We start from the raw sequence: 72089 nt of genomic DNA, 5'->3' as shown, positions 1-72089 counted from the left end.
CTACATACTGTACAACTTTTGGATACATTATGGACATTTTGAACACTGTAAATATTGAACTAAAGATGACGCTGAACCAATTGAAGTGTGTAAGGTATTTTATTTACATAGTTGACATGTGAGGGGTGCGGGCAGATTTACATGAAGGTGGTGATGTAGTAGTGAGTTGACAGTCATGGTAAATGAGGTGTAAGAGTAGACACCACATCGATGTGGTGACCTAGTCCAACAGACAGGTGCCATATACACGGCAGTGTGGGGAAGGACAGTCCAAACAGTCAATGCAGTGGGGAAGAGGGTTGCCATCAGGGCTGGCTCCGTGACTGGCGTTTGGCTGATGCTTTGCCTTCAGAGACTCCCAGGCTCTTCTTGGGACGCCCCCTTGATCGCTTGGGCAGGGGGTCCCTGCTGCATGGCCAGCGGCGTGTGAGGACTCACCCCTCTCTGTGGCCGCAGGGGAGGATGGTGCACTGTCATCCTGCAGCACAACAATGTCGATGGACCTCATCAGCAGGATGAGCTCGTGTAATAGTTCTTCAGACCGGCCACTTTGTCCCTGGACCTGTTCGTAGGCCCTGATGACTCTGGTGAAGTGGTCCAGGGATGGTGTCCCAACCTCCAGTGGTCTGGGGGTGACCCTGGCCCTCCAAACTGCCCTGCTGCCACAGACATGTTGCCTCACCACTGTGGGTCCACACACACTCTCCCTGTCATCTACAGTTGTTGGTGTGGGCTGGTCATACCTGGGACAGGGAGGGTGCTGCAGGTGGCACTGGTGGTGGTGGTGGTGCCGGCAGTGGAGGCACAGGCCGTAACTGCAGGGGTCTGCTGTGCAGTTGTTGCAGCAGACGTGGTGGTGGGGAGGATGGGGGCCTGGGACCTGGTGCTCCCCGGCACACCAGATGGGCCAGCCTGGAGCTCATCGTCTAGAGAATCCTGGGAGTCTACATCCGAGAGTCCATGTACCGGGGGTGGAGACTGGCTCGGCTGGTCGTTGTTGTCGTCCCCAGCAGTCAGTTCTTGGTCACCTGTGCATTAGATGGGGAATGGTCAGTGTTGTGCACTGTGCAAGAATTCTGTTAGCTGTGTGTCATCCACTGTCTGTAAACTACACAATTGACAGTTCATCACTATTTTTGTAAGTGCAATACTGTGCCTCATTACATGATGCAGAGGTACATAAATTACTCGTACATCTCAGGTATCGATGCATTGCATGCAATTGATGCAGGTCTCCCACCCACAAACAGCCAGTCCAGGGAAGATGGCTACCTACCTGTAAGTTTGTTTGGTGTACAATGCAATGGCTTCACAATGCTTGTTGGAGGGAGTGCTCCATCTTGCTGGGGTGTGGGCATGGTGGAAGTAGTAGTGCAGGCCTCCCTCCCAGATACAGGCCTCCCAGAGAAGATGGCTACCTACCTGTTCATTTGTTTGGTGTACAATGCAATGGCTTCATATTGCTTGTGCGAGGGAGGGAGTGCTCCAACTTGCTGGGGTGTGGGACAGGGGGCATGGTGGGAGTAGTAGTGCAGACCTCCCTCCCACATACAGGCCTCCCATGCAAGATGGCTACCTACCTGTTAGTTTGTTTGGTGAACAATGCAATGGCTTCACAGTGCTTGTGAGAGGGAGAGAGTGCTCCATCTTGTTGGGGTGTGGGACAGGGGGCATGGTGGGAGTAGTAGTGCAGGCCTCCCTCCCACATACAATCCTCCCAAGCAAGATGGCTACCTACATGTTAGTTTGTTTGGTGAACAATGCAATGGCTTCACAGTGCTTGTGGGAGGGAGACAGTGCTCCATGCTGCTGGGGTGTGGGACAGGGGGCATGGTGGGAGTAGTAGTACAGGCTGGCTGTGCTAATGCTCCCATGGTTATCTTGCTTGCTACGTTTAAGGTACATGGGAGTGGGTGTCTGTTGGATCTGTGAGACAGGTTTTTGTGGGTGTGTGGTGCAGAGGGATGTGAATTGTCTGGTGTTATGTGTGTTTTTGGATGTGCAAAACAGTACATATCAGTGTGTTGGTTGACATTTGTTTGTACTTACCAGCCTCCAATCCCCCAGATACTCCTGTGAGACTCTCAGGATGCAGTATGGCAAGCACCTTCTCCTCCCATGGTGTGAATATTTTCTGTGGGATGGGAGGGCCACTGCCGGTCCGGTTAGCCAGCTCCCAGTTCTTGCTCCTCCTCTCTTTGTCAACCCTCTTGAGATCATGCTACCGTTCATGATCTCCTTCTTTTAACGCGGGGTGGACCCTATTGAATTGACCCTTTGTACTATCCTTTCCCACATTTGAGTCCTTGTGGCTAATGGTGCCTGTTGGACTAGGCTACCAAACAGTTCCACTTTGGCTATCTCATTTACCATGACTGTCAACTCACTCTCTGTGAATTTGAGCATTTTCTGAGATGCCATGGTGTGTGGCGTTTGAAGTGTTTGTGGGTGCAGGAATGTGGGTGGTGGGTGTGGTGTTTTTGTGAGAGGTGTGTTATGTGCTGGGGGATTGTTGGTGCTGGTATGATGGTGGTGGTGTTGGGTGTGCAGTGTTCTCTTGCCTCTCCTGTCAGATCTGGTGGATGCCCTTCTCTTCTGGAGTGTTGCAAAGGATTGTGTTCAGTGAAGGGGCTGGTTTTATACACAGCTGTGTGGGTGTGTCCACATGGGATTTTGCTGTCAGGTGTGTTGTGGGAGTTGTCCTGGGAATTGTATGTTTCTGTTTGGCATTTTTCCTTTTCATTTGGTTGTGTTTTGTTTATTTGGGGGGGCATGGCTACTTTGGTTTGTGCAATTTTTGGCATTGTGGCGGTGTTTTTGCTTCGGACCGCCATGTTTTTCATGTATTGTCCGCTGCGGTAGCTATACTGCAGCTCTTCCGCTGTCTCTCACATTCACTCCTGTATGCGACCGCGGCGGGCGGAAACAGCGGATCGTACCGTGGGACCATCGGTGATACACTAATTTCCCGTGCGGAGTCTCTGCAATGCTTGCGGCGGGTTGTAGCTTTTCCGCTGCGTTTCCGACTGCAGCGGTCGATTTTTGGACGTCACAGCCCACGTCGGGCGGTTTTGGTTAGCCCGCTACCGCCGCTGTCGTTTTTTTTGGGTTTTTGTTACTAATTTGACCGCCAGTTTCTCCACGGTTCCAGCGGGCGGTTGCTTCCCGCCTCCATGGCGGTCGGGGTGGTTTTCTCATAGCATTTCCATGTATGCCTTTTCAACAGTCTTTACCACGCTTACCTTTACCACGCAGTTACATAGGCTATTATTAAAATTGCCATTACCACGCTTAATGTTACCACACTTGCCTTTACCATGAAGTTAAACATGTTTTTAAATAAAATACTATCACTATAAAGAAGTGCATTATAAAACTGCCACATACATTTTCAGTATGTTTTTTCTAAGTTATTGCTGTTAAAAAAGACCCCCATAAAGACGGCGGACTTCAAATACAAAGGGTCACAAATTAAACGGGAAAAATACCAGCATTAAAATGAATGAATCAGTCATGTTTGGAAACCTGAAAAATCGAGGAATGAGAAGCATTTTCCATTAATAAATGTAGTTGTTATTCACAAATACTATAAAATCGGTCGTCAACATTTTATTTTGTGTACAGTGGTACACTGCTATCTAAAGTGACCAGATGTGTTTGTAAGAAGAGTCTTTTCTCAGGGAGCTGATTTAATAAACACTGCCACCTTCCTTTCTAAGTACTACTACAACAAGTAGGATAAATTGGCACTTTAATATGAACCCATTTTGCAATAAATTATTATATTTTAAATCTATTTTCTAATTAATTCTCTATTATTTTTCTGTAAAAAAAAAGAAAGAACAGAACAGAAAATCCGTGTCGCTTGGCAACAATTTCGAAACTAATTTCCATTGCATAAGTATTATTCATTTAAATTTCTTTCAAAATTAAATTGTTATAAAAAAACACAAAAACCCATGTGTTTATTCTATCTCTATAGTTATTGCTAATCATTTACTTTTTTTTATTTTTGAACTTTTTTTATTGATGAAGTAAAAATGCAGCTACCGGTTGCATAAATACATTACAAAAAGGACAAATTTCATTAAGTTAGCCATTAATACACGTATTCAAAAGATTGGGATTGTGTGGAAAAGACATATACAAATGTATTCACTCCCAGAGTTATAAAGACCTAGCGGCTTATTTGAGCAAGGATACCCAGGTCGAGAACGGCCCTCAGATCCTTTTCCCTTTAACCCTTCCCTTCTTGCCTTTCCATTCATAAAGTGCTGTCTCTAGATTTCAGATATGCAGGAAGCGCCCCTTCCATTGTTGAAAGAACGGGGCAGTGGATCAAGCCATGCTGAAGATACACATAGCCTCAAAATCAACATAGTAATAAAAATTAGGCCTTCCCCAACCCCATTATCTGATTCACTTGTCCCCTATAATATAAGATGAGGTGACAGGTATATGTTAACTTTAAGTGCATCACCCAAAAAGCCTGCTATTTCCTGGCAGAGTGGATTTAGGTTAGGGCAGGTGGAGCACATGTGGACCAGATCCGCACAGGATGCCTGGCATCTAAAACAACAGGTCCCAACATCCCACCCAATTTGGCAATTTTTGCTGGTGTTATATATAGCTAAAAAAGTGTTTTATAGTGTTATGATAGCAGATTTGCTGAACACAAAATGACCGACCCAACTCAAGTGATTTCAGAAAGCCATAGTCCGACAACTGGAGCCTCCCCTGCCACTTGACGTCATGCTTATCCAGGTTGTCTGGGACCCCCTCTAGCAAACAGCCATATAATTGCGACATGGATGGGCTTCTGCCATTTGTTAATATTTCCATTAGGGGAATCTGCTCGAAGCCTGCCGCGCCACCCGCCTTCCTTAAAAGAAAATCCCTCTGCTGTAGATATTTAAAAAAATCCTTAGGGCCGATGTTAAATCTACCCCTAACCACTTCAAAGGACGTAATATGATCCACAACCACAAGATCCCCAATCCTACCAAGCTCCCCTTTCCCACCTAGCTAAACAATCATCCTGAAAGATCCTAGGGAGCTGATCGTTCCTGAGCAGAGTGTACCTGCTGTATCTGTCCTCCACCAGTTTTTTATGAACACATACCCAGTTCTGAAAAGCAGTGATCAGGGTCTTAAACCAAGTTCTTTTAAAGTAGCTCAGCTCAAAAAACAACAGCAAGCAGCTGTTATCGGTTGCCCCAATCAGAAGTTTGAAAATTGAGGGGACATAACCTGGGGCTTCTCCGTCCCTAGCCTTGTAGTTGAATAAAGGACCATAATATTGAAGAGTTGTCGCTAAGTAGTATAGTTTGAAATTGGGGAGCCCCCCCTCCCCTTCTCTAGGTAAACACAAAAAAGCATTAGCCCTTCTAGTCCTACCATAAAACCAGATACATCTAGCCACCAATCTATGCATTAGTTTAAACCAGTTGTTATGTATCTCTAAGGTTAATGTGCGAAAAACTAATAATAACTTTGGCAACACCATCATTTTAACAAGATTGCACCTCTCCATGATTGAGAGTTTAAGATTGTCCCAACAACTAAAATCTTTCTTGACTTTTACCATGATTGGAGACCAATTTAAATTGACCATAGTATCTACCCTTTCTGTGATACTGACTCCCAGATTTATCGTTTCATCAACAATGCTGCTATCAGTGGCTAAAGTAAATCTGTTTATCAGGACCTGAGTTTTAGCCCTGTTCAACAACAACCCTGATTGATTTCCATACTCTTCCACTATCATTTCCACAGATTGCAGAGCCCTGTCAGGATCAACTGTGATTATAGCCACGTGATCAGCACAGGCCAACATTTTAGTGTCTCAGCCCTGAAGACTGACCGGGGGGATGTCTGGGGAGGCTTCTAACTGCTTAAGAAAGAGATCTATATACAGTGCAAATAACAAAGGGGCAGAAGGGCAACCCTGTCTACTTCCTCTTTCAATTAAGAAGGGCTCCGACCCTCCCTCCATGATTTGCAGTCGAGCAGTGGGGTTAAGATACATTAATGGTATTGCTTAATGAAGGATGTCCCCAAGCCATTAGCCTCCATAATCATCCAGTGATACCCTGTTGAAAGCCTTCTCAGCATCAAGCAAGGCGGCCCCCATCAGCTTCGCAAGGTCCTCAGTGGCATCAAATAAAGAAATTACTCGCCGCACATGATCCACTGTTCACCTTCCCTGGATGTAACTGTGCTTCTGGGCTGAGACGAGATGCTGTATTACACTGCTTAACCGACTCACAAAGATCTTTGAATGTAGCATTACATTGCCATTTAAAAGAGTGATTGGCCTGTAAGAGCCCAGGGCTGTAGGATATTTGCCTTTCTTTAAAAAAAATACCAATATTACCTGTGCCCCAGGAGCCTGGCGGTGGTGCCCCTTCTCTAATTTCCTTAACCAGCCCCAGCATTTCCTGATGGATTTCTTTATAAAAAAACCTTATAAAACTCAAAAGGAATACTATCTGTTCCTGTGGCTTATCCTGATGGGAGAGCTTGGAGAGCCATCTGAAACCCCTCTAATGAGATATCTGCCCCCAATAGGAGTCTCTCATCTTGGGTTACCCTAATGCTTGGCACAAAATCATCCAGAGACATCTGAGAAAAGCCCATAGGGGTGCTTTGTAGAGATCAGAGTAACATTCCCTAAAAGCCTCCCTGACCTCACCGGTATCAGTTACTACACCACCTTGCATATCCCTTATCTGACTAATGTGCCCCGCAGCTTGCTGTTGCCTAGCCCTGACTGCGAGGAGACGCCCCACACGTTCACTGTACTTATAACATTTTTTACTCTTGGCTAGGAACATCCCATCAGTTTTTTTCTGCGGTGAAGTCATTAAAACATGCCTTGGTTATGGCTATTGAATTCGACACTGGGGTCAGACCCTTCCCACTTGCCACAGCGCTAATCAGTTCTGATTCTAGGAGACTACGTTTTTGGTATAATTCTTTAAACTGTCACTGTCCTCTCTTTTGTTTAGCCAGACTGAACGCCATAGTTTCACCTTTTACCGCTGCCTTGAAGGCATCCCACATCATTCCAGGAGAGGCACTGCCCTTATTGATAGTGAAATATCCCATAATCCAACCCTTCATATGGTTCAGATATTCTTGGTTAGACAAAAATGCCCTTTCAAATGACCACTTTCTAGCCACCTTTTTTATTCCATCAAGTGGGAGATCGATAACTATAGGGTTGTGATCAGACATTACTCTATGAAATAGTTCCATCTGAGCCCCCAGAAAATAGTCCAGTCTGGCAAATGTGCCATGGGGGCTGAGTAATAAGTATATCCAGGCTCAGAAGCTTTCAGCGTAGGCCAAACATCAATCAAACCAACATCTCTCAAGAGATTTTTTAAAGATCTTGAAGTTTGGGGCTTGCGCCCAACACTGGCAACTTTACTGCCCCCATGCCCTTCTTTAGATCCATTTAAATTTAGATTCCCACAGACTACATATGGTGCAGGCCAGGAAGGCAATTTCATAGCTAATAAATTCAACAGTCTAGGATCATCTAAAACCAGGGCATAAACTGAGCACAGTGTACAAGCACCATTGCCAGCTTTACGTTCCATTATTACCCATCTGCCATGCTTGTCCACTGGTTTACGACCCGGTATAACAGCATTCCCTTTAACTAAAATAGCTATCTCCTTAGTCCTAACGTGAAGGGTTGTACGACATGGTACATTCAAACCTTCAACACAGCATTATAAACCCATGCTATATGGGTCTCCTGAAGGCAATATATATCTGCTTTTAAAAATGTAAGATATTCTTGCACCCTTCTCCTTTTAGATTTATCATTAAGCCCACAGATATTAATATTGGCGATACGGAGCTTAGCCATCCCCCAGTAGATTTCTCTAGCCACCAGTAATGTCCTCCCAAGACTGATAAAATTCCTAAAATGCCTAGACACAGTCCTTCACCCTATCTTTTATTCAAACCCCAGTCTGCCCTTCAGTGCAACCAAATAGACCAACCCACGAAAAGTTTATTGCTGCAAATTAGATGCCACTTCATCCAACCCCCTTCTCAACCCTCTTCCCCCAAAGCCCTCCACACCTGAAATCCACCTCTCCCTCCCTCCCCCCTGCCATTGAAAGCAGCTAGACCAACCAGGTCTGGGTGATGGAGATGGCAAAGGACACCGCAAGCTCCCGTCCATAACTCCTCCTCCACACACTCACACACCAATGTGATAACGTGAAAGATACTGCCAATGAGAACCTACGTCCCCAATATAAAAAATATTTTTTTATATATATATATATATATTCACTGAAAAAACCATAGGTTATAGACCATATATAGTTAGGAATTAGCATTTACAAAACCTTGAAAATTCACTGAAAAAACCATAGGTTATAGACCATATATAGTTAGGAATTAGCATTTACAAAACCTTATTTTACTCACACAAAACCATTGAAATTCCATATATAGTTAGTTGCACTAACTATATATCGCGCATCCGCAATCCACTGCTGATGATGTCACATATTACATCATTCATGACATGGTCAGTGACATCACTGATGACATCACTGATGACATCTCAAATGACATCACTGATGACAACATCCAGTGACTGTATGTTTCTGTAAAGTTAAAATATTTTTACATATTGAAGAATGAGTAGATGTATAAGTGTCTGAATGAAGGTTTTAGTAGGTGCGTGGTTGACTGTATGAGTGAGTGATTAAATGCGTCCTACTGAATGCATAGGTTAGTGACTAAACTGTGTGAAACTTTGCATCAGTATGTCTGTTGTTGTGCAAGCTGCTGCATGTGTTGATCAGTAGCTATATGAGTGGCTATATGGGTTATTGATTGGTTGGCCAAGTATTTGTATGGGAGACTGAGTGTGTGTGTGGCTGGTTGGGAGGTGTGTGACTCTGTGCAGATCAATGTGTACTTGTATCAGTGATTGTATAAGAGAGTAAGTATGTGTTAGTATATGTTTGAAAATGTAAGGTGCTCTATGTTTAACTGTATAGATTAGAAAATGGAGGTGTGATTGATTCTTTGCATGACTGACTAGGTGTGTGAGTAACTCCATGGATGAGCAACAGAGTGTAAATGTCTGTATAGGTGTATGAGTGCATATGATAGTGTTGTAAAGATGAGTGATTGTATGTATGAATGATTGTATGGATGAATGAGTGAATGTGTGTGTAGACGTAGGAATCAGTGAGTGCGTATGTAGTAACTAGTATTGGTGTGTCAATGGTTTCAAAAATTATACTCTGTATTTAACACTGGTTGTAACAGAGGTTATATTAAAATGTGAGGAGATGCATTGTATTGTCACATGAATGATATCATCAGTGATGTGGTCATTGATGTCAAATGAGATGTCATCAGTGATGTCATTTGAGATGTCATCAGTGATGTCATCAGTGATGTCACTGACCATGTCATGAATGATGTAATATGTGACATCATCAGCAGTGGATTGCGGATGCGCGATATATAGTTAGTGCAACTAACTATATATGGAATTTCAATGGTTTTGTGTGAGTAAAATAAGGTTTTGTAAATGCTAATTCCTAACTATATATGGTCTATAACCTATGGTTTTTTCAGTGAATTTTCAAGGTTTTGTAAATGCTAATTCCTAACTATATATGGTCTATAACCTATGGTTTTTTCAGTGAATTTCATTGGTTTTTTAACAGCTAATATCTGTAGCTGTAAAATGTATTCTTCTTTAAATCCAAAAATATATTTTATATGTTTATGAATAATTTTTTTTTTAAATATTTTTTTTTCTTCGTTCCCGCTTCGCGAATCGGGAAGCTTCCCGTTAGCTGACCTTGATGCCGCGAAATAGACCGCGAGCCAGTAAACGTTTCTTTACCGCAAGTGCCGCGTTAGAAAACAACATCGTGACGCCTCCCGTCCGCATGACATTTCACGTTGTCGCGTGATACGTCATATGACGTGCTACGTTAGCGAACTGGTACGCGAAGCGAGTCGCAAAGCGCAGGTTTCTGGAAGCAAACCGGGAGGCCCTGCAAAGCGCTTAACGTAAACACAGCAGGTCATGTGACTTGGTAATAACACTTTTCATTGGTTCATTTCACTTTTGGTTTCCTAATGATGTAAGACTAGGTCATATAATCTAAAATGAACACTTTTCATTGGTTGAGAACTCTTGTTTTTCCCAAATGATGAAAATCCCTCCTTCTTTCCTCACTCTGACTTTCATCATTGTGAGAGAAAGACCCTTTGTGATCACTGAGCAATGGCTTCTTTAGTAGCTTCAGCTGGTGCTTCCCCACCACCTCCACCACATCCAAGGAAGAGTGGACCACCTGCTCAAGTTATAATTCAGCAAGAAGAGGAAGAAGAGGAAGACGAGGAAGAGCAGGAAGAGAGGCAGTTTTTGCCTGAGGAGCCCAGGACGTCTCACCGGAAAGAAAACTTCATTTGGCAATTTTTTAAAATTCCCAAAGGTCAGAAAAAAGTAAATGCAAGATACGTAACTTGCCTTATATGTCAAGATAGACTGTCCAGAGGAACCGAGAAAAAATACAGTTTCGGAAACTACACAATGCATCGCCATATGACTAGGTGGCATCCTAACAACTACAGTGCTGCACAGTTTCGGAACGACCTAGATAATCTCCCTATTATGGCCAGAAGATCTGTTGTACCGGAAGTAACGGGACCAGAGGGCAGGGAGATGGTGCCAAATATACAAATGAGATTTGGTGAAGTAAAACACATCTGCGTATTTTGCGATGGATTCATTTGCTACGGAGAAAGAAGCATCACTCTGATCAACAGAGCTATTGACTATCATATGCAAGTTTGTACGAAACGCCCAAAATAATAAATACTTTTTTTTTGTTTTGTTGCTCCTGTTGAGCCCTTTACAATGAATCGTTTTCATTGCCCCCTCCAAGAAAAACCCAAAAAAATATAAAACTGTTCAGAAAAATTCAAAAAAAGTAAAAAAATGTTCCGAAAAATAATAAAAAAAATATAAAACAACAAAAACAATAAAAAAAAAGTTCTTTTCAGAACTACCTCCCCGTTATTAAAAAATTGGTACAATATTTGGAACTGTGCCAACCTCTATTTCTCTTAGTTCGCTTCCCAGTTCGCTCGCCGGTACGCGAACTGGAAGCGAACCAAAAACAGTAAGTATAAGGGAAGGAAACAGACACTTATGTTAAAAGAAAGACAGCTATAGGGGAGTAAACTAGAGATACTATTACCCGTAATCCACTGCTGATGATGTCACATATTACATCATTCATGACATGCTCAGTGACATCATCAGCAGAGGATTGCGGGTTTTTTGGCAACGTGCCTTATCCACGTTTTAATAACGCTGCCTTTTGCTTTATATAAGTTTTCAAATTGTATGAAATATATACCAATAGGTCGTTATGAACCTTTAGGTAGTGCTTTTCTTCATGAGGTCTGGTCGCTTCCATACACATACAGATGTTTCAAAGATGATCAAGAAGTTTATCTGAATGGAGAGGAATGCACTGAGACGCCAGATCATTCACTAATGTGTAGGCACATACAGTTACACGGTTCATGCAACAAACACCGACCAAATATGGCTTGCGTGTTGCAAGGCACGCCAGTTCCTGCTATCATCCCCACGTTCAAATTGTTGGAAAATTGTAGTTATTTGATGCTCAATAATGAAGATTGTTCTGGGTTAATTAAAAGTATTCCTTTTATCGTAACAGTAAGTGAACGGGTTATTTGCTGCAGAAATGTTCTATTTCCTCCCACACATGAACATAGAGAGTTTTCAATCTGGCCACAAATACCAACCTTGGGAGCAGATTTCAACGGCATGGCAAGAATAAGAGCTCTTTTGTCTCAGAGAGAGGTGGCCTTGAGTTCGGCCCGTGAAACTTTCGTGCTTCACATAGCGAACACCCGTACAGAGGTGCAGACCCTTTTCAATTCAGATTTGCCTTTCAATTTCAGCAAGATGGTTCGGACTATCTTTAACGCATCCTCCACAAAGGCCCTGGCGCACTTTTTTAAAGTTGTTACCAGTGGTCTCGTGACTTCATTTGAGAAAATCTTTAGAGTCATCCCTGCTTTCTTTCATTCTATTTTCTCCACTCTGCTTCGTGGATTGCCATTTTTACTTGCATTACCAGCGGACGCTCTTGTGCTTTTTTACATTTTTAAATATGGATGTCCCTCCTATGCAACCTCCCGCCCTGCAGCTGCTGACACTGTTCCGCAATCGCATGCTAGAATATTATGGCACAATGCCGTTGGCGATATTAAGCACGGCATATGGATTATCTTTTCGATTCTCCTACTTCACCTGTGTCCAGCCTGTATTTCACTGCCTGACCTGTGATTTCGATTGGGCCATTGATTTGTGTCTCTGCGGACCGGTTTCTCCTGACGTCGACTTTAATCAGCTGATGACTCCTATCATTACTCACGAGTTGGTTTGTCCTGGCGAAAGGATTATGGCTGTGGCATTGATGCATGGACTAATTGGTCCCTGGAATTTACTGGCGGCAGCACAGTCTTTCTTGGAACAGAGCTTTGTTGAAAACCCACCGAGCTGTCCTCTGATGGTGATAGAGGATCCGGTGCTGGGAGAGCACGTATGTTCTTTTCCGCTTTTAAATTGGATGGCTGAACTGTTTTCGGATGAAGACGGTGACTTCCTATTGGAGGCTGTTGCAGCTTATTTTGCATACACAGTTATGTCATAGACCTTTTTCATGTTTGATATGCTGAGTACTAGCATTTCATTGACAATTCATTGACTTATTTGTCAAGTTTTTATTATTTACCTTGCCTATTGGCTTAAGACTCGATAAAGTACTTGGCTGTTTTATTTTTCTTTAGCATTAAATTTTCCTAGTTTTTAATGCTTTACCTTGCGGACCGTCCACATATAAACTTGCAATCTGCTCTCATGAGATGGCACTTCTATTATCTTATTCAGTTCGTTTCCGGATCATGGGGAGGTGTCATCTAGGTCCTGGATATCTTTACACCGTGTTAAGTTAGCATGGGCTCATTACCGGTTTAAACGCCATTTTTCCTTTTTTGCAACTTCTGCACACGACACTTAGTTGTTGCTTTAGCTTTCAACCTAGTAGTTCATCGTGGTTTACATGAGAATAATATGTTATTGCTCTACTATCTGCTTTGCTTGTTAAACTATATCTGTACAGCGAGTGCTAAAGTTTCAAGAACAACCCGATACAGAATTGTTATGAGGTCTGATCTCCACGACTTCATACTCATAACATAAGTGCAACTTCTGCCAATTCTGGGCATGAGGCGGGTTTTATATTACTTTGCCGAACACACATACACAACACTTGATGCGGTTCACATGAAGAGAGAGCTGGTGTATGCTGATGTGATTCCTTCAAATCTAAGACACTAAAGTATGGGCACGCCCTAAACCAACACAAAGAGACCTTCTTAGCAAATAATATAATATGTGTATTAGGGAGGGTGAGATATAAGCAGCCGCGGGCCGTGGAGGGAGTTACGGTGAGGCAGGGAGGCGGGGAGGGGGAGAAGCAGGGTGGAGCCCTCTCCACCCTGCCCCTCCCCCTCCCCGCCTCCCTGCCCCACCGTAACTCCCTCCACGGCCCGCGGCTGCTTATAAGTGTTGCTAACTCTTATTCATTTACAGCATGTTAACATACTATCACCATTCGCTTTTTATGTACTAGTAACTATGCTGGTAATTTTGCTACTGATAATATGTGTACTTGTATTCTCCACCCTGCTTCTCCCCCTCCCCGCCTCCCTGCCTCACCGTAACTCCCTCCACTGCCCGCGGCTGCTTATAAGTGTTGCTAACTCTTATTCATTTACAGCATGTTAACATACTATCACCATTCGCTTTTTATGTACTAGAAACTATGCTGGTAATTTTGCTACTGATAATATGTGTACTTGTATTATCTAAGATACTACGCCTGAGAAGACGGCATTAGTAAATAAACATTTCAAATACACATGTGTTCTTCTTAACTCCATGTTCTGGTTTCTAAGAAATATATAACGACCGACTGTTCATGAGTTCCACGTATCCTGAGGTACTATAAGTTCATATTCTGGATTGTCTAAACATTGAGAGTTTGTTATATCCAATGTGACACTGTACCTAGCTTGCTAAGGGGTTTTTGATTACTAACGTGAGTTTTGGGACACCCTAATTCACCGAGGTTCCAATCCTCTGTCCACAGTTCTGTGTGAGAACAGAAACCCTGCGACAGGGGCACCCCCGACCCTTGCTGGAGCTTCATCACACTTGCGATACAACTCCAGCAATGCGCCACCTTTACGGCACAGATACATCACGCATCTGTGCTGTTTTTGCCCCATAATGCGCCGCATTGTAAATGCAGCACACCATAGGTGACGGAACAGCGGCACAGAATGACTAACACATCCCTGGTGATGCGCCAGTCATCATAAATCTATCCCTATGCTTCTTATCTTGTTAGAGATGAACCGCCATATGTATCATCAAAGTTTTTTGCATTTCCTAAATAGCGAACTTTAAGGAATAAATAGCGATTCTTTACCATTCCTAGTTTGCGATTAGCTATTTGCTAATTACAAATTACCCATTCATTTCCTTCATTTCCATAGGGCGGTTGGACTCACTTTTAGCTCGAACGGATTTCCACGAAACTTGGCAAAATTGTAGGGACTGGTAGCCCGATGTGCCTTTGCTATGTCTCAAGATATATGCTCCAGTGGTTTTTACGAAAATTAACTTTGAAAAATATATATTGGGCTACATTGGCCTATATATATGTTGGAGCCCAAATGTAGCCCAATGTAGCCCGTCCCTAATATTTTGCCAAGTTTCGTGCAAATCCATTCAGCCGTTCGATTATTATTATTATTTTTTTTTTTTGCCCCGTGGGGCCCTTTTAAAACCTCCACATCAAACCTAGGGGGTCAGCGAGGATCTACTATGCCCCCTTATAGTTATTTCCCCCTTTGTTTTGGCCTCCTCTTGTCTCTCGATCCTACCGAGAGACAAGATGGCGGCCGCTACGGACTTTTTGGAATGTTGACAGACGCCAGAGAACCAATCAGCTTCGCTTCACAAAGCTCCGTTGCGCGAAAAGTACGCGTCCTGGGACGCTGCCAGGTCCGCTGTTACAGATATATATCTTTTTTAAACGTTAATTTCTCAAAATCCACTGGAGCACATATATTGAGACCTACAAAAGGCACATCGGGCTACCAGTCCCTACAGTTTTGCCAAGTTTCGTGCAAATCCATTCAGCCGTTCGGGCTAAAAGTGAGGCCAACCGCCCTATGGAAAACTCAATGTTAAAAACATGTTTTGGGACCCCCCTTTTTTCTCGGCCCCCCCTTGACGAACCCCCCCCCAAATTTTCAAGGGCTGCTCAGAAACAAAATGTGCCATTTTCCTGAAAATTTCAGCCAATTCCGTCCACAAACGCCAAAGTTATTAGACATAGAATTTTCAAAAATCCCATAGAGAAAAAATCCTAACTATATATACCTACTGGCGACCGCCAGTAGGTAATATATATATATATATATATATATATATATATATATATATATATATATATATATATATATATATATATATACAATATAAAAAATAAAAAAATAAAAATAAAAAAAAAACTACCTCTGGTCTTACGAAGGGCAAGTAACCTTCTTGCTTTTAGGAAGGAATTAAAGACTTGGCTCTTTTCTGCATAGGGTTTCTTGGGTTCTTTTCTCTTCAGTTTTTAGTTGTTGTGTTGTTACTCTGCATAAAGTTCTCTTCGCTAAAGCGCCGGGATGCTCTTCGGAGTAGCCGTGCGCTATAGAAGAAAATAAATAACATAACATAACATAACATATATAAAAAACAAACAATACCAGTAATGCCGAGGAAAGACCCAACTATGTTTAGCCTGCCTCGCAGTTTCCTGAGCTGACAGCCCATGAGTTATGTATTGCTTCTATCTGGCAAATCCTGCTCGCTCAAGATAGTCACTAGCTTGTATTTCAGATGTAACATTTTTTACAGTACCTCTAACTCTTGTTTTCAGTCTTGCTTGGGCCAGCAAAAAAGCCTAAAAACTGGCATCTTGATAAGGCTTAATGACCTTCCCCAGATGCCACCTACGCTTTACTGTTATGTGTCAGAAGTCAGGGCACACAAAAAAGGAGGACTCTCGGTATTTCCTTCTTGCCTCTGGCCGAGCATTCTCAAAAATGGCTCGGCGTAACAGGAAATTTCCGAAAAAGACTCAAATGGCCCTTGGCTGCCTCTGACTTCTGCTGGCCTCAGTAGATCTGTGGCGTATTAATGGAAACTGGTGGACCTTCTGAACTTTTGACCTTCTGAAATTCTATCCTAGAAGTTCGGGAAAGGCTTCCTTGAGACGATCCAGCATAAAGGATCGAATATCATCCCCTTCCAAGCCTTCCTTAACCCCAAGAAAATGAAGATTGTTCCTTCTCTGGCGGTTTTCCATATACTCCAATTTCCACATGACATCAGTAATTTGGGCATTATGGGACTGAGGGCCCGATGTAGGTAAATCCCATTTACCGATTTTGAAATACCGAATCTTACCGATTCGGTATTTTAAAATCGGTAAATGGGATGTAGGTCCCAACATCTGGATTCGTTACCGAATCCTTAACAATTCTTTAATTACCGATTCGGTAAATACCGAATCGGTAATGCCCATTCTTTCCTATGGGCTTTGAAGCCCATAGGAATGATTAGGCATTACCGATTCGGTATTTACCGAATCGGTAATTAAAGAATTCACAAGGGTGCAGGGGGTGTCACTTTGACACCCTCTAGCACCCCCAAAACAGCCATGTGTGCAATGTGGCACACAGACATGCCCTAAGGGCACGTCTGTCTGTCACATGGCACACGTGTACATGCACAGATGTGCATGTACACAGGAATCGGTTTTTTACCATGGATTTGTATTCCATGGTAAAATACCGATTCTGTAAGCCATGTGCTGATGGAACATAGGCTACCTACATTGCATTTTCGGTAATTTTACCGAATCGTTATCATTACCGAATCTGTAAATATTACCGACTCGGTAAATTTAACGATTCGGTAATGATAACGAATCGGTAAAATTACCGAAAATGTGCCCCTACATCTCCATAGCCCTTTACCGATCGGAAACGGCCGAAAATCGGTATTTTCGGCCGATTCCGATCGGTAAAGGGCTACCTACATCGGGCCCTTGGTCTGTTCTTTGACAACAACCAACTCCGTCTCCAAAAGTTCGTTCTCACCTCTATACTATTGAGCCGCTTACCAATCTCAGAGCATGCCTTCCCAACTTTTTGAACTGCGCCTTCCAGTATTTTTGTGGTGAGCCTGGATTTTTTCCCATCTGCACGGTGCTCCTTGATCGACTCTAAGATCAGGGCCAGAGCGGGATCCAGAGTTACTACCCCTACAGCCTGTGATGCTCGGTGGCTGTCTCTGGTGTTCCCAGTATTTTTGTATGGAAATAGTCCCATTTCAGCCCACTGCCGGTGGTGGACTTATCCCTGTTCTTTTGTGAATCTGTTTTGCCCTTAGAACTCATCCGGTACCTTTGGCGCTTGAAGGCTGTCTCAGGTGCTTCAGGTGTGCTAGAGCCTGATGCTGAAGAGCAGTACCTGGCTTCACTTTGACTGGAGCTTGAGCCCTCTGAGCGAGAACCATCAATGAGCAAATATTATTTATCAGCCCCATCCGATGTAAGATCAGCTGGTGCCAGGTTGTTAGTTTCTGTATTACAGTCCAGATTGCTCATGACTTCACCGGGGACCAAAGATCGAGAGTCATACGTAACTCTGCGCTCTTTCCCTCTCTGGGGGTACTGACCACCTCTCCCTGTTCACTGGTCTCCTGTAGTGAGGGTAGTCCCAACTCCGATCAAAATTACCCCCCATTGGCTTCTGCCTCACCTGCCACATCGGTCTCCTCCGGCTGTGCTGGTGATATCCCAGATCGGTCATCTGATATGGGGCCCGAGCTCTTGCCTGACTTGTCAAGCTCCTGGAGTACTTTTTTATCATTTTTTAAAATTAATTTTATTTTCCATTTCAATAAAACGTCACAAGCAAAACATAAAAAACAATACCATAAAAAAATACAAAAATAATAAAAGGGAGAAGAATTAAAACTGCAAAAGAATATAACAGAAGAAAGGGCTCAGTTCCCACTTGGCAACCTAATTCATACACAATATCAACATAATCCACATAGACACATCATCCAAATACATATCAGTTGGTGCAACCCCGCATTGTCAAAGATCCGACCAACACCCCGATCATGCAAGATTTTATAACCCAATTCGTGAACCTCTCATGGGACAAGAAGGTCATAGGCTTATCATTGTGGCTGCTTTGGGCAGTTATCCTGTATGTATAAAACTCATCTCCCATTGCTTTAACCAAGTCTATTGTGCCAGTGGGTCATCACCCACTATCATAGGTGTTGGAACTTGATCCACAGCTTTAGCCGCAGCATAAGTAGCGTATAGGCCCCAAAAATTATTCGGCCGGTTTGTAGGGGGAAGGAGCTCGCTATATGCTTCTGTTTGCGTATTACAATACAGCATATCTCTGGATCATTGTTTCAACATGGGGGGGATCTCTGGACCAGTGTATTGCCCAAACTTGTTTTGTAACTAGTAGCGCCATGTCTACCAGGTGCCTAATGGGTTTCTGTATCTTCTTAGAGTATCTTAGTTACGCCATTAACGGATCTGGGCTACGGTCTACTTGCGTTATCGACTGAATTTCGGTGAAGACATGCGTCCAGTATTGAGCAATTTGCGGGCAGAGCCATGCTAGATGTAGGAAGTCACAACAAAGACAAGGGGACCCTACTCACTTAGGAACCAGGGTATATACTATATATTGGAAACAATGGTTCCAGTGGAACATCAATTGTATGAATAATAATCAATACAACAATCGTTATTCAATAACACGTAGAAAGGGTTTTTAGGAGGATGTCCAAATGGGAAGAAGACTCTACACAGTAAGATATCCAATCATCATTTGTATTTCATTTTTTCACAATAAAATGTCAAACCATCATTTGTATTTCTTTTTTTCAATCAAGAATACATTTATATACATGTAGCGTTTCAAACACAAAGTGCAGAAGTGACCCAACGTGTAATAAAGGAACCAAAACACAGTAAATTATACACAAATACAAAGTGAAATATATAAGGCTTCTAAAGGGAATATTATACAGGGAAGAGAAAAAACGACCCTTAATTAAATGATAATGACAAGAATATATGTCACAGTGACTATCTAGAATCCTAGCCACTGTTTGTAAGGTTCGTTTTCTGGGGGCGTCGACGGCGTTTCGACCCAATTAGTATAGTGGGTCTCATCAGGACTGAAAAATATGGGACTTCTGTGAAATAGGAAGGTGAAAAATATATAAGAACACTACTATTAACCATATAATTTGAAATAATTAATTTAAAGGGGGAGGCTAAAGGACGAGTTACCTGATTGTGTATACGCACGTGGACAAACTGATATTGGAGTAGGAAACCACCATGCGTGAGGAAAAGATAAATACACTTACAGTTGACTGCGCCAGGTACTGTTGTGTGATGTTCCAAGAAAAGAGATAGAACAAGTTAGTTTGTTCTTTCTTAGCGCCTAGTCCATTTTATTCATGATTCCGAAATAACTTACCACTGTAGTGGTGCAGTTGCGCAGTCGCGAAAGCTCTAAGTAATACCCGGTCCCGAGGGCTGAATAGGTGTACCTGCAGGAGACGGGCGTCGTGGGCAATGTGCCAAATGCGCCGTCCCCTCCCTCCCGCGGTCTATGGGGTGGATTTTCATCCCTGGTGAAGTGCTTTTTATTTTTTGTCTCTAAACTTTAGAGACAGGAGGTGTGTGCGTCCTACCTTCGGGTGGTGAAGCCCGCCCCCCTTGTTTTTTGCACTTCACAGACTTTTTAACTTTCAAGTCCTCTGGTTGGGTGGGCCTTAGCGTGCCCATACCGCCGAGGTTTACACTCTAGGTCCTGACGAATGCCAGGTTAATTATACCACACCGGCTGAAACATGTTCATGTTGACCATTCACGTTGTCACTTAATGTTAGTGGGAGTAGACCATTCAATTAGTTGGCCCTACTCACCATCACATTTTTTAACTTTGTCCTTGATGATCTTTGATTAAATTAATTTTTTGATACATACAAGGCAATTTTAAGTCACCACTTCACACTATTCACGTAATTTTTCACATAGCCCTCCCACCCTCACAAGACCAGCTCCGCAGTAATTCTGGCGTCGCAGCACACCGGGGTGACATTCGGTCACACCCGGTGGGGCCCGATGATGAAGCAAGTCACCGACCAGGTCGGTGAGTGAGGGCTTTCCTAACAAACTAAATGGGCTTTGTTGGTTCCTTGTGCTCTGTGCTTTTTTCCACCTCAAACAGAACAGGAACACTCTTTTGTTGTTGATGTCTATCTAGAATCCTAGCCACTGTTTGTAAGGTTCGTTTTCTGGGGGCGTCGACGGCGTTTCGACCCAATTAGTATAGTGGGTCTCATCAGGACTGGAAAATATGGGACTTCTGTGAAATATGAAGGTGAAAAATATATAAGAACACTACTATTAACCATATAATTTGAAATAACTAATTTAAAGGGGGAGGCTAAAGGACGAGTTACCTGATTGTGTATACACACGTGGACAAACTGATATTGGAGTAGGAAACCACCATGCGTGAGGAAAAGATAAATACACTTACAGTTGTCTCCGCCGGGTACTGTTGCGTGATGTTCCAAGAAAAGAGATAGAACAAGTTAGTTTCTTCTTTCTTAGCGCCTAGTCCATTTTATTCATGATTCCGAAATAACTTACCACTGTAAGTAAAGCTCTAAGTAATGTTTTAAGCCAAGTGAAAGCTGGATAAATCACAAGGGCAGTAGGGCGGTACCTTTGGAAAAGTAATTGAGGGTAAATAACCTTAAAGTTCTAACATAGGCACTTAAATATGTCGCTTGGCCAATATAAGGGAGAGTTCTTCTTACCCGATAATACAGGTCTGCTCCTGTCTATAATTATTCCTTGTTTGCGTGTTGCAGTTAACTGCCGAGTTTAGCAGTAAACGCCTCGGGGTTGCACAATGGCCACACCAGAGTGGTACGATACCTTTAAAAAAAATGTGTGGTAATGGTAATGAGAATTCATTCCAGAATCCAAGTAGCGATATCATATGGCCAATATATTTATATAGAACAGCGTCTTACCCAACAGCTGAAAGCACAATCGCTTGTTCGTTCTTCCTGGATAGGGAATCGATGACGGACAACCCGCAATTACGTGTGTTTATCTAAACATGCGTAAGGGCGTAGAGAGAGCAGAATTGCTCGATCTTCTCGCCTGAGGGGACTGTCAGGACTATTTAGTGATCCCAGAGTTCTAGATGAATGATGTCGCAACTTCTGATACATCGTATTTACTTAAAGGCGAAGTAGCTATGCCTATTCATTCTATTCACAAAAATGAATGGAATATTTACACAAATAACAGGTCATTATAAAAAATATTAAAAAAATATATATTTTTCCATTTCAATTGTCCAATTCTAGTGGCAATTGTTACCAAATGACATATATCCAATCAGTTAGGTACATTTAAAGACAGCTCCAGCGGTCATGTATGTGAACCATCACTGGTACATCAAATCGATACATTTGAAAACAGGTCCCATGGTCATATATATGAACACTACTGTACAATCCTTTAATCCACATCGACATGCTTTGCATTAATTAGAATAGCAATGTGTATAGTCTTTAACACCCAGTATGAGCAAATGGTCAAACATGTTTAGATGTAAATTAAATTAATTGACATCAATTGTAAATTAAGAACATGCAATGTACCTTCAATGGCAAGAAACAGTTTATTGCGGGAAGGTGGAGCCATACAGTGTATCTTCTTCTTTAATATGGGAGGGAAGCCACATAGCCTCGCCATTCCTCCGCTGAGTTCAGCCCATGATTGATAGAGTTGACTTTATCAATCCAATGGCACTCACGTCTTTGTAATATTTGAGTAATGTTGCCACCTCTCTCTGGTAATTTTGCAACATCAATCACCTGCCATTTAATATAGTTTGCCGTGTGTTTTTGGTCTATGAAGTGTTGTACCAATGGAGCAGTAACAACAGATCGTCTAATACGACTACGATGTTGGCTTATTCTGGCCTTTATTGGCTGCTGAGTCTGCCCAATATAGGGTAGTCCACATGGGCACCAAACACAGTACACAACATTTCGAGTGTCGCAATTTGGAAAGAAGTCCAGTTTATATTCAGATTCACCTTGTCTAAATACAGTTGTATTTTCCGTAAACGGGCATATGACACAATTACCGCATTTATGGTGGCCAACAATGGGCGGGAGACCCCATGTTGCCTCCAAAGTACCGGATTTTTTTGTGAGTTCTGTAGATGATCTCACTAGATGATCCTTTATATTCTTCGCCCTTTTATATGCAAAGAGTGGAGTTTCAAGTAAGGGATCTATGCTTTAAATAATTTCCCTATGTTTGATAATGGCTTTCCTAATTTTATTGGTATGTGTCCCAAAGGTGGTCACACACACAATTTTAGATGTCTGTTTTTTTGGTTTTGTTAAAAGTAGTTCCTCCCTCGGGCAATACCACGCTCGTTTGAGCTACCTTTTTATTATTTTATTTGGATAGCAACAACTTCTTTTTCAATATTTCTGCTTCTTTAAAATAGTCTTCCTTTCGGGCACAGTTGCGACGTATACGCAAAAATTGCCCGAAAGGAAGTCCATCTCTGAGTGCTCTCGGATGCTGACTCTTATATGCCAACAAAGTATTTCTTTCAGTTGGTTTTCTGTGTAATGACGTAAATACCTTGCCCTCATCATGTTGAATATTCAAATCCAAGAATGCAATAGTGTTTTTGTGGACCGTAGATGTAAAGGTCAAATGTGTTTGTACGTGATTAAGATAGTTTACGAATTCATTGAAGGATTCTTGACTCCCTTTCCACACCAAGAAGATATCGTCCAAATATCTTAGCCAGCATCTAATGCTGGTATGCTGAGGATTCAGGTCATTCAATGCATAGTGCGTCTCAATAAAATTCATATAGATATTCGCTAAATTTGGCACAAAAATTGCGCCCATGCTGGTACCACAACACTGCTGATAATATTGATCCTTTGACACAAAGTAATTAGTTTGTAGTGCGACACGTAGTAAGGCAATTATAAATGAAGTAGGCACATTAAAAGGTCTCGGTCTTGTGTCCAAAAGTTGTTCAATCACTCGGATACTGTCCATTTGAGGTATATTAGTGTATAAAGACGAAATATCCAGAGTGGCTAGCCAATCTGTTTCTTCATTAAAAGTCATGCCTTCTACTAGATTTATCATATGTGTTGTGTCACGTACATAACTATTCTGTAAAGGAACAAAGTCCTTAATAAAAAAATCAATATACTTCCTAATCGGCTCGAGTACAGATCCACATCCAGATAGGATCGGTCTGCCAGGAGGGTGTGTGATACTCTTATGTATTTTTGGGAGAGTATACAGAATCGGAGTTCTAGGATTTTCCGCATTCAAATATTCAAATTCCTTCTTAGTTAAAAAACCTTGCTCAACACCTTCAGACGTTATATGTAAGATTTATTGACGAATCGAAGATAGTGGATTCTGAATTAATTTTTTGTAATGTTTATCTTCTGAGATTTGTTTCGTAATCTCAGCATCGTAGCGGTCGCGCCTTCGCTACGCCTGAGTCTCGCCAGAGTCCTGCCCGTCTGCGCCCGTCAGCGTCCCGGAGGCGGGCGGAGCGGCGGGTGGGACTCTACCATCAGGGATGTGTCCCTCTGGGACCCCCGTTTTGCGCTATTCTTCTGGCGAACTTCGCTTGTTCCATCCTCATGTATCTGGCTGCCGCACTGTTTTTCCCGGTCGATATCATGGGAAATCCCGTTGCCCGGGTTGTGGCTGGTACCCGACCCGCTCGCTCACCTTACGGCCGAGCAATGACACTTTTAAGAGGGGCTTCGGTTGCATGCTATTAAACACCAGGTCAGCATGCAAACATGCGCAGGATATCTATGAGCTTCTCGACACAGAGAAGCCACTATGCCTCATGCTTACTGAGACATGGTGGACCGACTCTTCTAATCCTGACGTCGCTATGGCAATCCCTTCTGATTATAACATCTTCAGAAGGGATAGAGCCAAGGGAAGGGGAGGTGGAGTGGCGTTAGTGGTCCGGAAAGGAACGCCATGTGCGATCCTGCCAGCTATCGACATCCGAGGCTCTGAGACCCTAGCCTTCTCTGTCACTCTATCGCCCCATCAATCCTTTAAGGGACTGCTTATATACAGGCCACCTGGTGCACCTGGCACCTTCTTTGAAGATCTGGACTTGGTGCTGATTGAGCTGGCCCTGAAAGCTGAACATTTTATCGTGGCTGGCGATCTCAATTTTCGGTTGGATGATCCATCCGATCCGGCTGCCACCAAACTTTCTGAGGCGCTAACCCCTTTGGGACTTATCCCTCACCTTCGGGAGTCTACGCATGAGAAGGGGCACACCCTTGACCAAGTTTTCTCGTCTGTCCCTCTTGAGGGTATAGAGGTTACTCCGGTCCTTTGGTCCGACCACTTCCTTGCCAAATTTGTGATCAAGGGCATAGGTAAGTCAGTGCCTACCCCGGCACATCAACAGGGTCGTGTCCACAGGGCATTCCATCGAGTAACCCCAGAGATGCTGGCGCAAGCAGTTGTGGTCCATCCTTGCCTCTTTTTAGGCGATTTAGATAGGGATTTGCAGACCATGCAGGACTGGTTTCTGGATAGGTTAAACGATCTTGCCCCGGAAGTAACATCTCGCCCGACACCGAAACGGGTCTCTGCGCCTTGGTTTACCGCTGCACTGTCGGCTACGCGGCAGCAGTGCAAGGTAGCCGAAAGAGCCTGGCGGGCACAATATGACACTGTTGCCAAGCTGACCTATAAAACGGTGGTCAAGGCGTATCACCGGGACATTCGCCTGGAAAAAAAGGCGTATCTAGCCAGGAGAATTGATGCTGCTTCCAATTCTTGCAAGGAGATATTCTCCATCGTGAGAGAATTTACCTCACCTTGGTCGAACACCTCGGACCAAAAACCATCTGGTACCTGGGCTGCGGATCTTGCTGATTTCTTCACGAGCAAGATCCAACGTATCCAGGAGTCATTCCTGGTACCAATGTCTGTGGGCCAAATTGAACGTGACATCAACACATTGCCACAGGCTGGGCCTAGGGTGACGTTGAGTGTGTTCCCTCCAATCTCTGCTCCGGACTCCCTGGCTTTAATGGGCAAATTAAAATCGGGTTCTCCCCTGGACCCATGCCCGGCTAAATTTTTAGCGAAAGTCGCGGAGGTGATCAACCCGTTGGCTAATCCGCTTCTGAATCTCTCACTGAGGCTAGGGGTGGTCCCGCAAACCTGGAAGCAGGCGATGGTGATACCCTTGCTTAAAAAATCTGGCCTAGACCCGAAGGCCCCAGTTAATTATAGGCCCATCTCCCTGCTGCCGGCCCTCACCAAGATTCTGGAAAAGCACGTTCAAGGCGTGCTTTCCAATTTTCTGGAATCTAATGAGATCTTGCACGCCACCCAATCGGGATTTCGTCCCCATCTTAGCACGGAGACTGCGCTCCTGGAGGTTTCGGAAACCATTAAAGGGGTTCTGGACTCTGGGGGCAAAGTCATGCTGGTGATGTTAGACCTGTCGGCGGCTTTCGACACCGTTCCCCATGATGGTCTTCTCGCGAGACTTCGCGAGATAGGCATACAGGGGACGGTGCTCGACTGGTTTTCTTCCTTTCTTGCCGGCCGCCGGCAGACGATCTGGGCCCCGCCTGATTCCGCCGTGATGCCGCCTCTGGGAGTTGGGGTCCCTCAGGGCTCTGTTTTGAGCCCGACCCTCTTTAACATCATTATGACCCCGTTGGCGGCACTGGTGGAGTCGCATGGTGCCCAGATCGTATCCTATGCGGATGACACCCAGCTCCTCTTCTCGTGTACGAGAGGAGGCGACTTTGATGGGGAGAGTATTCGGGATTGCCTTGGGGCTGTTTTCCATTGGTTCCATCTAAACAGCCTCAAGTGCAATTCCGATAAGTCCGAAGTACTGTTCTTCGGGTGTGACACCGAACCCGTTTGGCAGACTTGGTGGCCTCGGGATATGTTCCCTCCATCCTGTTCCTCTCAGGTTGCAAAGAATCTAGGGGTGAAGCTGGATAACAGGTTAACTTTGAAATCCCAGATCCTGGGGGTGTCGGGCATGTGCTTTGGCATCCTTAGGATGCTGCGGAGGTTTCTTCCCCTGTTATCCGTGGAACATAGGACGCTGACAGTTCAGGCTCTGATTGGGTCCAGGTTGGATTATTCCAACGTTCTCTACCTGGGCCTTCCGGAGTACTTGCTGCAGCGCCTTCAAGTGGTGCAAAACGCCGCGGCTAGGGCAATTTTCGGCCTTAGTAGGCGCTCTAGTGCCTCAGGCCTGCTGGTAACTCTACATTGGTTGCCCATCCGCAAGAGGATCGCCTTTAAGGCTCTGACCTTGGTCTATAAAGCTCTTCACAAGGGGGGAGCTAAGTACCTTCAAAAGAGACTGGTCTTTTATCATCCGACCAGATCTCTGAGGTCGGAATCCCTGCACCTTGCTGTTGTCCCTCGGGTAAAGAAAGCGCGCCTTGGTGGGCGCTCTTTTGGATTGCTGGCATCTCAGCTATGGAACTCTTTGCCGCTGGCCCTGCGGGGAGCCACTAGCTTGCTGGTTTTTAGGAAAGGCCTTAAAACGTGGCTTTTTACTCAGTAGCCGTTCTCTCTTGAATTTTTGGCTTACTGCTCTTTTAGTCTTTCTTTTAGTGTTATGTTATTATGTTGCAGCTTCTTCGCCTTCTCCAATAAAAGCGCCGGGACACTCTTTTTGAGTAGCCGTGCGCTATAAAAATGAACCAATAACATAACATAACATAACATAACATAACATAACATAATCCGTTCTATCCTGAATCACTATGCCACCTCCTTTATCCGCTGGTTTTAGAATTAAGGAGGAGTCATTTTTCAGGTTATTAAGTGCTTGGCGTTCAGCAAAAGAGATGTTATAGGGTGTGAACTGTTTCTCATTTTTAATATTAGCCACTTCTTGTAAAACCAGTTTTTGAAATGTAAGAAGTTCATGTGGCATCATTCCGTTGGTAGGATAGAAAGTAGATTGGGGTCTTAGACCAGTGATCGAGTCATGTGAAGTAAATTCACGGTCTTTAAAAAATAGTTTCAAGCGTATCTTCCTGAAAAACTGAAATAATTCAGCTTTCAGATTGAAGAAATTTGTTCTATCAGTAATTACATAAGATAAGCCTTTCCTCGGCAATGATATTTATGAGGAGGATATGACATGTTTAGATAGATTAAAAATTGGGATGGTATCCATATTATTGTTATTAGTAGTTGTTAATATGGTTGTTGTCTCCATTGGTAGTGTTTGTTTCTGGTCTGGCGTTCTCCAGGATACTGGTGCCAGACTTTCCTCTTGGGCTTTGTTCCTTTGTCTAAAAAAGGCTGACCAGGGTGATTAGTAGAGCGACTGGGACCTGCTTGGGCATCTGAATCACTAGACCCGCCAGAGGATTCCGAAAGAGTTACAGGTTGATTTCTTTTAAACCTACCCCAGGTGTTTTGTCTGTTTTGGGTAGGGAAGGTGTTATAAAAATCTTCTTTTAAGTAAGGAAAGGCTTTTTCTTTATTACAAATTTTAATGTCCTTGGATACTTTATCTGCCTTTTTCTTCAATTCAAAATTATTAAAGTCCTCTATTGATTTATTTAGTTTCTCTAATAGAGCTATAGCCTCAGCGACCCCGTCACCACCCAATAGTTCTTTTTCTTATTCCTCAATTTCATTGAGTTCTATCTTAGTGTTCCAGAGCAGTTTCCACCCCTAGAACCATCCAATGTCGAGAACAAGTCACAGAGATCCCACAAAAACTTCCTTTAAATTTAGGATCTTCCCGGAAGATACCATGTACATTTCTAACCTGAAGTCCCTGTGGTATAATCCCAGCTCTCAAATAGTCTGTAAGCATGTGAGCGTGCAACTCAGTCCTTACATGTTTTTTCTTAGCCTTCTCAAGTTTTTCAAGTAAAGTTTGACGAGGACTTACAGTATTACTGGGTAAATTCGAAAATAGAGATGGTCCACTTGTAAGTTTAGCAATATATTCTTCAGTATAGAGTGGAGCTTCACTGTCGGACATTCTAGCCCTGCACATGCATAGCTACTTCGCCTTTAAGTAAATACGATGTATCAGAAGTTGCGAAATCATTCATCTATAACTCTGGGATAACTAAATAGTCCTGACAGTCCCCTCAGGTGAGAAGATCGAGCAATTCTGCTCTCTCTACGCCCTTACGCACGTTTAGATAAACACACGTAATTGCGCGTTGTCCGTCATCGATTCCCTATCCAGGAAGAACGAACAAGCGATTGTGCTTTCAGCTGTTGGGTAAGACGCTGTTCTAAACAACATTATATTGGCCATATGATATCGCTACTTGAATTCTGGAATGAATTCTCATTGCCACACATTTTTTTTAAAGGTATCGTCCCGCTCTGTGGCCATTGTGCAACCCCGAGGCGTTTACTGCTAAACTCGGCAGTTAACCGCAACACGCAAACAAGGAATAATTATAGACAGGAGCAGACCTGTATTATCGGGTAAGAAGAACTCTCCCTAATATTGGCCAAGCGACATATTAAAGTGCCTATGTTAGAACTTTAAGGTTATTTACCCTCAATTACTTTTCCAAAGGTACCGCCCTACTGCCCTTGTGATTTATTCAGCTTTCACTTGGCTTAAAATATTACTTAGAGCTTTCGCGACTGCGCAACTGCACCACTACAGTGGTAAGTTATTTCGGAATCATGAATAAAATGGACTAGGCGCTAAGAAAGAACAAACTAACTTGTTCTATCTCTTTTCTTGGAACATCACACAACAGTACCTGGCGCAGTCAACTGTAAGTGTATTTATCTTTTCCTCACGCATGGTGGTTTCCTACTCCAATATCAGTTTGTCCACGTGCGTATACACAATCAGGTAACTCGTCCTTTAGCCTCCCCCTTTAAATTAATTATTTCAAATTATATGGTTAATAGTAGTGTTCTTATATATTTTTCACCTTCCTATTTCACAGAAGTCCCATATTTTTCAGTCCTGATGAGACCCACTATACTAATTGGGTCGAAACGCCGTCGACGCCCCCAGAAAACGAACCTTACAAACAGTGGCTAGGATTCTAGATAGTCACTGTGACATATATTCTTGTCATTATCATTTAATTAAGGGTCGTGTTTTCTCTTCCCTGTATAATATTCCCTTTAGAAGCCTTATATATTTCACTTTGTATTTCTGTATAATTTACTGTTTTTTGGTTCCTTTATTACACTTTGGGTCACTTCTGCACTTTGTGTTTGAAATGCTACATGTATATAAATGTATTCTTGATTGAAAAAAAGAAATACAAATGATGGTTTGACATTTTATTGTGAAAAAATGAAATACAAATGATGATTGGATATCTTACTGTGTAGAGTCTTCTTCCCTTTTGGACATCCTCCTAAAAACCCTTTCTATGTGTTATTGATTAACGATTGTTGTATTGATTATTATTCATACAATTGAGATGTAGGAAGTCAGCCTCCAGCACACCACAATGATCGCAACTAGGCATGTCCCGTAGTCCATATGTGTGAAGGCGTTTCAGTATGTAATAAATACGGTTTAAAATTTTTAACAGGATGAGTCTATGTCACCCATTTAGTGAGATACGCTTAGTAGCCTCACAACAGTATCTCCACATGTCGTCATCTATTTCCAACTCTAAGTCCATTTGACAGGCTAGTCGGGCTTTGTTATGGCGGTCTCTACATAGTTCCTGCGTCTGGGAATATTTCCTTGCTATTATTCACTTAGGGGACATTGCTTAGGTCACTGCCGTAAAAGAATGCACCTCAGGGGGTTCCAGTATTTCATTGCCCAGCATTCGCCTAAGCTCACTCCAGGCTCTAAAATAATAGAAAGTATTTAAAAGTGTGGGCCTCGGTTCCGTCTCTAGAAAGTCTGCTCCCTCTATTTCCAGACCATCGATGAAAAAGTCTGCTATTGTGTTTAACCCCACCCAAAGCTTGTAGGGCCGCTCCATCTCCGGTGAAGTTAGCGTCGGCAACCAGTCACGCCAGGCTATGGGCGTAGGAGGCAAGTATAATATCGTTGCCACCTGTCTGTTTATAAGGTTGTGCCATGCATGAACTGTAGCATTGATTGAGTCCAAAATAGTGGTGGTGCAAGACAGTCGCTAAGTGTGCCGGGGCTTGCGCTATGCGCTTGATGTGCAGATGTGGTGGGGATGGCTGCTGGTGCAGCCAGAAGTAGGCATGTGAGGCTTGGGCTGCCCGATAATACAGGTCAAGATCTGGTGCTCCCATTCCGCCCATCGAATAGGGTAGGACCAATAGTTTCCAAGAGGCACAGGGTTGTTTATTGCCCCATGCCAACTTACTCATTAATGAGCGAATATGGTTGAGGAATTGAGATGGTAGGACCATAGGTATGTTAGTAAATAAGAAGAGAAAGCCAGGGAGAACTACCATTTTCATCAACGATATTCTACCTAACAGTGAAAGGGGGAGACAAATCCATTGCGCTATGTCATCTTCTAACCTCACGACTGCACGACCATTGTTCTCTTGGAACATGAGTTCTGGATCTGTGTGTATCTATATCCCCAAATACCGCACTGGGTCCTCAGTCCACTGCAGCGGGAAATCCTGTTCCTCTGGGGTAGTTACTTGAGTAAGGGGGAATATTAGCGATTTTGACAAGGTTTATTTTAAGGCCCGATAATTCTCCAAAGCGTACTATTTCACGCAGCACTGGAGACACGTTGGTGGCTGGGTCTCTAATATAAAGGAGAGTGTCGTCAGCGTAGGCAGAGACAATAAGATTGTAGTTTGGGAATCGTATATCCCTTTGGCTATGGTACTCACGCAGAGCACATGTCAATGGCTCCGCCACTAAGGCATATGATAATGGCGACAGGGGGCAGCCCTGCCTGGTACCTCTGGAAATTGCCAGTGGGGTAGTAATCATGTCACCCACTTTCACTCAGGCTGCTGAGCATTTGTATAGCATGCTAATTAAGCTTAAATAAACACTTCCCAATCCCATACGCTCCAAGGTCAGCATCATGAAATTCCATTCCACTGAATCAAATGCTTTTTCAGCATCTAAAAGCTCCTGAGCTGACTGGACCCCACAACCATCCTTAATAATGGAAAAGGCAGTGATAGCTGGCTGCAGTGGGGCCAGAGATGGGAGAAAACTGTCTTTGCTGGGCCCCAAACCTGCCTCCTCAGAGACTTGTGTCGCCCCCTGTTTTTTTACCACAGCTTGAGTGCGGTCTGGTAGATTTGTCCTCCTCTCTGCCGCCACACTCTCCAGCTGGTTTATGACAGCACCAGACTCCCTTGGCTTACTTGCACTTCCCTCGTTGTATTGTATTGTATTGGTGCATTTGTATAGCGCAATGGCTGTCACCAATCGGGTATCCTGGCGCTTTGACTTGGATGTTACAACACCGAGTTTGAGCAGTTGCACAGCATACAGAAAGAATTTACAACATTTTTGGAAACAGATAAGTTTTCAGGGCTTTCTTAAAAGGAGTAAGATCATCCATGCTGCGCAGGCATATAGGTAGGGAATTCCACAGTCTCGCTGCAGTAAACCTAAAAGAGCGGCCTCCCATCCGGGTCCTCACAATCTTGGGGACTACCACCAGACGGGCTGAGGCCGAGCGGAGAGATCTAGAAGGTACATACCAGGAAAACAAGTCCTGCAAAGAAGAAGGCCCCTGTCCATGAATCGCCTTATGTACCAGACAAAGAGCTTTAAAATCAATCCTCTGAGGGTTTGGCAGCCAGTGGAGATCCCTGAGTGCTTTTGTGGATGAATCAGAGCGGGGGCGCGAGAGGGCCGCATTGGCAGCGAAGTTTTGAACACGTTGCAGTTTTCCTACTAGGGTCGACGGTGCCCCCAGAAGTAGTGCGTTACAGTAGTCAAGCCTACTTAGGATGATACTCCGCACTACCTCTGGCCTGGAATGTGCAGGGATCATAGGTAGTATCTTCCGCAATATCCGCAGCAGTGTCATGCAAGTGGCCACTGTTTTGTTTATCGACACATCTAACTGTAGGCTGGAGTCAAACATCACCCCCAGGTTACGAACTGATTCGGCCGGTAGGCTAGTAGCCCGAAAAGACGGAGGCCATAAGTTCAATGGAAGAGGCCTAGGGGTGCAATCCAGTGAGCAGTGTAATACCTCAGTTTTTGGAATCGTTGAATTGTAAGGAATTGAGACTCAACCATTCCGCCGTGGTGGACATACACTGAGAAGAAGTCTCCAAACGAGAAGACAAGTTGGGTGTCATCAGCGTAGTTGGTGACTGCTATGCCAAATGATTTTATCAACTGAATCAGGGGACGGAGGTAGAGATTGAACAGGATCGGACTGATGGCCGATCCCTGGGGCACGCCCTGCCCGACCCTTCTGGTGTTGGATTTAAAAGGAGGCAGGGCTACCATTTGGTGTCTGTTGTCAAGATAAGACATCAGCCAATCAAGAGCCGATCCTGACACCCCTATTTCCTCCAGTCTCCCAATCAGGATCGTGTGGTTGACCGTGTTGAACGCGGCCGACATGTCGAGCAGTACTAAGAAAGCAGCTCGACCATGGTCGACACGCGTTCGCAGGTCATCTAGCACTGTCACCAATGCAGATTCCGTCCCTTGGGCGGGTCTAAAGCCAAATTGGGCCCCGTCCAAGCAAACGTTAGTCTCCATGAAACTGGAAAGATGTTTTGTAACCAGTTTCTCCAGAATTTTAATTGGGAATGGGAGCAACGAGATGGGTCTGTAGTTTGCTGGACAAGTGGGATCCAAGGTGTCCTTTTTCAGAAGAGGGGAGACCACCGCCAGTTTCCAACAGTCCGGAAACCGTGCCGACTCAAGGGACTGACAGCAGATAGAGAACAGGGGAGGGAAGATCTCTTCCCGAAATAGTTTCCAAAATTTAGGTGGAAGGGGGTCAGATGGCGAGCCCGAGGATATCCCGTCTGCCAGTACACAGAAATCTTCAAAGGACGGTGGGGGAAAACTATTCAATTGGGCCAGACTGACATCTTTCTTAGAAGCAGTGGTACAATGGCCTGAAATGTGAGAAGCAGAGACTGGCGTCGTAGCAAGGTTATTCAAAATCGTAGTGATCTTATCCTCAAAGGCCTGTGCCAAAGAATCACATAAAGTTTGAGAGGACGGAGTGTTCTTTGCAGTACAAGCGGGAGATGCCAAGTCTTTGACGATCTTAAATAGGACCTGGGATTTATTCACCGCTGACAGCAATGATTCCTCCAAAAAACTAGCCTTGGCATGTTCGGACAGGGGAGACTCTTGTCTCGGTCCATGCACCTGTAAAGCAGCTTGGGAGGATGCCTCCTTAGTTTGTTTAGCAACCTTGGGAGCCATAGTACAGAACGTCAAGGAAGCTAACCCCCAAGGAGAGATGACGCTATCTTCAGGGCTGATCCAGAATATCCTGTAGGAAGACCAACTCAAGATGCGGTTCAGGGATCGGGACAGCTAAAGGCATGTTGGCTATATCGGAGTGGATGACGAACCACTGTCTGCAATTAAATGCGTCGAAGACAGAAATCTTGCTGTTTGGGTCAGCCCAGAGTTTCTGGTCCCCTAGGTGGGGGCCTATAACATTGGGTCCCCACTCCTACTTTTGTGGTAAAAAATCTGGGAGTACGCTTAGATGTATTGTTATCCATAAAGGACCAAGTGATGACTACGTCAGGGATTTGCTACCACACCCTAAGCCTTTTGCGCAGTGTTTAGATGGTTGCCTCTCTCTGTACAAAGAACCCTGATTCAGGCATTGATCATTGGCCGCTTGAATTTTGGTAATGCTTTGCTGGCATCTGCAAATGAGTCCCTATTAAACAGACTGCAGATTGTACAAAATGTGGCGGCTCGCCTAGCCCTTAAAAAACCACCTTGGGAGGAGGAGCTTTGCGCGCAACCGAGATGGCCGCGTGAGCACAGGGCTCCCGAGACCCTCACCACCTCCCGCATCTATCCTGAAGTTTATCCTGATAACGACGACGGGTTATTGAAGACGCAACCCAGCTGATATAATAGCTGCTTTCAGAAATTGATTTGGACTCTGGGAACCGCAACTACGACACTTTGAATTTTGTGGCCTGCTCCACGGTGTGGAATTTTAGTTCGTGTACTAAACATTATCTACGCCATCTTGCAGACTCACGTACGAGCATACACGACAGCCATTTTAGGTACCATGGTCTCCCTGTTCACGATCGCCCGTCAGCACACTTCCCTGAACCCTGCAAGTCTTCCCCGCACACCCTGGCTGCCCCCGCACTCACATGCACAAGTCATGAACCCTCCCCTCCCATGACTCTGTCTCAAGGAATCACACCCTGCGCCTGACCAACACCTCCTTTCCGTCTATGAATACCCCTCCTTTGATGACCCCTTCCTCTGAGCCCGACTGCCTGTACGAACCGCTGGTCATCCTTTAGCCCGAGGATACAGTTTATTGCCCATTACTGTATGCACTTGCCTCTCCTGAAAGGAGCCACTATTGATCACGACCTCCCCATCCCCTGAGATTCGATCAGGCACACACATTCCAAAGGAATCGGCAGAACACTCAGCTGCGTGATAGCCCCTCCCAATCATATGAGGGGAAAGGGCCTCTACTGTTGTCATGTGTTGGAATGGGCCGGAACTGGGGGGGGTGCCGGTGATGTCGTTCTCATACTTCACAATGTCCCTGTTGTAATAAAGGACGTTCACATGTCTTAAACCAGTGTATAAAAGACCAGGTCTCAGAGAGGTTGAGAGAGCACCTCGAGACGATACCTTGTTGTCCGATCTGATGTGTTCTACTCCGTCGGAATAAAACTTGTTTCCTGTCTTCCTGTCTCCAGCGCCTGCCTCTTTATTGAATAACTTCGTATGGTATTAGAGGCGTTTTACGCCGGGCAAATTTAACTTAGGAAACATCTACTGAAATCGCCTGACCATTTTTGAATTGATCTTTATCAATTGGCGTCCCAAACGCGGGGCCCATCAGCGACACGTGGATCCAGTGGGAGAGGTCCCGACGACAGAGTGAACAACTGCAACGATCGGAAGAGCTCCTGTCCGATAGACCCTCGTCTGACAGCCGATCATCTGAACTTCACTGATTCCGAGCAGACCTCTCCCGAGTGATCTACGGTCCTGACTGGGAACCACCAGGAGTGCCGCGATAGCAACAGAGAGTAGAGGACGATCGGGCGCTGGAAGCGGAAGACGAGAAACTGTCCATGCGGTCCGGGTAAGGTCGTGACACACGACAAATTGCGAAATTGATTGATTGATTGTTTGAAAATACTAGTATTACTTATTGACTGTTTCTGAGAAATTCTCTATTTGCAAACAAGCACAGAATCGCCATACTCTGTTTAATCTTTGCAGATAGTGAAGGGTAGGCAACGCAAGCCTTTAACACGTCGTGCCTACTTTTTCTCCTCATTGATTGATTGATTGAATCGAGCATTGAATTGTTCGAAGTTGGTTCTCTTAAGGATCTTCTCTGTCTGCAAACGGGGAAGAATAGGAATACTCTCTCCCTTTGCCGATAGTGAAGGGTAGGTAACGCAAACCTTTAACACGTCGTGTCTATTTTGTTCCTCATTGATTGATTGTTTGCCCGAACATTGACTGTTTTGGGAATTGGTTCTTTTTGGAGGTATTCTCTATTTGCAAATAGCGTAGAATAGAATATTCTGTCCAGTCTTTGCAAGTAGTGAAAAGATAGGTAGTGCAGGCTTTTGCCCCCCATTGTAATCCGTCATGCCTATCTTCTCCCCATTGGTTCATAGTTGGGTCAACCCGGACCGCTTATTAGAGATGAACCATCCAGCTCCACTGGAAGGCACCCCTAATAAGGACATGTTTACTAAGCAAGGACTAGTCGCTATAGCTTATAGTAGGTTATGGCATAAATATACAAAAAAGGATCCTAAAAATCAGTGGCCACTGATAGGTTCATTTGATAAAAATAAAATAAAAACACTAGAAGCAGCTGTAAAAATAAACAAGGCAACGCCCACTATGCTTGATAGTATTGGCATATGGCGCAAAGAAGCAGAACATCGCAGGAAAAGAGAGGAAGCGAAAATAGTGAAAGAGTTACGAAAAACCGCCCATCTGGCCGCAAAAGAACTAGATGAAGAAATAAGAAGAAGAGAGGAAGTTAGACAAACGCAAGAATCAGGACTGGCAGGCCAATGCCCTGTCAGGACCACCTCTGCGCTCTACCCGGAGATACCCTCCAAACAGCGGGCAAATGACGAATTACTGCTCGGTCCTCCAATTATCTACATGCCTCCTCCTTATGCTCCCAGCTAGCCTCTAGCACAACACTCACCAGTTCAAAGTGCAGGTATGGGGGACCCTAGCGCTAGTGCCCCGGCTCTTACGGCCTTCGCACCAGCCGCATTGGTAACAACAGCAGATGAACATGAGACTAGCAGGCACCTAACAGCCAGACCAAATAGGTTGAGCAAAGATGAGCGGGATGGAATCGACAAGATAGCAAAAACATTGGTAGAACGGAAGGAGAGCGAAGAATATACGATGAATATGCACAATTCACATGCCGGTAGCCACAGACGGCATTTCATTTTACGGTTCAGCTACCACACCCTGAACGCGTATGAGGATAGGTACCAGAATAAAGGTCCTGCTAAATTGACGGCTCTATATAGAAGGGTCGATGTTGGAGATGGAACTGAGAGCGATGTGACGGACCTCTTCATGCAAACGCTTGAGGTCTTCCGCCACCTCGCGGAACAAAAACCAGAGGTCAAGATCACAGTCCCTGAGACGATTGAGCCCTCATTAGAAGCAGCCAACACGATGATGCCTATCAGAGAAGCCGCCCCCTATTGGGTTCCCCCAAGAGGTCAGGGAACAAACGATGATATCAACCACGCAGATGCAAAAGGGAGGGTTGTGTACAACTGGGTTTACCAACCATGGGATCGGCAAGATATCTTAACTTTTAGGCAAACCCTGCCCGATTTACGAAAAAACCCTACAGCATTTTATACAGAACTAGGCACAGCCTTGGGCTCAACCATAATGACTCTAGCGGACATTGATTTGTTTTTCGGGTTGTGTCTGCCGGCTGATGTGTGGAAGCAAATCCGGAAAGCCGACCACACAGACCTGTTCGGACACACCTGGAAACAACTCGATGACCTAGATAGGCAGCGAGAGCCCGGAAAGAAACCTGTAAACGACATACTGGAACTCCCCGACAAAATAGTGCAGAGGCTAAAGACGTTGATCCCAGAAAAGAAGGTAGACTGGTCGGTAGTCACGGCTTGTCGCCAGAAACCTCAGGAAGACGTATCAGAATATTTCTCCCGATTTGAAACAGTGTTCTCCGACTACAGTGGCCAAGATATGACCACCGCAACCGGACAGCACCTATTCGTGCAAAACTACGTAAAAGGGCTATCGCAAGAGGTCTCCCAAAAGTTACAGACTAGCGAGAGTAGTTGGGGAGCCTCTAAACCTGCAGCTATCCTTCAGATGGCTCAGTATTACGAACACCAAAAGAACGAGAACGAAAGGGCAACTGAGAAAAAGAAAAAGGACTTAAAGGAACGAGTAATGATTGCTCAATTGCAGGGAGCGACTACAGGAAGGGAACGGTATAGAGGGAACTACCAGTCGAATGCCCCTAGGAATTCGGCCCCTAGAGACCGCAACCCCACACCTGGCGCTCCACGAACTGACCTCGATGAGGACCAGTGTGCATTTTGCAAAGAATTTGGCCATTGGAAGTCTCAATGCCTGGCCCTTCGGGAAATAATTAAAAATAAAGAGACAAGGGACATGACAAATGGCTCCAAAACTGGAGGGCAGGGACGAGGGCAGACCCGCGACACCACCAATGACCGATCTGACAGACCAAACACATTTGACCGCCCCCGACAGAATCAGTGCCAACAGTCCGACTGCAACAATGCTCAGGACTCTGCATAGGACTGCCAGGGGCAAGGGAGGGATCCAGTTGAGCTCTGTGTTGACCAGCAAGGTCCTTACGTCACTGCTAAGGTCCTGGGTACAAAGTCTCCATTTTTGGTAGACACTGGAGCGACACGTAGTGTATTATCAAAACGACTGATTCCAAGGGCACCCTTGTCTGGCTCACACATTACCTCGATAGGTTTCGATGGGACGCCCTCCACTAATCCCCTGTCTGTACCTATCTCCTTTGACCTAGGAAACAATCCCACTGACACAACATTTCTGCTCTCCTCCAACTCCCCTGACGCCATTACGGGTATTGATTTACTGAAACATTTCCGTGCTACTATTAGGTGTTCCCCAGATGGAGTCCGAGTCATCCTGTACGACAACCCGAGCATGTCCAGACCCTACCCCGCACAACATATGTACGCCATAACAGATGCTGACCTATCCTTGCTCGATACCCTACCCCTGTACCTATGGGCCAGAAACACCTGACTAGCGCACGACTAACAGGGTACGAATTGACTCTACTTGCACCCCACATCACCCTGAAGAGATGCACGACATTGCACCCTGCTACACTGTTACCCTTGCCCGAAAATGACCCCGATGTGCCCCCTATACACGACTGTGTGACCCTCACGGACGAACAGACAAGGAGTAGAGTTGACCTCCGAGACATTGCTTTTACAGATCCTGATGGAGAACTATGGGTAGATGGCTCTTGTATCAAACTCCCAGACGGCACCACTTCTGCTGCCTATGCGGTGACGACAGCTCGAACAGTAGTTGAAACCGCTCGCATCACACAACGATCCGCACAGGCAGCAGAACTAATTGCCCTCACACGAGCATGTATCATAGCAGCAGGAACCACGGCAAACATTTACACGGACAGCCAGTACGCCTTCGGGGTGGTTCATCATTTTGGGCTCCTATGGAGGGAAAGGGGATTCCTGACGTCCCACGGTACGCCCATCCTTCACGGAGATTTAGTCTCCGCCCTGATTGAAGCAGTTCTTCTCCCCAAACGATTAGCAGTGATCAAATGCCAGGCACACAAGAAGGTGACAGATTTAGTTGGACAGGGAAACGCACTGGCCGACACCACTGCCCGAACCACAGCTGAGAATAGGACAACGACACGCATGTATGTGACCAGGTCGCTAGGGAAATGATTAGGGACATCCAATCGGCCAGCACACCACACGAATTGACTGAGTGGGCGCGGGTGGGTCTAAGGGACGATGAAGGCTGCTGGCGGACAAAAGACACGAACAAATGGTTGCTGCCTGATGCATACTTGATCCCCATACTGACCATGGCACACTCCCCTGCACACATAGGTTCTGCCCCCATGATTGAACTCATTTCCAAAGTCTGGCACAACAACAAGATCCCCGACTCGGCCAAACGCCTAGTCCAGCAGTGCCTTATCTGCCTACAACACAACCCCGGGAAAGGAACTGTGGTACCCCGGGGAGGGTTTGGGATCCCCGACCACCCCTTTGAGGTCCTCCAGATGGATTACATCCAATTAGAGAGGTGCCAGGGCTTGAAGTATGTATTGGTCATTGTATGTGCCTTCAGCAAATGGGTGGATGCCTATCCGACCCGTGATAACACTGCCATGACTACTGCCAAAGTACTACTGAAAGAATTTTTCCCCCGCTACGGCCTTTGTCGAATTTTATGGAGCGACAATGGCCCCCACTTCATAGCTGAAGTTATCCAACTAATCCTGAAGGGGTTGGGGGTAAAACAAAGATTCCACTCAGTCTTCCACCCCCAATCTGCTGGCCTGGTTGAACGACACAACGCTACACTGAAACTGAAACTGTCGAAAATAGTGGCCACCACAGGACTTAAGTGGCCAGATGCCCTTCCACTGGCATTACTATCGATGCGCTCCACTCCCACTAAGCACCACTTGACCCCCTACGAAGTTGTGTTTGGCCGGCCTATGAACCTCTGGACTGCCCCCAAACCGACCTCCATTCACGACGTCCCCGACGTCCTGCTGTCAGATTATTTATGCAAATTAACTAAAACGTTGTCTGTCATTCATCAACAGGTGCAGCAGGCCATCCCCGATGCTTCCAGGGGTCCCGGTCACGATATCCAACCGGGGGACTACATCCTAATCCGGAACTTTCAACGAGCAAAGAGTCTGGAACCCCGGTGGACGGGCCCCTGGCAAGTACTGATCACCACTCGGACGGCTCTTCGAGTGGAGGGGAAAAAGAACTGGCTACATGCGCACCACTGCAAGAAGGTTTCCTCGACCCTGGCCACGACAGACAACGTCAGCACCCAAGAAGAGCTCCTGAACAAAGACCGACCATCACTGAACTGCTATCCTGATACCGAGGCACTTGAACTTGCAAAACACTCTGATCCCACTGTGCCATCTCGAGAAGGGTATTTCCTGCGTCGAAAGGAGGGAGCTTCGGCTAAGTAGGCCACTGACTAAGTTAAAAATCTCAGAACGGTGACCCAAAGCAACCAAGGGTTACCCGGAGAGAAGCTAAACAAAGTCTGTGGTTCTGCCCACTACGGAGCACCTTGAAGATGAAGATGATGGAAGCGCCAGATAAGAAGATGATGGAAGCGCCAGATAAGAAGACGTCGGAAGCAACAGGAAATACCCACTACAGGAATCCAAAGACTGACAATTTGCACAAATCAAAGACAATCGCTTTCTTCATTGTCTTCCTCTTTTGCCTCCTCCTCATGACTTCCTTCTGGATCTTGGAGGAAAGCACGCCCGCTCACCAAATGTTGCCAACCACTGTCCAGCCAACCACGAAAGAGCACCACCTGATCACCCTTTCACCTCAGCTCCGAGAAAGGCGTAGGGAGTTCTGGAACAATTCCTTCGTACAACTGTTGCACCAGCACAACCTTGCTGCAAATGCCACGAACTGCTGGATCTGTGGGTTGCTCCCACATGCTACCGGACACTCCATCCCCTTCATCCCTTCTCCTTTCTCAGTTCACGGCTCCTGCCTCGCCTGGTTGATCCTCATGCAGGAAAGCCACAAGGACAACGCCACTTCTGGTCAAACAGTGTCACACTTCTACTATGGGTTCTGGCTGAACAAAACAGGAAAGCCCTTTTGTCCTGCAATTTCAGGTTCAACCTTCCTCACGAACATCCCTGCCAAAGAAAGGGTCGAAATGCAAGTGCTCCACAATCCAGCCAGACCCACCTTCTCCCACCTGCGGAAACAAACGGCTGCCACCCTGACCGTGGCCCTGTCTGTCATCAATGTCACAGGACTCGTATGCCTCGAAGGACAAGGAACGCAGCTGGTGGGTCACAGTTCTTGTCGCATCACCAAAACATTGGTCTCAGCTGACCCCCCCTCCTTTGTTGCTTCCCCGAATATGTACTTTGTTTGTGGCACCCAAGCTTACACTTGGCTCCCAAGAGGCTGGAGGGGTACGTGCTACATCGCCTTCATTCTTCCTCCCACGTATGTGGCTCCAGCCAACCACCACCGGCAAAAGCGCGCCGGAGATGTTGAACAAGCCGACTCCACCGGAGCACAGTTCCTGGATGCAGCAAAGCGACTTGTTCCTCTGTGGGGACCAATGGCAAATAGCCGCGCTATCCGACACCTGACTCAGGCATTAGAAACAACCATTAACATCACCGCTGGCATCCTCGCCAACAACACGGCTGAGCTTCAGGCCGTCCGCCTGGTGGCTCTTCAAAAACCGTCTTGTTCTAGATGTGGTTCTGGCCGATCGCGGAGGTGCATGCCGCATCATCGGCTCCAGCTGTTGCACCTACGTGCCAGATAACTCACCTTCAGACTACAAAGCAATCGAACACCTCCACAGACTGTCCTCGGAGGTTCACCAGGAGCAGGAAGGATGGTCGCTTGGAGGCTGGTTCTGGGACACTTTGAAGAACTGGGGATGGAGATTGTTCACGTTTTTATTGATACCAATCATGATACTGTGTGGGTGTTGCTTAGGTATTCAATGTTTACCATCTTTATGTGCACTCATTTCCAACTGTATGTGCCCAAAGACTTTGAACTTTAAAACTGAGCACATGAGTCCCCTATACGAGATAGAGGTGCGTGGTCTCATGGGGATCGATCCGAACTGACAAGCTGGCGAGACATGTTAAAGGGAGGACTGTGGAATTTTAGTTCGTGTACTAAACATTATCTACGCCATCTTGCAGACTCACGTACGAGCATACACGACAGCCATTTTAGGTACCATGGTCTCCCTGTTCACGATCGCCCGTCAGCACACTTCCCTGAACCTTGCAAGTCTTCCCCGCACACCCTGGCTGCCCCCGCACTCACATGCACAAGTCATGAACCCTCCCCTCCCATGACTCTGTCTCAAGGAATCACACCCTGCGCCTGACCAACACCTCCTTTCCGTCCATGAATACCCCTCCTTTGATGACCCCTTCCTCTGAGCCCGACTGCCTGTACGAACCGCTGGTCATCCTTTAGCCCGAGGATACAGTTTATTGCCCATTACTGTATGCACTCGCCTCTCCTGAAAGGAGCCACTATTGATCACGACCTCCCCATCCCCTGAGATTCGATCAGGCGCACACATTCCAAAGGAATCGGCAGAACACTCAGCTGCGTGATAGCCCCTCCCAATCATATGAGGGGAAAGGGCCTCTACTGTTGTCATGTGTTGGAATGGGCCGGAACTGGGGGGGTGCCGGTGATGTCATTCTCATACTTCACAATGTCCCTGTTGTAATAAAGGACGTTCACATGTCTTAAACCAGTGTATAAAAGACCAGGTCTCAGAGAGGTTGAGAGAGCACCTCGAGACGATACCTTGTTGTCCGATCTGATGTGTTCCACTCCGTCGGAATAAAACTTGTTTCCTGTCTTCCTGTCTCCAGCGCCTGCCTCTTTATTGAATAACTTCGTATGGTATTAGAGGCGTTTTACGCCGGGCAAATTTAACTTAGGAAACATCTACTGAAATCGCCTGACCATTTTTGAATTGATCTTTATCAACGGCACTACCCGGGGCTCGAGTCAATGTGGTGCCCAGGTAGTAGTTGAACAACAACGGCCTACAGGGTCCTGCTCACAACCCCGGAGTTAACTTTCGGTTTCGTTTTTGGCTCCTCGGCCTTCTCCTATCTCAAGACCGCTCTGGCAGCCCGGGTTGCAGTCTGCCCCCGCACCTCCACTGTATGATCGCCACCGAGTGTCTCTGGTCGTGTGACATCTGGCTGGAACTTGTTTTTGGAGATCCCGGTGGGTGAATCGAAAGTCATTTTTACCAGGTCTCGAAGGCCCCTCAGGGGCGTGACACCCAATATGGTGGCCAAACCCGACAGCGAGAAACGGAAGACCAGGACCGTTCACTGGGGGGGCGCTATTCAATCGAATGTCATGGATCGCTACACTCATCCTAAGGGATCCCCCGGTGGTACGAGTAGGTCCCTGGGAGATGCGGGAGACGACTCAGCAGCTGTCGATGATTTGACCCTGCATGATGTCATGGGCGCCATTGCCAGTATGAAGACCTCTATCGACCAACAATATGAGGCTCTGGCCCTAAAGCTTGACACTATGGCAATCGATGTCAACTTGATCAGGGCGGACTTATCAAAGATTAACAAAAAAGTCAAATCCTTGGATTTAAAGACCTCTAGCCTTACGACTGATGTATCCGATTTACAGATGGAGGTTCGCAATCTACGATCCTCCAATCATCTCTTTTCTCGCCGGCTGGAGGATTTTGAAAGTCGGGCCAGACGCAACAACGTACGTATTATTGGGGTCCCTGAAAAAAAACGGAAGAACCAGCCGTGGATCTCCTTGTTGAAGACCTCATCCTAAATCATCTTGCCCCCAAAGGCCTGAGCAACTTCTTTGCGGTGGAACGCGCGCACAGAGTGCCGGGCGGGAAGTCAAAGCTGGGCGCCCCTCCGCGTCCTATCATCGCCAGAATTTTTAACTTTAGAGATAGAGACGCTATCCTGCAGTCATCGCGGGTGGGCGGCCCTACGAAGTTTGAAAACACTACGGTGAACTTCTACCCAGATTTCACCCAGTTCGTTCAGAAACAAAGGACAAAGGATGGGGTTTCAGGGGGTGAAGCGACGACTGAGAGACATGGGCATGAAATACGCGATGCTTTTTCCAACTCGGCTGCGTGTAGAGTACGAGGATCGGACATTTTTCTTTGACCGCCCTGAGAGAGTGAGTGATTGGCTCGATACGTTGCCTATGCAGCGTGATCGCTCAGAACATTCCGAAGGAGCCGAAGGCGGCCCGATGGAGCAGGAATGAGCAGTGGTTTCTGATTTCCAGACATTGTGCACAACTGGCAGCTGTGGTTCGATGACTTTTACACTTGCACTACTTGTGGTGGGTTACCCAGAGGTGGCGGGGGGGTGGGACTCTTTCCTCCTCCGGGTTTCTTTTTGTAGACTACTTTAATGTTAGGGCGACAGGCACACTGCAAGTTGGGGTGGCTTTTGAGTCTAACGCAGGGGTGCAGGGTGGGGGGGTGTTCTGTGTATTTCTTGGGGGGGTGTTTGGGTGTGTTTCATTTTGTTTCAAGGCAACGCATTGTTTGACTTTTGGATCTGGGTGTTGTGCTCGCTGTGGGGTAGATGCTGCACTTATTTCCTGGGATGGGGGTAGGGGGTTGAAGTTATTGTGCTGGAATGTTAACGGGTTGGGGATTAGGATACAACGTGGTGTAGTATTGCAGCTATTAAGACGCCTCTCCCCTGATGTAGTGTTACTGCAAGAGACACATTTGATCGGAAATACATGCCATGCTATGAATCGGCGAGGTTATTGCCTTGTGGCACACTCTGGATTCACTACTGGTTCTAGGGGGGTGGGTATCCTAGTCAGGGGTTCCCTCCCCCTGGAGGTAGACAACATAATCCTTGATGACAGGGGGCGCTATGCTGCTCTCACTGGTAGATGGGAGGGGAAAACTGTCTCACTGCTTTCCATATATGTTCCTCCTGGCCTGCAGACTACGACCTTTGCTGATTTGGGGAGAGTAATTTTGGTGCTTCCGGTAGGCATCCTGGTGATGGGTGGAGATTTCAATTCTGTCGTCTCCGGTGGGGAGGACCGTTACCCCCCCAGAGATCTCACGGGATCACAGTCTTGGTTGGGTGGCTTTCTGGAGATGCTGGGACTGGTAGATTGTTGGAGGCTACTGGATCCGGGACAGTCGCAATACACCTTCTACTCTGGTGCTCACGGTAGTCTCTCTAGACTTGATTATTTCCTGATGCCGGCAGCGCAGGTCTCTTCAGTCAGGGAAGTCAGACATCTGGCTAGGGGTATTTCAGATCACTCCCCACTGTGGCTTTTGATGGACATAAAGATGGGGGCAGAGGGTCGCATAGCCCGATTAATCCTTGGTATCTCCGTGACCCCAAAACCCGAGCAGAGTTGGTCAAGTCTCTGGATCATTATTTTGCCAAGAATGTGGGGTCTGTGTCCTCTTCTGTTTCACTGGCGGAGGCTTTCAAGACGGTTATTCGTGGCCAGGCACTGTCGTTAATTGATGGCACCAAGAAAAGCTAAAACGAGGCGGTAGTCCGCCTCGAAACCGAAATAGCCGAGCTGGAAGGGGATTTGGAGTTGGGTACCACTCATGACAAGATTCATCTCCTTAGTCTCAAACAACTTGATTACAGGGCGTTGGTAACGGATGCTGCTAAAGTTATGAGTAGAGAGCAGCAGGGACGTTTATATGATGTGGGAGATAAGGCTGGGAAATTGATTGCTTGGTTGGATAGAAAGGAGAGGGCGAGTCGTGTGGTCCCTGTGGTTGAGAGAGTGGATGGAGTGAGAGTGACTGACCCTGCCGAGATTGTGGAGTGTTTTGCGGAACATTTTCAAAAAGTGTATTCCCCAGTGTCCGATAGACCAGAGGAAGACTCACATCTGCTGTTACGAGACATTGCGTTGCCTTGCCTGTCGCATTCAGATAGGGAACTGATGGATGCAGCACTCTCAGTTGACGAGGTGGCGACTGCTATTTGTTCCGTGCGCTCGGGGAAAGCTATGGGCCCTAATGGTCTCCCCATTGAGCTTTACAAGCTGCGTCCCGACAAAATGGCACCGTATCTTCGTTCTATGTTCCTGGAATCGTGAGACATTGGCTCCCTCCCTCATGATCAGCGACTTGCGACCATTGTGGTGATTCATAAGGAAGGGAAGCCGCGGGATCGCTGCGCATCTTATAGGCCTATTTCGCTCCTAAATGCGGAGCCCACGATCCTCGCGAAATTGCTGGCAAACCGTTTGATAAAAGTGATCAGCGACCTGATCCATCCGGATCAGTCCGGTTTCATTCCACATCGTAATACAGCATTGAACTTGCGGCGCTTGCATGGCGTTCTTGCGAGAGCAGCGTCACTGCGTGAACCGGCCTTATTGGCTTCCCTGGATGCTACGATGGCCTTTGATACATTGGAATGGCCGCATCTCTGGGCCGCTCTTGCAAAGTTCGTTTTTGGTCCTGGTTTCATCGGCTGGGTAAAACTTTTGTATGAGGAACCACTGGCTCAGATTGTGGTGAATGGTCGGGTTTCTAAGTCCTTTATTCTGGGGCGGGGCACGCGGCACGGGTGTCCGTTGTCCCCGCTTCTTTTTGCCCTCGCCTTGGAACCCCTGGCTGCTTGGCTGCGGTGGGAGCCATCGATGAGGGGTATTCGGTGGACCCCGGATTTTGAGGACCAAATATTGCTCTATGCAGACGATATTTTGTTGTATCTCACGTTGCCTCGAAAGTCGTTCATTGTATTGTTTGATGTCTTGAACTCGTTCGGGAAGAACTCCGGCCTTGTGATTAATTGGACCAAGTCCTGTGTCTATGTACTCTCGGGTGACACTCCTTTTTTGCCGCGCGGTTGTCCCATACAAGTGGCGCAGACGGGATTTAAGTATCTGGGCGTCTTTATCACGTTAGACCCCGTGGTCCGTTATGATCGTAATCTGCTTCCCCCGCTCCAACGGTTAAAATCCGACGTCGTGGCTTGGCGCAGATTGCCATTGTCCCCTCTTGGGCGTGCAGCTCTTTTCAAAATGATGTCTTTGTCGTGGTTTTTATACGCACTTCAGGACACATTTGATGTCATTCCGACGAGCTATTTTTGGGAGGTGGAAAGTTTGCAGAGACAGTTGATATGGGGCGGGCGTTCGCGTATCGCCCTCGCCAAGCTTACGCTTCCCTGGTATGACGGTGGTATTGCACTTCCGGATATAAGGCAATACTATTGGGCCTCCCAGCTGGGAGCAATTAATCATGGAATGTACGGTCCTGCGTTAAATCCTGCATTTGAGATGGATTAGTGGCTGCTGCCGGGTGGCAATTATAACAGGGCGCTTTATTCCAAATCTGCTGGGAAGAAACTTTCGGGACCCACTAAGATAGCGGTAGGAGTGTGGCAATGTGCGAATGCGGTAATGGGAAGGAGAGATCGACTGACTCGAGCGACCCCGCTATATGCATCAGAAAGACTGGGCAGCCTGTGGAAGACGAAAGGGTTCGAGAAGTGGGATATGATTGGTATTTGCAGGGTGAGTGATATCTGGGCCAAAGATATGGTTAAGACCTTTGAAGAGTTGAAAGTAGAGTATGAGCTGAGTGACAAGGAGTTCTTTTGTTATGCACAGATTCGCCACACGTTGAGTTCGGTCTTTCCTGCAGGTATCGCTATCCCGGAATCATCTCCACTTGAAGATCGGGTGCTTGACGGATACGTTCCCGACAGCACTATTTCTCTGATATATAAGAAATTGATTAATGATCGAATTGACTTGTTGCTCCGACTTAGAGAGGTTTGGACCAGTGACGGTCTGTAGTTGGATGACGAGGATTAGCAGTCGGCGATATCCTCACCAAAGGAGGTCGCGATTCCCGATCGTCTCCGCCTCGTACAGCTCAAGATCCTGCACCGGATTTATGTGACAGGCCCTCACCTGATTCGTCTGGGATATTCTGTGGATGGATTGTGTAAGCGTGGATGCGGTTTTATTGGTACTTTCCTCCACATAATTTGTGAATGTCCGGAAGTGGTAGTGTTCTGGAGTCGAGTACATGCTGTGATGGAAGAAGTCACAGGTATGGCGCTGTTGCCTGAAGCTAGGCATTGTTTGCTGAATGTTTGGGAACCGACTGACTATGATGTGGCGCAGACTCAGTGGGGGACCCTTGGGAATATGGTTGCCAAGAGAGATATTGCGCAGTTGTGGGGCTCCCAGATACCGCCCACAGTCCTGGCATGGAAGGAGAACATGGACTGGTGTATGTTCAGAAAAAAGACGGTGTATGTGGCGCGTGGCAGACCTAAAAAGTGGGGTATAATCTGGGGCCAATGGAACTCCTACCGGGGCGGATGCTCCAGATGTTCCGCTTCCCCCTGACCTGACATTCCTAACGATGTTTTAGCTTTAATGTTTATGACTCTGATTTCCCCCCTGCCCCACCCCCCCTTGCACTGATGATTTGTATCAAATTGTAATGCACTTCCTTCCTCTCTGAGCGTATATCTAGCTGTATTGTCTTTATTGCCTTGTTTGTTTATGTTTTTCATGATAATAAAAAGAAATTTAAAAAAACAACAAAAAAAAAACAACAAAGAAAACCACCTTGCACTTCTTCAGGTCCACTGGTCAGATCAGGCATCAAGAACACTCTGACAGGTAAGGCCATCTGAAGGGAGGTGGCTGGCGGGGTAGGAGCTCTGCTGCAGTACTCCTATGCGGCCACCATCTTGCTTTCCCCTTGCTACATTGTGTGATTGTTTATCATTTACAAATATATTTAAAAAGTCATTCAAGATACACACTGGGAGGGGTCAGGTTTCCTATTCTAACTCTAGTCAGGGGTTTCCTCCGAAAAGGTGCTGGATACTGGCAGGGTGCAGATTTACTATTCTAACTTCAGGCTTTACCTCAGTGAAAGTGCTGGACACTGTGAGGTGGCACATTTACTATATTAACTCCAGTTAGGACTTACCTTAGGAAAGGTGCTGGACACTGGAAGGGGGCATCTTTACTATTCTAACTCCAGTCAGGGCTAATCTCAGGGAAGGTGCTGGACACTGTGAGGCTCCTAATGTCAGGCAAGGCCACTGGTTTTCAGTCTTCGTTGCCTAGCGGTTAAAAACCTTCAAATCAACCTCACTCTATATTATTTCCGTGTATTGCACTCAGGGTGCATCAGGAGGTGCCTGGCTCCCGCACCGAGGGCTTTTTCTTGGCGTCACTGTTCTTTTCCTTGTATCGCATGCCTTCGTGCATCTGGTGGTGCCTGGCTCCTGCACCATGGGCGCCATGTTGGTTTGGTAACTTCAACATGCATTTACTGACTACTGTGTTATGCATCACTTGTTTTTTAAATTGTAATTATCTAATGTTTTATTTTAAATGAATATTATGCCGGGCTCGCAGGGGGCCTGCAAGTCGGACTTGTGGTAGCGGTGTTCCTTTTGTTTTATCTTATTTGAGCCACATTGCCCCATTACTATATTTAGTGTACTCATTGCGCTTGCTATACCCTGGCACGCCTCTTTCATGGGGGAGTACTTAAGACACACTAGAGCACATCCGCGCAGCTCCTAGTGTCAGGTAAGGCTACTGGCTTTCAGTCTCCATTGCCTAACGGTTACAAACTTTAAAATCAACCTCATTGTATATCATTTCCTTGTATTGCACTGGTATACAACCTTTACAACGAAACTTTTACAACGAACTACCATTACAATGCAACTTTTACAACGCAAACCATTATAACGCATAGCGCTGGGGGGCGCTCTAGGATAGGGAATATGTTTAATGTACTATCCAACACCTTCCCTACTATCCACAGGGACTGAAGTTGGAATAGTAAATTAAACTATTCACTATCCAGCGCCTAAAAGCATTATGCGTTGTAATGGTATGCGTTGTAAAACTTGCGATATAAAGGTAGGCGTTGTAAAAGTATGCGTTGTAACGTCATACATCATGTGCATCGAGAGGTGCCTGGCCCCCGCACCAAGAGTGTTACTGTAGCCACTTTACTTTTCCTTGTATCACACAAGTCTTCGTGCATCAGGAGGTGCCTGGCTCCTGCATCGAGGGCTTTTTCTTGGAGTCACTGTTCTTTTCCTTGGATCGCATGTCTTAGTGCATCGGGAGGTGCTTGGCTTCTGCACTGTGGGTGCCATGTTGGTTTGGTAACTCCCTTGTTTTAAAATTTTAAGTGGCTAATTTTGTTTTATTTGAAATTTATATTACGGTAGGCTCGCAGGGTGCCTGCAAGTCGCACTTGGGGTAGCGATCCCTGGTTTTTTATTCTTATTTGAGCCACATTGCCACATTACTATATTTACTGAGCTCAGCATGCTTGCTATACACTGGCATGCCCCTTTCATGGAGGAGTAAGCGAGAGTACTTAAAACACACTAGAGTGCGTCTGTGCGCAGCAGACGTGCTGTTGGCGCACCAAAGGCAAGCCCGTCTGCTCTCGGATCGCCCTCAGCGCCAGTCACCTGGCCGGGCCTCTCCAGATTTCAGCCAGCTATTACATCATTCCAGCGAGGACCTCCACGCACTAAATCCTAACGGTAAGTCCGCAGCCTGCCTCCACATATCTGTTGATACACATGCTACGACTTGAACACTGCTCTGCCCTGCAAGTAACATCTCACTCCCTAGTCTTTTTAAAGACACGTACCACGCGTGCACTGGTGTCCAGGACAGCATCTATAGCAAGCTGGTACCTAATCAGGCCTCACCATCTACTTAATTCTAGATGTTTAGTTAAGCACAGTCTTGACGGCCCAGTCTTTATAGAAACAAATCATCTAGACTGCATATTCATTACCAAATCCTGGACAGACGCTGCTTCCGGCCCTAGTTTGGCAGAAGCCACACCTCCTGGCTACACCATAAGTACTCTGAAAAGAGTAGGTAAAAGAGGAGGCAGATTGGCTATCATATATTGGGACCACATTAAAGCCTCCTTTTCAATGAAGCCCTCATTGGATTGTGAAGCTTGTATTTTAGTCTTTAAATAACATCACATTTTGATTTTAAAGGCATTGTCCCGTATCGGCCTCCTGGGCACAGGGGATCTTTTATTCCAAATGCCTGTTCTTTGCTTGAAGATGAAATATATTCTTCAAATTTCACCATTATGGGTGATTTCAATTTTCATCTAGAAAATGCCACATATTCAGACTCAGCACACATTATTAAAACACTTGAGAGTCTGGGCCTAAGCCAGTTGGTGGAAGGACCCACTCACTTTGCAGGTCATCTCTTAGATGGTATCTTTTCGAACCACCCTCTTCTAATTTTTCAGGGGTCCCTGTGCCTTACTTGGTCCGATCATTCAGCAGTCCTCTTCAATCTCATTATCTTCCTTAACAAGATGACCAGTAACTCTAAGGTTAAACCCATAAGGTTTTGTGTATGGCACAAGTTGGACCCTTTGTTGTTTCAAGAACATCTTGCTTCTTCTCAGCCTGTTTACCAAGATGATTTAAACGCTAGTACTGCTTCATTCACTAGCTGGCTGCTATCAGTGGGCTCATCACTTGCTCCAGAAATTTCTTAAGCTCCCTTGTTGAGCCTGCCTCTCTGCCCCCTGGTACTCAGACGCACACAGAGCTCAACAAGCTAATTTGTATACAGCAAGAACATCGATGGTGCAAAGAGAGACCCTGGGAAAAAAGCGAATACAAAATATGCCTAGCTCACTAGGAAACCCTCTTGATATAGGAAAAATCAGCCTACTACACTAGCAAAATATTCAAAGCAAAACATGTGTCCAAAGAACTCTTTAAAATAGCTAGGAATCTATCTTCCCCAACTTACCCAAGACATCAAGCAGCCAGGAGCTATGTGATAAAATTGCCACCCACTTTCAGAATAAAGTTGAACAGATCTTCCACAGTGGCGTGTCAACTCAGTCTACACAAGCTTCACCTGGAATCTTCCTCTGTTGACTGTTCAGTTCCGCCCTCTTTCCCCTGTTTCGAGCCCATTTCCTTTAATCAAGTCTTGGATTTTCTCCATTCAACTAAGTTGCGATCCCCTCTGGATCTGTGTCCTGTTTCTATTTTTAAGATGATCCCTGACCTTATGCAGAAAATCCTACAGTCCTGTTCAATCTCATTTTCAAAGCTGCTATTTTTCCTTCCACTTGGAAAATGGCCTCCGAACTACCTCTGCTAAATCTGTATCCAAATGAACCTTATAACTATAGGCCAATTGCCAGGCTACCATTTCCAGCTAAATTAATTGAAAAGGTAATGAATCGTCAAATATCTTCCTTTAAGAGGAGGAGCCTAGCCTGCAGCCATGATGGCCGCCTAATCCTTCGGCTCCGCCGATCTTCTCGCTTCCCTCCCGCCCCGCGACCTGTCCTGGCATTGATCCTGATCTTGAGTGCTATTTTCGGGCGCGGGAGGGGACCCCGACTCCGCTGGTGTGTCTCTTTCGCTGCTCCATGCGGTAACAACGGCGGGACGCCCTCGCCTTCTCCCGAACGCTGCCCGGCGTGGACGGGTCTTTGTTCTCCGGGTGCGGCCGCCATCGCACACAACAACAGCGGTCGCTGTGGTCGGCACCGGACCGGCCGACGGAGTGCAGCGGCTGCATTCAGTGTTTCTCATCTCACCGCTCTGCTCCTCTATACGGAGGGGATACATTGGCGGCGATTGCAACAATGTTTCACCGCCCGGGCTCCTGTATGCCTTTGTATGCCTCTGGTCTCCCTCCGTGATCCAGGGGGAGCCATTTTGAAGACGGAGCCACCGGAGCTCGTTTTTCACGATCCCGGGCTACAATTGGTGACATGGCTGCTACAGTCGCCGTGCTTGTGCCTGCTTGGTGTAACATGGGCGGTGTTCCCCTCGTGCCCCCGGACCGATGGTGTTCTACAGAGTGCGGGCGTGGTCCACTGCTTGGTGATGGTACCATGCACGGCCAGTCTTGTGGGCTGCTCCAAGTTTCCGAGCCCCGTGTGCGTAACTCTGTTGCATCCTCCCCTCCTGAGGCGCCAGTGCGGATTATGGACATTCTGAGTGCCCTGGATGATTGTCGTACTACTTTGTGTGCCGCGGCCTGTGACCTAGGGCGCAGTCTGGATGCTGTTCTCTCTGTTGTGCCCTTGCCTGCCCACGCACATTGGCGACGACGTGGCGCTGAGCCTCATCCTGTGCCCGACTTATGTGGACTGCCTGGCCAGGTGTGCCCGGAGGTGCCGGTGGTCTGCGCTCTCGATACCCCCTCGATGCTGTCAGCGACGGGGATGCAACGGTCTGATGTCTGGGTGCTTGCTCAGTGTGTGGGGTCTCGTCCACGGACGCCATCTTTGGATACTCCATTATTGATGATTAGAGGCGCTTCCTACGCTCTTCTGCGGCCGCTGCTACCGCCCGGGCCGGGTGGCCTGTTCCAGTGTGAGGTCTACATTTCTATCGCTGTTGCACGCAGGACATTGGATTGGACAGACTTTCTTGGACAGCGCTCTGATTTACTGGGATCACACGGTTTGTTTGTCCCACTCAAGATGGCTACTGTGCTGCTGGACCACGTCGAACTTCTAGATCGCAGGGGCCAGGGCTGAACTTTCCCTCTCAATCACCGTGATACCGTATACTGTTGGGACTTGAGGTGATGAACGGTACTGTGAAGCTGGACTTTGTCGTAATGCCGGGCGGCGGGGGGTGGGGTGGGGGTGTCTCCTCCTATGCTCAGACTGTTGTTGCTCGTGCCGCTGGGGTGTTGATGGATAGCCGGGGATGTTATACATTCAATTTGTATTGATGGTGGGGTCCAGGGTTGGGCGGCCCGAGTATTGAATCCCGAGAGCGGGTCTGTTTCTCTCCTCCTCCGCTCTTTTTATATAATTTCCCTACTGTGGGGCAGTTCCGGGGCGACAGGCACGCTGTTAGTGGGTTGGCCGTAGCCATTACAGGGGTGCTGGGTGGTGGGTGCGGGGGGGGTTTGTTATTTTAGTTTGTTTTGTTCTATGGTCCCTATCGCTCTTTTCCGTCTTTGGGAGGGTTCTTTCCTCTTAGTGGGGTTGGCTGTTTCGGGGTCTCGCAACCTTTTTCTTCTTGTGTTTCAACGGATCTTTGATTCCTGTTCCTGGGATGGGCTTCCTGTGATTACGCTTTGCACTGTTATTGTGTGTATTGCTGCCTATTGTTCCTGTATAGTTGCTGCATGTATGGCCCACCTTTACCTGTATATGGGGTACGCCCCTCTTGCTGCGTTTCTTTTGGGTCCCTTAATGTAAGGTGTGTACTCCTTCCTGTTGCAGCCCCCTCGCTTCCTTTTGCTTTAAAAATGTAAAACCTCCTATCCTGAGTTGCGCGCCCCACAGTCGTTTCTGGCATCCTTTGCAATATCCTGATTGTATATTGATATACTGTTTTCCATTATTTCTCGTCTATTTTTGCGGCCGGCCATGATGGTTGTGGGCCTGCGCATGTATCTCCTGTTTTTGTCTCAATAAAGGTTTTAAAAAAAAAATAAAAAATATCTTCCTTTATCCAAACATCGGGCCTCCTCCACAATACACAATTCGGCTTCTGCCTTGCTAAAAATGGTAGAGGAAATCAGAGAAGCAATTGATGCTGGAGGTCAAGCTACCTTGATCCTATTGGATCTCTCGGCGGCCTTTGATATGGTTCATCACGGTATCCTCTTAGACCGCCTTTCGTCAATAGGAGTGAAGGGGGCAGCACTAACAGATAGGGTGCAATATGTAGAACTAGATTCCTTAACTTCCAAGTCCTTTTCAATCCCTTGTGGAGTTCCGCAGGGGTCCTCTGTCAGGCCAACTGTATTTAACATTTATGTCACTAAGCTGTCCTCAATAATTATATCTTTTGGGTTCACGCTGGTATCCAATTCGGACAATACGCAAATTGTTGTTTCCATATCTAAAGAAGACACAAATGCTAATAACTGCTTCCATGACTGCATGCTAGCAGTTAGCATCTAGATGGGCCAGGACTGTCTAAAACTAAACTCAGATAAAACAGGTTGTTCCATTTGAAAACAATCCCTCTTTCTAGTCTCCCTCCTAGTAGCCGGAAGACCTGGGCTCACTCCCTATTCCTGCCACAAAAGTAAGACATTTGGGAGTTATCATGGGCTATAGACTTACCTTTGGAGATCAGGTTCATTCAGTTACTTCCTCAACATTTCTTATCTTATGAATGTTCCTGCTCTTCATACCGCCAGATGCCTGGAAATCCATAGTGTCCTCGCTCATTCTGTCCAGACTAGACTACTGTAACAGTCTGTACTTGCGCATGCAGCAGCAATATCTTCACAGGCTTCAGGTTTGCCAGTACGCGGCTGCTAGACTTCTTTCTGAAACTCCTTAATTCTGTCCCATTTAACCTGTGATCATGGACCTCAGTTGGCTCCACGTCATAAAAAGAATTAAATACAAAGTATTCTGTACAACCTATAAGGCTTCCCAAAATGTGGGTCCTGCCTTCGTCAGGCGAAAACTAGTCTGGGATCTTCCCAGCAGAACTCTTCGATCCTCCAGGGCAAAGTTCCTGATAGTCCCCAGATAAAAAAAAGCCAACTGGGGATGCTGAATTTTCTTCTTGGGCGCTGCTAAAACCTGGAATTCTTTACCACTTTCCATTCATTCCTCCTCTAGTCTCCTGGTACACAGTCAAAATATTGAGTATTACATTTCGACCTACCAAAATATCGTGTTTTAAATTTCGAAGGTACAGAATATCGATGTCAAGAATATCGTAGGACAGAATATCGACCCTAAGGTAAGTAATATCGAATTTATTTATATCGATGTAAGTAATATCGAATTTATATATATCAGTGTAAGTAATATCGATGTAAGTAATATTGATGTAAGTAATATCGATGTCAGAAATATCGATTTTTTAATAATGTTTTTGTGTTTTATTATGTATATGTTATATGTTTCTGTTAAATATTTAAATTAATTTATATTATATGTGTATTATTTATATATATTAATACATTTATTTTTAAGTAAATTATATGTTTTAGTACTGGAGCGGGTTGTGGGTTTATAGGGGCATAGGGTGGGAAGTAATTTAATTGTAATTAATTAATTATTTTTTAATGTATACATTATTTTGTAATTAGTTATTAATTGGCAATTAATTATTTTAATTGATAAATTAATTATTTAATTGGTAATTAATGTTAATTTTTATACAATTTTATGTTTTAGTACTGGAGCGGGATGTGGGTTTATAGGGGAATAGGGTGGGAAGTAATTTAATTGTAATTAATTAATTTTTTTATGTATAAATTAATTTCTAATTAGTTATTAATTGGCAATTAATTGTTTTAATTGATAAATTAATTATTTAATTGGTAATTAATGTTAATGTTTATTAAATTTTATGTTTTAGTACTGGAGCGGGTTGTGGGTTTATAGGGGAATAGGGTGGGAAGTAATTTAATTGCAATTAATGAATATATTTTATGTATAATTTATTTTGTAATTAGTTATTAATTGGCAATTATTTATTTTAATTGATAAATTAATTATTTTATTGGTAATTAATGTTAATTTAAATTAAATGTTATGTTTTAGTACTGGAGCGTGTTGTGGGTTTATAGGGGTATTGGGTGGGAAGAAATTTTAATTGTAAAAATGTTTTGTTATGGATAATTAATGTATTAATTAATTATTAATTGGCAATTAATTATTTTAATACATAATTAATTTATTTAATTGGCAATAAATTTTTGCAATTTGTAAATATTTTTTATTCAGTAGAAAAATTCATTATTTAATTGGTAAACATTTAAAAAAAATGTATTTTGTATATTGTTTCTTTATTGTTTTTTAATTGTGATTTAAATTTAAAAAATATATATTATTTTGATGATAGTTTATTTTGTTATATTTATTTTTTGTTGAGTAATATTTAATGATTATTATTTATTGGTGTTTGTTGTTAATTTATTGTCAATTAATTATGCAATTGGTATTGGTTTTATTAATTATTAATAGTTTTTTATTGATGTTGATGTATTAAAAAAATTAATTATACATTATTTCAAATATAAACATTATTTATAAGTATGTTAAAATAAAATTCTACGCTATTAAACGCTTTCCCTACTGTGGCACCCTTTGGAGTTGGAATAGTAATTTTTCCCCCTTCGCTATCCAAAGCTTTTCTTACTGTTGCACCCTCTGGAGATGGAATAGTAATTTTTCCCCCTACGCTATCCAACACTTTCCCTACTGTTGTACCCTGTGGAGTTGGAGTAATAATTTTTACCCGTACCCTATGCAACGCTTTCCCTACTGTTGCACTCACTTGAGTGGGAATAGTAATTTTTCCCCCTACGCTATCCAATGTTCTCCCTACTGTTGCACCCTCTGGAGTTGGAATAGTAAATTTTCCCCCTATGCTATCCAATGCTTTCCTTACTGTTGCACCCTCTGGAGTTGGAATAGTAATTTTTACCCGTACGCTATCCAACGCTTTCCCTACTGTTGCACTCACTGGAGTGGGAATAGTAATTGTTACCCAACCGCTATCCAATGTTCTCCCTACTGTTGCACCCTCTGGAGTTGGAATGGTAAATTTTCCCCCTATGCTATCCAATGCTTTCCTTACTGTTGCACCCTCTGGAGTTGGAATAGTAATTTTTACCCGTACGCTATCCAACGCTTTCCCTACTGTTGCACTCACTGGAGTGGGAATAGTAATTGTTACCCAACCGCTATCCAACGCTTTCCCTACTGTTGCACTCTCTGGAGTGGAAATAGTAATTTTACCCCCTGCGCTATCCAACGTTGTCCCTACTGTTGCAGCCTCTAGAGTTGGAATAGTAATTTTTCCACCTACGCTATCCAATGATTTCCCTACTGTTGCACCCTCTGGATTTGGAATAGTAATTTTTACCCGTATGCTATCCAACGCTTTCCCTACTGTTGCACTCTCTGGTATGGGAATAGTAATTTTCCCTCTACGCTATCCAACTCTTTCCCTACTGTTGCACCCTTTGGAGTTGGAATAGTAATTTTTACCCTTACGCTATCCAACCTTTTCCCTAATGTTACACTCATTAAAATGGGAATAGTAATTTTTCCCCCTACGCTATCCAACGTTCTCCCTACTGTTGCACCCTCTGGAGTTGGAATAGTAATTTTCCCCCCTACGCTATCCAACGCTTTCCTTACTGTTGCACCCTCTGGAGTTGGAATAGTAAATTTTACCCGCACGCCATACAACGCTTTCTCTACTGTTGCACTCACTGGAGAGGGAATAGTAATTTTTACCCAACTGCTATCCAACGCTTTCCCTACTGTTGCACTCTCTGGAGTGGGAATAGTAATTTGTCCCCCTACGCTATCCAACTCTTTCCCTACTGTTGCACTCTTTGGAGTTGGAATAGTAATTTTACCCGTACGCTAGCCAATGATTTCCCTACTGTTGCACCCTCTGGAGTTGGAATAGTAATTTTTACCCGTATGCTATCCAACGCTTTCCCTACTGTTGCATTCTCTGGTATGGGAATAGTAATTTTTCCCCCTACGCTATCCAACTCTTTCCCTACTGTTGCACCCTTTGGAGTTGGAATAGTAAGTTTTTATCCATACGCTATCCAACGCTCTCCCTACTGTTGCACTCACTGGAGTGGGAATAGTAATTTTTAACCACCCGCTATCCAACGCTTTCCCTACTGTTGCACTCTCTGGAGAGGGACTAGTAATTTTTCCCCCTACACTATCCAATGCTTTCCCTACTGTTGAATCCTTTGGAGTTGGAATAGTAATTTTTACTCTTATGCTATCCAACGCTTTCCCTAATGTTGCACGCTCTGGAGTTTGAATAGTAATTTTTACCGTTACGCTATCCAATATTATTTATATTTATTTATGTATTTAATATGTTACATAATGTTGTATTTAATTAATTTTTAAAATATTGAAAGTATATTTAATTGTTTTTAGTTATTAAACATAATTATTTATTATTAATTATGTTATTATTTTATGAGTGTTGATGTATTTTAATTTATAGTATTTGTTAATATTTTTTAATTATTTAAAAAAAATATAGATATTATTATTAAATAAGTATATGTTATATATTGAATGTTTAATTTTAATTAAATGTTTAATATTAAATAAGTATTATTTATTCATTTTAAACATTATAACATATTTTTAAATAAGTTTAAATTATATATAAGTATTATTTACTTAGTTTCACTTTTACAAAAAAAATCGATATTTTTTATTACGATATTTTTAACATCGATATTTTTTTTCTCAATATTTTTGTACTTACCATGTTGTACATATGGTGTCGATATATTTGCCTTCGATATTCCAGCGTCGATATTTTGTCTGTCGATATTCTGATCCTCGATATTCTGTCATAGATTCAGTCTCCTGGCTTTTAGGAAGGCCTTGAAGACTTGGCTTTTCTCCCACTAGTTTGCCCAGGTTTTGGTAATAGGAGCTAGCGCTGGGATGCCTTAGGTTAGCTGTGCGCTTTACAAAAACCCAATAACATCAACATTTACAATTCTAACTTCAGTCAGGGCCAACCTCATGAAAAGTGCTGGACCCAGGTAATCAAATTGGAAAACACATTTTAAAAAGGACATGCTTTTAAATAAATAGAATTCTTGAAGGATTCACAGACAAGACACATATTGGACACCTTTTTTTCTTATTTTATTCATCTTTAAAATTCTAAATGCTCAGAAAAAAACAGGCCTTCAGTCAGAACAAACAAACAAACTCTACAACTCATCACACAGAGAAGACAGAAGGTAAACTTGTCTTCCAGAGTTTGCTATCAAATCATCTTGAAGAAATCCTAACCCTTTTAAAAAAAAATTACTGCAACTTTCTGATCTCTGAGAATGAGTGGAGATATACTATTGCAAGATACACCTCACAGAATACAGACAGGTATTTTTGTTAACATGAAAATTAAATATATATTTTGAACAGCACAAATATCATGGAAAAGTCAAGACCAGCAGCATGTGCCCTTTCAAAGAGAGGACATAGAGTTCAGAAATATGGTGAGCATATTTACTGTAAAGAGAGACTAACTGAACCCAGGAGACCGTGGTGGTGTGGAGCAGCGTAATTTAGGCTCCACTCTTATACGTCAAAAACGTGCAATTATATATGTGCACCTGACATATTTACTGTGTGCCTAAATGATATTAACATGTGCAACACATTTAAATGCCTTTCTGTAATTTATTTACTGAAGAACTTAGAAATTTCTAAAGTGTACACAAATGTTCAATGTAGCATGAATCATGTATTCTTTACTCACGTTTTACATTTATACTTTAGGTTACATTTGCATATATTCTACAAGTTACTTTGAAAGTGTTATCATGCACGGTTTGCTCATCTATTGCATTTGTTTTAAGACTACATGTGCATGTATAGCCAGAAAACTGAAGTTCACTTTAAACGCTTAGTTAAAGTTATCCTGACAAGAGACCTTCATTTGAAATTTACTTTGCTTGGACAGCGTGTTTTTCTTTTACAGGTGCGTTCTCAAGCTTTCATTAGCTAGATGATAGGAGTATTGTTGTTTGAACTAGTTTCTTGATAGTAAGGCATGAGAAGAGAATCTTGGCAGGAACGTTGAGACGGAACGAACAGAGGATGCTGTCGCAGCGCTGGCGCTCGTTGCAAATTAACACACCGAGGCAGAGGTAGGAGATATACGTCTTCCTTTATTCCCTGCCAGCCTCACACTGGCTTACAGACTAAACTCCTCCCTATGACTCACTTCCTTTTCCTGTCGCCTGTCCTGTCCCATACAGAGGTCAGGCAGGACGACACTACATCTCCCCTGTTTTGCAGAGTCTGACTCCGTCTATATCTCTTCGACCAAACGTCGAGGCTTCCTGATTAAACGTTGCGGTCGTTCTCTGTGTCTTGTCACAGGACCGTGGCTATGAGGGCTGTGTTGATGTGTAGTTTCCACCATTCGCATGGGGCTGTGATGGTTTGGGTCACTGTTGTCACTCTGGTTGGACGAGTCACTTGAGAACGGGTTTGGCGTGGCATAATGGCCGCCACGTCGATTATATTTCCTGAAGTGCGAGATGTTTCGTGTTACTTGTTTGTGGTCAGCCTTGGCTGTGACCATGGTCCCTTTCTTCTTGGTGACCTGCATGGGAATGTCGAGGTATCGACTATCCGCCTTGGATCGCTGATCACTTCGCACTATTACCCAGTCTCCTTCTTGTATGTTGGAGTCTTTGGCATGTCTACGTTGATCGGCATATGTTTTCATTTGATGTTTCCGGGTATGATCAATGTCCACAAGGGTGTTGTGATCAACGGTGACTGTCCGTTGTTGTAGACCGTCGTTTACCATGGGCAGTCTTGTCCTGGGTGTCCTTCCTAGCATTACAGTTGCTGGGCACTGGGCTGTAGTGTTGTGCGGCGTATTCCGATAAGCTCTCAGTACTTCATTTAGTGTCTGCTGGACGTCTCGGTGGGTCAATTCTGCCTGCTGAATTGCTCTTTTCAGTGTCCCCATAAAACGTTCCACCATGCCATTGGCCTGTGGCCATAGCGGGGTAATTTTCTGGTGCTTGAAGTTGAGGTGAGTCGCAAAGTTCGTAAAATCATGACCGTTAAAAGGAGGTCCATTGTCTGTTTTTACTCGCAGGGGGGTGCCCCAGGCTGCGAATATCTCATCAAGTACTGGGATTACTGTCGTTGCTCGAGTTGATGATATCAATTGTGCAAAGGGAAAACGGGAGTATTCATCCATGGCAACAATGATATACTGTCCTGATTGTAGTGGGCCAAAGAAATCGACCGCTATCTGTTGCCATACTCCGTCTGGTAGCTCTGACATTTGTAATGGTGCCGGTGGTTCTTCCTTACTGACTACTTGGCACGTGACACAGTCCTTCAGAGTTGTCTCGACCATGTGGTCAAGGGTAGGGAACCAAACCCGTTCCCTCAGGGCTTTCTTAGTTGCATTGATGCCTCTGTGTCCTTCATGTGCCAAGTTGATGACTCCTTGGCGTAGTTTGAGAGGAATTACAATCCTCCCCCCTCTCAAAAGGAGACCATTGTCACTGATGGAGAGTTCTTCACGCACTCGTTGGAATGCGGTCAGGTCCTGTTGGAGTTGAGCAGACTCGGGGGAAGACTGCTTCGTGTCCCTCCAGGAGTTGGAGCGAATTCGGGTCATCACCGCTTGAACAAGGGGGTCGAGGGCAGACGCCTCTTGGATGGCTTCGAGGGGAACCGTGGGAGGGCACGCAGCGTCAACAACAAAATGGAGATATTCGTCAGCCACAGAGAGCGCAGAACTGGCACCGGCCAGTGGGTGTCGTGACATGAAGTCAGCTGGGTTTTCAGCTTTCCCAGGCTTATGGATGATGGAGAAGACGTAGTCCTGGAGGCGTAGGCCCCACCGCTCAATGCGTGGTGGCATTTTCGCATTGGGGTTGCCAAAGATGGTAATGAGTGCTTGATGGTCCGTGATGATCGTGAAATGTTTGCCATACACGAATAGGTGGAAGTGTTCGCAGGCCCATACCACGGCCAGGCTTTCCTTCTCCGGCTGGGAGTATGCTCTTTCTGTATCAGTCAGACTGCGACTAGCGTAGGCGATGATGTGACGCTGATCTGAGTCCTCTCGGTATTGAGCCAAAATGGCACCCAGGCCCACGGGACTGGCATCCACAGTGATTTCGGTTTTCTTTTTCGTGTCGAAGTACGCCAGATTGATGGCAGACCCCACGGCATGTTTGATGATAGAGAAAGCATGTTGACACGCTTCCGTCCAGTCGAAAGGCTGACCTTGGCGGGTGAGTTCTCGCAGGGGGTAGCTGATCGTGGCGTAGTCGCGGATGTACCTCGCGCAGTAGCTTGCCATGCCCAGGAACGAGCGGAGGTCAGTGACATCACGGGGTTTCTGAGTGTCTGCCAGGGCGGCCACTTTCTCAGGGTCTGGTCTCATGCCCTCCTTTGAGAAAATGTGTCCGTAGAACTTTAAGGTATCTTTGTGGAATTCACACTTGCTCGCGTTGAGTGTGAGATTTGCCGACATCAGCGCATGGCAGACCCTGTCCAGGGCCGTGTCGTGTTCTGTTCTGTCCTTCCCAAACACCAGCAGGTCGTCACTGTAGTTAAAGGCATTAGGGATGCCTTGGATGACACGTCTGATGGCTTCCTGGAATATCTCAGCAGCCGAAGAGATGCCAAAGTTCAGGCGTTTGTAACGAAACAGGCCTTGGTGAGTGGTGAAAGTTGTGATATACCTCGATTTGTCATGGAGCTCCAGCTGGTGATAGCCTTTATTAAGGTCGAGCTTGGAGAAGACTGTGGCGCCATTCAGCTTGGTAATCATGTCACTGATATGTGGCCCAGGATGGCGTTCCCGCTCGATGGCAGTGTTGGGCGCGCGCATGTCAACGCACAGCCTGACCTTGTTGTCCTCTCCTCGTTTCGGAACTACTACAACTGGCGATACCCACGGAGTGGGACCCGTCGTACGTTCTATGATGTCTGTGCGAAGGAGATCTTGGAGCTCATCATCAACGGCCTTTTGCAGATGGAATGGCACCTTCCTATGGTGTTGGGCAATCGGTGTCACGTTCTCATTGATGTGGAGCTTTACTTTGAAATGATTGAGTTTCCCGAGCCCTTTGAATAAGTTGGGAAATTTGGCAACAATGTCAGGAGTGTCCTCTGTCATGTAGAGGAGTTCTACTAGTTTGAGTCTTTCTGCTGTGGGGAGACTGAGGAGACAATCCGCTAGATCTGGTCCCTCCACAACATGAATGTAGGCATCAATTGTCCGGTCTTTGAATGTGAGAGTGGTACGGAAGCGGCCTAGACAAGGCAGTGGTTTGCGTGACATCCATGTGAAGACACGGACAGCAGCAGGTTCCAGTTTAGGCTTGTGTTTCATGGATTGGTGTTCTAGCGCACAGATGTAGTTTAACGAAGCTCCAGAGTCCAGGACAAATTTGGCTGGATGGTCGCCTATCAGGATGTCGAGCTTTGGATAGCGCTTCAGACGATCTGGATCAGCGACCATGCATATGTACTCGTCACGTTCCAGCGTAGTTACCCTGCATAGGTATTCATCACTGTCTTGTGACGTGAGGGTGCGCGATGGTGACTCACTGGACGTGTTTCTACGGGACCGATAGGAGTCCGTCACATGGCGTCTAGAGCGATGGCTGCTTCCGGAACGACCTCTTGACTGTTGTGAGTACGCTGACTGGACACTAGAGTCAGATGAGCTGGAGGACCTGTGTCCTTTGTCTTTTATGGCTCGGGCATGATGGCGTGACTCATGCCCCTTGGTCGATGACCGGTGACTATGTTGCTTGGCTTGGCATGCGACCTCGAAGTGATTATCTTTTCCACAGCGGTGGCATCGTTGCCCGATGGCTGGGCACTGTCCTGAGTGTGGGTAGTCCTGACCGCACCTGTAGCAGGTGGGCGATGCTTTTGAGGGTCTTGCGTGTCGCGAGCTTCGACGTGACGGTTGAGACCTGTAGGACTTGGAGGTGGGCTTGACGGACTTGGAAGACTGGTGTGCACGAATGCGCAAAGCGTGGTCTTTGTGATCCGATGGTTTCTGCGTACCCATCCGCTTCGCATAGTCCTCTGCCTGGTCATTGATTCTTGTCAGTTCCTCGATCTCCTCTAACGTGTAGGGTTTCTTTAGGAGCCTCCGGCGCAGGGCTTCAGATGAGCAGCCGTCAATGATGCGAAGCCTCAGGGCATCTTCTGTTTTGAAGTTATCAAAGTCGCAGTATCGTGCGAGTCTCCGTATGCGCATGATGAAATCACTCATACATTCGTCCTTCTCCTGCGTGGCAAGGTTGAACGTGTGTCGCTCATAATCCACATTGCGTTTGTGGAGGAAGCGCCTGTCGAGTGCAGCTTTGGTTTCATCATAGGTGGCTGTTGCAGCATTGGGTAGCTCTTTGATGATTTGTGCAATGTCCGGACCAATCAGATTCCTTAGAGCCACAAGTTTCTGCTTATCGTCTTGTACTAGGGATCCGACCATATAGTCCTCGAAGTCTTCACTCCATGTTTTCCACGAGGGGCCCATGGTGTTGCCTGGCGTCAGCGGTAGAGGCTGAGGTTGGCGCATGAAGGAGGCACCCACTGGGTTGTTCGCCATTGCCGGTGCAGTGGGAGCAGGGCCTCTGGTGCTGGGAGCTGGGCTTCCTGTGCTGGGAGCAGGGCTTCCTGAGCTTGCGGTGCTTGATGCACTCGATGCTGCGGTGGCAGTGTCTGATGAGCTGTCGGGGCCCGGATTGGACATCTGCGCCCTGTAGAAATGTGTATCCGGGGCTTATGAGTTGCCCGTAATGTTCATGTATTATCTCATATTCTCTTAGGGAGCAATGTTGTTCCTCAGGCGCCTCTGTGTACGAGTAATGTCTCTTTGGTAAAAGCGCCTGACCTCAAGATGGCCGCCAGGGAGAGCGTGTGGGTCTGGTAAGAGGCGGCGCCTGACTTCAAAATGGCCGCCGCACGGGACAGTAGACCTCGTGTCTCTGTCCCAGGACCCGGCAGACAGCACACGTGAAGGGAGCGGTCGGGTTTAACTCACCGGCGCTCCTCACGCTGTGGCCTGTTCTGGTTCTTTTCTCCTTGCTCGCGCCTGGAATCGGGTGCTGCTCTCCAGCGCTCCACGCTCGGCTGCTCACTTCTGGCACACGCGGAGGTCGCGCTCTGGCATACGCGCCTACCTCCCAGTGCAGCAGTCGGGTGTCTGGGGTGTTTTCTGAGCACCCGCGCTCTGGATTCTTCGCGCCTCTCCTCCCTGGGCTGTATCGGCGAGCACTTCTCACCGGCTGCAGTCGAGTGTTTCTCGGCCTTCGGCGGGTTTCTTCTCTGCCGCAAGGTTCGGTGGTCGGCCACGTTGGGTGGCTGAGCGGGCTGCTTGTGGGGTTTAGAACCATCCCATCCTCGTCGCCATTGTCGCAGCGCTGGCGCTCGTTGCAAATTAACACACCGAGGCAGAGGTAGGAGATATACGTCTTCCTTTATTCCCTGCCAGCCTCACACTGGCTTACAGACTAAACTCCTCCCTATGACTCACTTCCTTTTCCTGTCGCCTGTCCTGTCCCATACAGAGGTCAGGCAGGACGACACTACAGATGCCTCCTATTCATTGCGTCTCAGGACCAAAGGGATATTCAACTGTCAAAAGTTCTATGGAACGGAAAAGTCTGGTAATGCTTCAAATGTACAACATGAGGTTGGAGATGATTGGCTCCTAGAGTGGTGGGAAGAGATACAACTATTGTTAAAATATTTGTATGTTTTAATTAATGTTCACACCGTTAGGAGTTAGAGCAGGTGTTTCCTGGATATTGAGGGGTACCTTCCTTTCTTTATTCCTGCAAGTTTGAAGCTATATACTAAACACTCATTCCTATTCTGGAAGACTTTTACTGAAATCTTCATTAGACTGACACCTTCTCACATATTCGAATCCCCTCGAAACATTACTTTAGAGTCATGCTTAGTCTAAACTTAGAACCTCGATTAGATGACTCTAGAAGTTATCCAGGTTTAGGAGGGAATATCCGAGTTTCTTTATGGGAGATTTATTTCTGTTTCATGTTCCCTGTATTTATGGGGCTGTGATTAATTCGTACCTCATTCTTCTGAAACTGAATCAGTAGAGAGAGTTCAGTTTATCAACTGTAATCCTGTGTCTTTTTAATATTCTTTTGATATTCGTATGCATTGGTTTGATTATAAATTTGAAATAAACTTTTTTAATTCAATTATCGATTCCTAGTCCTCATTGTGGGGCCAAATGGGCTTCATGAAAGTTAAATTGTTTTACTATTTTTAATTCCCTTTTTATTTCCGTCAACTTAAAAAGATCCATCAGATGAGAGATTGTAAATCATGCTTCAGCGTGCTCAGGTTAGTCAATTATTGGTAGGGGTTACTCTTGAAGAATTTGTTCTGAGGACCACGGAGCATAATCACTCTGCCTCTGCAATGGATTTAGAGGGTAGAGAAAATGTGCACCAGATAGGAACACTTAGTGCCATTTCCAGTGAACCCTGTGGCACAGTTTTGTGGGAGGTAGCTCAGAATATCCCCGTGCACGTTGCCAGTAGCATGCCCATTATACCTAACTTAAGAAGAATAAGTCAAAGACAAAAGCAGGCAAGTAATACACGTATTAGAACCCCACACACTCTTGCAGATATCATCATTACTCCTGAGCTATGTCAAGCAGTTAGTAATGAAGAATTTTCCTACATATCATAACAATAAAACAGAAAAATGTATAATAATATTCTCTACCCCTGATAACACTGTTACCCTTGAGAACAGTGAAATGTGGATATTACATTTAAATCCAGACTACATAGTTTTGACCAAATATACACAGTGCATGAATGTGTCAGTTATACAACTGTACCACTAAATTACACATTACTACCTGACCAACAGACAACTGCATATACTGAATTTTTGTAAGTTATAAAAGCTAAAACTTTATTAAAATTGTTATTGACTTTGAAATTTAAATCTAAATGATACCCTATTACCCAAATTCATGGATGTTTTTTTCACTTTTCCCAGGCATAATGGTGTAAAATTCAAAAAACATCTTTAATTGAAGACTATATGATAAGCAGTAAAATGCAAGTTGAATTTTTAAAAATTATACTACTTTGGACCTGATTACAAGTTTGGCGGTCCTCCTGCAGTACCGCCACAGCAGCATGCGCAGGAGGGCCCACCTGGGCGATTCCGACTTGAATCCAGGGCGGGCAGGTGGTGCTGCAGGGATCTCACAGCAGTGGATTTATTAGGCTCATAGAAGAGCCTTAACAGCAGACCGCTGCCTTGACAGTGCCTGCAGCGCATTCCTGCATGATGTGGCATGCACCATGTCATACATGCCACACCATGCAGGAACGGGGGTGCACATGCACCCCAGGCCCAGAGGCGACCCCCTTAGTAGCATCTCTGCCACCCTTTTCATGGCCGGCTCACTGCCATGAAAAGAGCGGTGGAAAGGCAACTTGGAATATGCTCAGCAATCCCGCAGCTGCACACCAGCATATTCATGCCTCTTTCTGCTGTGCCACCACGTGGGATCCTGGCGGAGGCGGCAGGCCTGTGGAGGTCAGACCACCACACTAAAAATACGGCTGGCAGACCTGCAGGGGTGGCGGTGGTTGGACCGCCACCATGAGTACGGCTGTCCTGAAGATCGCCAAACTCGTAATTAGTCCCTTTGCGTTTTGTGCCTCCTGTAAGTGTGGACAAGTACTACTCTTCATTTATAGAATCAGAATACTTCATGCAAAATGAGGAGAAATTGGCCCCTTTACTAAATTATTTTGAAGAAACATGGATTGGGTACCTAACAGGTCTGGTCATACAAGGAAACCATTAATTCTTAGCGAATGGTAGAACTGCTAAACTACCTGTTTGGAAAGAGGTACAAAAACAATGCAATTGAGGGTTGGCTTACCTCTTTTAATAATGCAATTGGCAAAAGTCACCACATATGTTTGAAAATTATGAAGAAGGAGCAAGGTTTTCAAGGAATGAGACATATCCAATCTTTAACAAGTAGCCTGCAGCCTCTAATTTCTAGAAGAAGTAGGGAAATGTGTCAGAGATTATTATCTAAATGGCAATACTTTTCATTGCTTTGGGCTACAGACAACCTGGAAAACATTGCATACAATTAACATATTAACATAATAAAAATATAACTCCTTTGGATTACTTTCCTGTGTTGCTATACTATACATATTTCTGATTTATATATTTTATTTATTTTAAATTCAACAATTAAAAAAGATATTTCCCTTACCCGGAGATGTTTTCTTTTTTTCAACCCTTGGTGATGTTCCTTTTATTTGTAAGCAACACGAGTCACACTGCCCAGTAATCCACAATTTGAAAATTCCAAATCCCGATATCCACATTTTTTAAAAATGATTTCAAATAAATAAATCTTTGCTTACCATATATTATTTTTCCAACTAATTTGTTTAATCCGCCCCTGGTCTGGGCCACTACACACCTCTCTCTGCAGTGATGCTCGCGCTATATGGATGAAGTATGGTCAATTGCCAACACCTACTGCTGTTGTGATTGTAGAACGCTGAATTGCCCATAGGCGCACAGCTGCTGAGGTTTCAGATTGCTTCTGTGTGACATTACTATGTTTTCTGAGTTCTTAAGTGTGACATTTTAATAATGTATTTCTGACACTTTTAAGCAAATAGAAAAAGGTAGCTATGGCTCGGTGTGCACCAGTAGGGCCATGGTATGTTGGCGCAAGAAATGTACCACTGGTGTCATAGTTGAAGATCACATGTGGCCAACAACATGTATGTCTAAAAAAATACGTATGTCTTAAAGTATACACATGTGGCCTGGCCAGCTGCTGTTTAAGACACTGTTGTAACATATGCTAGAGGAATGGGCTCGCCCATATAGGAAAACTGTGGTAAATAAATAAATAATACCCTATTTTTGAATGCATAAATGAATAACAGATAGCTCAATAAATAAGAGTCAAAATTCGAGGTAGTAGGAGTTTTGCAGGTTTATTACAGCATAAAGGACAGGAACAGGACAACCTGCATAGGAATAGGATGGCAGGGCCCAGCAGCGCTGCTGGTGTCAGGATCGAGACAAGGAAAAGGATGACTTTTTTAATAACAGTGCATGAGCATATATACATAACGCAAACACATATCATTACATTGCAATAGGCGTAGCAGTGGGTGGAGCAGAAGGTGTGACGCGTAGCAGTCGCGAAAGATAAGGGTGAAAAGAGGTGTAACAGGGCGTATACATAGACATGTGATGCAAACGTAACAGAATATGTCATGAATGGGGCGGAAACCATGGAGGGGGCTACCTAAGGAGCCGGGACCTCTAACCTGATGGTGCGCGCAAACTAGCAATGACGTATCACTAGGAGAAGCTGGGGGCTATGAACTCTGTGCTAGGAGCAGAGACTGAAGTCTGGAGAGTCAGGGCGACATGTACCTAAGCAGTATCTAGTATCTGATGTTTAGAGAACATGTTGATATAAACTAGAAGTTAGGAGGGGAAAGGCTAACTTGATTCTAAGACTGGACCATGCATTATTCTACATGTAGTGCGTGATGAAGAATATTAAATGACCATTAAATGCAGTATTTCTCTAACGTGGAGACGTGAAGGCTAGACAATGACGGAAGCTATCGATGCGATTCAGTAGCTTTAGGAATGCAGAGAAGGAGGACTGAACTGATAACTGGAATCATAACATATTCTTGGCAGACTCAGAGGCTGAGCCAGGGTGAGCCGGGCACTGCGAGGCAGGAAGTAAGTGAAGGGTCGAGGATACAGGTGGGGGCTGTATCGCTCCTCAGCGAAGTTTCAGGAGACAGGAGCTGAATCTGATGTCCGGGCCCTTTTGAGGCCTAGAAACGGGGACTTTACAATGGAATAACGTGCACACTGAGAAACGTGGCAACGTAGCTTTACATAGGCCTGATATACGTAGTATTCACGAGAACTGGAAACTGACATACTAGAGGTGGACACAACTATAATTGCGTCTTGAATCGAACATGGGGAATGCATATGCATATTTAATCATGCACACATAACATATGATGGATGACACGTAGGGACACAGAACATGGCAAAATTTACTTTTCCACATTCCCTCCTTGTCACTACGTTTCCATCAGGAAACATCAATATTCATGATACCATCTATCATTTCATACAGTATCATTTGCTCGTCTCGAATTATCCTGGAACGGGATTTAGAACGGGGCTTGGGACTAGGAATACAAGAGGTAGCACAGATGCCGCAAATCGCAGGGCCACATTGTATACAGAGGCAGCAGCTGAATATGATCGCTACTGTAATACCTAGAAAGGACAAGACTTTCCATCCCCAGGCGGAAATTATATTCCAGAACCAACCGGACCATGTCCAGGTGCCTGGATCTTGGTGTATCAGATGGGCAATTTTATGGAGTCTGGTTATAGCTGAATAAACAGACGGCGCGTTATTTGGAATGAAAATGCAGCAACTAGATCCGATGACTCTACAGGCCCCGCCCCTATCGGCCAGTATGACGTCAAGGACGAGACGATTCTGTAAAACGACAAATCTCATAGCAGATTGCTCTTCAGTTAAATTACCTAGAGCAGAGGCAGTCTCATTTACTACAGCTTCAAGGGTTCTGGTTAACCTACGGATTAGCTTACTATTCTGGATAGGTCCTATAAAGAAGAAGAAACCTCTGTTGAAATCTGTATACTGTTCTAGAGCAGTTTCAGTATAATCGACAATTGGGGACTCCCTTCTATGTCTAACGTGTACTAGATGTGTGTTTCTATGATAATCAGGTGGGGCTAGGAAAACAGGTGGCAGTAGGAAGGCAATGTAACAGGTTCCCTCCCAACCGAGGGGCAGACGAACATATGCAGTTTGACCACAAATAAAATAAGAATGACGTGAAGCTTTGAAAATAGATTTCCCACTGTCACTATACTTGACAATAGTAGTACAATCACTATGTCCTACATGTACGGAACCATTATTTCGGACACATAATTCACCTTTGACTGGTAGTACTGAAATAGCAGGTAAGTCTGGAGTAGTATCAGACTGAACATTCAGGACCATGAAATTCGAAGAATAGTTACCTAAATTATACACTTCATTTTCTAGATCTAACCCGGTTCTGTGGGGGAGA

This window comes from Lissotriton helveticus, chromosome 4_1 (genome assembly GCF_964261635.1).
Source record: "Lissotriton helveticus chromosome 4_1, aLisHel1.1, whole genome shotgun sequence".
NCBI classification, from domain to species: domain Eukaryota; kingdom Metazoa; phylum Chordata; class Amphibia; order Caudata; family Salamandridae; genus Lissotriton; species Lissotriton helveticus.
The sequence above is the reverse complement of the archived record's forward strand: the minus strand, read 5'-3'. Positions refer to the sequence as shown.